At 34.0% G+C, this 52,066-nt stretch overlaps 6 protein-coding genes across 6 annotated transcripts; 2 read left to right on the forward strand and 4 right to left on the reverse strand.

The window, feature by feature from the left end:
• The first annotated feature begins 9,508 nt into the window (after positions 1-9,508).
• Positions 9,509-12,668, forward strand: LOC133688499 (BTB/POZ domain and ankyrin repeat-containing protein COCH-like). Its single transcript, XM_062107996.1, has 2 exons — positions 9,509-10,314; positions 11,228-12,668. The coding sequence occupies exons 1-2, from the start codon at positions 9,850-9,852 to the stop codon at positions 12,206-12,208; spliced, it is 1,446 nt and encodes a 481-aa protein (XP_061963980.1). The 5' UTR covers positions 9,509-9,849; the 3' UTR covers positions 12,209-12,668.
• Positions 12,669-24,436: 11,768 nt separating this feature from the next.
• On the reverse strand, positions 24,437-26,468 carry LOC133689960 (L-galactono-1,4-lactone dehydrogenase 2, mitochondrial-like). Its single transcript, XM_062110079.1, has 4 exons — positions 26,046-26,468; positions 25,411-25,824; positions 25,039-25,179; positions 24,437-24,905 (listed from the first exon to the last, which is right to left on the reverse strand). Exons 2-4 carry the CDS (start codon positions 25,561-25,563, stop codon positions 24,891-24,893), a joined length of 309 nt encoding a protein of 102 aa, XP_061966063.1. The 5' UTR covers positions 25,564-25,824; positions 26,046-26,468; the 3' UTR covers positions 24,437-24,890.
• Positions 26,469-26,610: 142 nt separating this feature from the next.
• On the reverse strand, positions 26,611-29,100 carry LOC133689959 (uncharacterized). Its single transcript, XM_062110078.1, has 3 exons — positions 28,707-29,100; positions 27,742-28,006; positions 26,611-27,100 (listed from the first exon to the last, which is right to left on the reverse strand). Exons 1-3 carry the CDS (start codon positions 28,963-28,965, stop codon positions 26,866-26,868), a joined length of 759 nt encoding a protein of 252 aa, XP_061966062.1. The 5' UTR covers positions 28,966-29,100; the 3' UTR covers positions 26,611-26,865.
• Positions 29,101-30,277: 1,177 nt separating this feature from the next.
• Positions 30,278-32,433, forward strand: LOC133690041 (lycopene beta cyclase, chloroplastic/chromoplastic). The gene is made up of 2 exons (XM_062110186.1): positions 30,278-30,492; positions 30,689-32,433. Exon 2 carries the CDS (start codon positions 30,807-30,809, stop codon positions 32,319-32,321), a length of 1,515 nt encoding a protein of 504 aa, XP_061966170.1. The 5' UTR covers positions 30,278-30,492; positions 30,689-30,806; the 3' UTR covers positions 32,322-32,433.
• Positions 32,434-35,657: 3,224 nt separating this feature from the next.
• LOC133689472 (UPF0481 protein At3g47200-like) lies at positions 35,658-37,010 on the reverse strand. The gene has a single exon (XM_062109330.1). The coding sequence runs from the start codon at positions 37,008-37,010 to the stop codon at positions 35,658-35,660; it is 1,353 nt and encodes a 450-aa protein (XP_061965314.1).
• A 7,428-nt stretch (positions 37,011-44,438) lies between these two features.
• On the reverse strand, positions 44,439-45,911 carry LOC133689473 (UPF0481 protein At3g47200-like). The gene is made up of 2 exons (XM_062109331.1): positions 45,293-45,911; positions 44,439-45,101 (listed from the first exon to the last, which is right to left on the reverse strand). Exons 1-2 carry the CDS (start codon positions 45,866-45,868, stop codon positions 44,439-44,441), a joined length of 1,239 nt encoding a protein of 412 aa, XP_061965315.1. The 5' UTR covers positions 45,869-45,911.
• Between the last annotated feature and the right edge of the window lie 6,155 nt (positions 45,912-52,066).

Genomic DNA, 52,066 nt, shown 5'->3' on the forward strand with positions numbered 1-52,066 from the left:
CATGACATTCTAAAATACATCGCAGAAACTCCATTGACTACAGGGCAAATTAAGATAACTTTGGGATATTCGTTGTGGCCTGGCCTCCTCTGCAATTTTTTCTTGCACAAAGGAAACTGAACAGATGGATTGAATGATCTTCTTCAGCTAGCATGCAGGACACCAACAGAGATTTTAATTGGCCTTCCCGTTAGATCAACATAAAAAAATATGGTTGTTTTCTTCTTCATGGATTTTTATTTTCGAAGCCATATGAACGTTTTAAATCATTGATAAATGTCTCCAATATATTGCCGACGATTCTTGTCCCTTTTTCCCCTCTAGATCATCGAATGCGAATGATGAATGCATTATGTAATTGCTAAATCATTGAATGAAGTTATTCTTTTCACAAAATGGAGGGGTATGCACACTTCTCATACATGATATTTTTATAATAAAAAACTAAATCTTCTGTCACTTCCCTTTTAAAAAAAAACAGGTAGCTAGGTTTGTGGCATGCAAGAATATTTCAACACGCTAAGTTGCTAACATGATTGCTTACTCAGGATTTTCACACGGTAGATCTTTTCATGGCTTCAGCAGTGGTCAGACGGCTTAATCATAGGTGTCAAAGCCTAATGATTTACGCCAAGACCATGTGGACATATGGAAAATCTTTTGGAATAGTACATGTGGCAAACCAAATATAGTCAAATTCTTTACCTAGTTAGATTAACAAGTGTTTGTCACCTTTAGAGTCTGTCATTTCACCAAGTCAAAACTGGCCGACCTTCCATAGATAAAAATATGACGTTGTCTTCATCTCAAACCCTAAATTAAAAAGATTGATGGACATGCAAGGAAGAGAGGGTTAATTTCTGATCAAGTCTTTGAGAGAACATAGCCTGAGAGCCTTAATTGGTGGAAGGTGCACGATATTAAAGGATTCCCTTAATGGATGGGAGAATTGGGTTGCTTTTGTTTTGAGCTGACTCCAAATATTCCACCACTATAAATGGCAAGATCAATCGTGGAATTTTGACCCTACGTCCTCCACAAAACACCTTATATGCAATCCCCAACCACTTCCCTTACATGGAAAATTGTCCATGTTACTACCAACTTACTAGACATCAAGATTTTATAAGATAGGACAACCTTACTAAATTCAAATGGGTTCCACCTAAGAGTCCCCAAGTCCAAAGTCAAAGCGGATCCTATCATTGTAGCCATTCAATATTAGACATAACTTAGTTGGACAACTTACCAAATCTATCTCCCATATGGAGAGCGTATTGTCACAATAATTCGTGCAATTTTTCCTCCTTCTTCAGTCCTTGGAGTGATCAGATAAAACTTTGAAATTCTGTCCACCCTGGGTTCTGTAACTCTCGAGATCGAAAGACCCTGAGATTAGACATGATTGAAATGGACATGGAACTGTTTCTATTTGAAAAAGCCTTCAAGGAAATGACTGGTCAACTCTTGTTTGCTGAATGCTCGATAAATGATTGATGATATCACCGAGTTCAGCTCAGCAAACTTGGTGCTTTTCAAAACTTCTTCAAGACTTCGTTTGGAGTAGGAAATACCACTGTTTCTAGTAACTAATAATTTAGCTCAATTGTCCTCTTCTCTGGGACTCTATACGAAGGGGGACTTTGAAAGCGATGAAACAAAGCCATTGTATTGCATCCCAGGTGTAGTTAGTGAGATACCACATGCGGAAGAACTATATGAGCCCAATTTGAAAACGAAGGTTAAATGTATTGAGACAATAACAGCGACTTCAATTGAGGAGACTGGAGAGGGGGGTGCCTAGATTCTGTTAGAGTTTAGTGATCTTGAGAAACTAAATGCATTGAAAGGTCCTATCCCTGTATGCGTGCAGTGTCTGGTAAACAATATTCCCTGTGAAAAACATAAGTGCAAGCTTTGAGGTTTGAGTATCTTCTTTGCTGTCTATGGAAATCCTCAAGAGACATCTTTCAGCGTTGAAGTAGGTGTTTGAACCATCGGATTCAGTAATCTGAAGCTGATTAAGTGTTTGAACCATCCGATATTGAATCAGAATCATGATTAATGATTTTTTTGGCAATATTCATTTCCCGTGAACTTACAGAAATTTCATGGCAAGGCCAGATCAAATATTGTTACGTCCTTTATACAAAGACCGGCTTCTATTGTTGGCTACAAATCCCAGTACTCCTAGTAAAACGTTAGGAATTTCTCTGCTGATATAAAATATCGAAGTCCTCTTGTCTATCAGATGCTTAAGAGGTTTGCATCAATTAACAGCCAAAACAAAAAACAAAATCAACGAAGCTTACATCAATCCCATTTGTTACAAGGTACCATCAACCTGCAAATTTGACTTTTCACTTGTACAGTGCACTCCTGTTGCAGACATTTTCTTAGTTTTGTTTTCTTCCAAAAAGGATACTAAAGTAGTTACTGATTTCATTTTTAATATAAATGCAAATGGTCATTATGGAGTTCAGAAGATCATAAACAGTACTCACTCAGGCCTTAAAGGATGTCTAGCCATTGAGGAATTCAATCTCTCTAAAATCAAAGCTTGGTTTCATTACTCTCTCCTTTCAATATTTCTTCCTCTTGAACTAAAGCTAAAACTTACTCTTTTTTTACCTTTTGTTTTTAAGCTACGTAATAAGAAACAGTCCTTCAACTACATTCTTATATCGCCATTCCATCACTTATATAAAATTTAAACCTCAAGTGTATATATAAATGAAAATCCAAGTTTAAGTTGATAGGATATTGTTCGCTTGGAAACAAAACTAACAGTGTCATTAGCCATACCCCTATTTAAATTCGGGTATGATTTTTTGTCAATTGTTGATGTTACATCCACCAAGTTATAAAATTCAGCTCACCCTGTAGCCCAGTTCAAGATTCCGGTAAGGATCAATCCGGTTTGACTAGAATAAATTTAAAATTATATTATTTTAAAATTTTTTATAAGAGTTAAAATTAACTACGTTATTTTAAAATAAAAAAGGTATTTGGAAGTGTAATGACTATTACTTTTCAAAGTGTTTTTCACTTTAAAATATATCAAAATAATTTTTTTAATTATTTTTGTTATCAGCACACGAAAACAATTCAAAAATATAAAAAAAATAATTTTAAATAATTTTTTTTTGAACAGTTCAAATCGCAATCCCAAACAAGACAAGATTTGAAAAGTCAAATAGGTTTTACGATTTATTGTATTAATTAAGTCTAACTAGGTAAATTTCTATCTATTTCAACATAAAATCCGGCCCGAACGAGGAATAACACACACACACAAAAGGACATGAATTTCAAATGAAGATCGAAGGAACTAGACTTTGGCTTTAACTTGCTAATTTATCAAACGCTAGGCGTACGTATGAATAAAGCAAGAAAAATCTTCTCTCTTGTCTTTTGTTTTTGTTTTTTTTCCCCTTCAATCAACGGGGAGAGTAAGAAAAATAAAGATGAAAGGGTAAAACAAGGGTTGAAAGGACAACTCAACAAACAAAAAGGACCGAAATGATACCTCCTTTATGAACGGCCATGGACAGTTTTTACAGCAACATGAAGGTGCCTGTAGAAAACGTGAATCAATGCACCCAATATAAAAACCAATGCTAGGTAGGTCCGTCCATCCAATTGTGGGTCAGTACTCAAAAAAAGTTTGAAAATGATGAACAATTAAATTAATTAATTTTCAATCGATGATCTAGCCAACACGGTAACACCCTTTTACATAGAAAAATAAATTTACAAAGCCAAAAGCAGAAGGGGACCCTGCTATAGATAGGAAAATCACAAGATATGGTACCAACTTGGCTATTAAAATATTAGTGCAACCGTTGTTCTGCACCATGGAGATAAGAACGAAAGCATTTCATCTTTTATATTCTTTCCTAATGTGGAATCTTGCATTATCATATGTTCTTTTACCAGAGAATGCCGCTATCCCTTTATAGCAATATCTTGATGGAATTTTCACGATTATTGCTTCTATTATTTTAATGAAAGAGGAACCAATGCTTTGTAATTCGGTCCGACCACAGATTTTGTTAAGCCATGCAAGCTGCTATTAATATTGGCCAGCTAGCTATACAATTCATCCAATCTTTTTTTAATTTATTAAAAAATACTATATTACAGCAACAATAATAATAATAAATAAAAAGCAAACACAAGACAGGATACGGTAACGTGTGTTGTCCTCATAATCACCACTTTAGCAATTAAGTTCGGGGATTGGATCAAAAGTTTGCTTCCTTTATGTTTCAGGTTCGAGTCTTGTGGTTGCTAGTAACTGGAGGCTTACATAATCTTTAACTTCAAGGCTTGTAAGATTAGTCAGAATACACATAAACTGGTTTAAACACCCACATTAAAAAAAAAAAAGGTTCAAGGATTTCGATGTTTTGTCCTATAAAAGCTGAGAAATTAACTATAAATGTCCAAAACCGAGTTGGAGGTGGGCTTAGCCTCACTGTACCTAGCCTAGTTCAGCTGTTCAAGTCAGGACCGATTAATCCTTCCTTGAATGAAACTAGATGTAAAAAAATTAACTTGAAAATATTATCCATATATATATCATATTGCAAACTGATCAAAATTCAACTGTTTTATCTTTTTAATTCTTTCCTTCAAATAACATTAATATTTTTTGAAAAAACTATTAACCTGTAATAACTTATTCGATCCATGACTTATACCTTGCACAAAATGAATAAATTTAATAATTATGTAAAAACCTCATTGAATAAAAAAATATATATTGAATTATTGGATTAAAACAAATGGGTCAAGGGGTTTTGTTGCAAATTTTTTCTTCTTTCATAGAGATTGACAAATTCAGATGAAACCGGTGGGTGTATTGGCTTTCATGCAGTGAATACAACTCACGTATAGTTATGGCAAATCACCATCGTTGTTAGTGTGTCACAGCAATGTCATATTGCTGGATTAATGTTTGCAATTAATGCAACTTGCGTAAAAAAGTGCACTTAATTACAATATTAAGCTTATCTAAATTTTATGATGCCAATAAGGGCTTCAACTAAGAGACAAGAAATAACATCACCAAAGTTAATTTTACTCTTTTGCCATGAAGAAAATAATAATTAAAAAAAAAAGTGGGGAAAGGAAAGGAAAAGGGCACATCCATCCGGCCTTGGGCTAGAGAAAGAAGGTCGGATTCATAAAATTAGATAACAATTAGAGAGTATTTATTTTTTTATTTTAAAAATATTTTTGAAAATAATTAATTTTTTTTTCAAATCTTGTGTTCTTAAATTATTTTAATGTGCTGATATTAAAAATAATTTTTAAAAAATTAACAAATTCAAAATAGTAACATGTATTTTATAAAAAGACAAAAACTCCTTTGAATATGTATTTTTGAAGAATTTAAATTCAAAATAGTAACATGAAAACAATCTACTTACCATTGTACACCGAGCAAAAAAGATTCTTCCCTTCACTCTATCTAATTCATTTTTTTTTATTAATGCCTCGTTCATTCACTTTTTTTCTATATATATAAAAAAAGAAATTATTGCCTCATATATTAATGTAGCAAGTTAATTAGGGCATGGTGGGCACCTAATGGATACCTAACTCTCAGGACGTCCTACCTCTAGAAAGTGTGGAGATGGTATTGTACAGCGTAGAAATTGTGTATTGTAAATCAAATCTTGACATGGAAGACAGAGAGGGAGAGAGAGAGAGAGAGAGAGAGAGAGAGAGAGAGAGAGAGAGGAAACAAAAGGCAAAGGTGAGGGAGTGAAGAGTGAAAAGACAAGTCAAACGTCAAATCGAGGGTCTTGAAATCATAAGACAGTCAGTGGATGTGTTGTCAATCAATATGATTTCGTTGCTTAATAATTATAATTATAATTATAATTCTTCTTCTTTTTATTATTATTATTTGAATTTTGGAACAGGTATTCATCAAAACAAAGCAACTGGGGCAAACAATACTCTCAGATATTGCCGGGGTTACTTAAAAAAAAGAAAAAAGAATGATTAGATCACTGAATTAATTTATAGATCAATTTGAAATATTTTTTTTGAAACAATTCTTTTTTTATAATTTATTAGTTTTACTTGATAAGGTTTACGTCTTCTTGTAATGTCTTTCAAGTATTAATTTAAATTAAATTTCACTTTAAATAATGTTAGGAGATATGAATTCATGGAGACAACATGTGAGCATGCATAGTATAAATGATGTATTAATTAATTTTTAAAGTGTTTTTTTACTTGAAAATATATTAAAATAATAAATTTTAATATTGGCACATCAAAACAATCCAAAAATATTAAAAAATTAATTTTAAAAAAATATTTAAATTTTTATAAAATACCGTTTACTCCAAAAACCATTTTTTATATTTTATACCAGGAAAAAACATAATTTTAATGAAGAAAATACTTGCACAAAGCGTTACCAAGCACGTATTCTTCTTCCCTTGGCCTACTTTTGTCTACTGGACAACACCAAGCCATGAAGCAACAAATGGTATAGAAAACAAACAATCTTTTTGGTTAGTGCACGTGCCAAGGTCTTGTCTCACGTGCAGTAGGTCTGACCCCTCCTAAAATATTAATTGAACATGATGTTGTTGGGCACTAGTCCCGATATATGAACATGAACCCTCAAGACCCGGCCGACACGGTTCCCAATGACCCCAATTTCCAGCCCCCTCCCTTTAATTCCCCATTTTTATTTATTTTTGAAGTCCACATTTACAGCTAGTACTGGTAGACATGGCTACATGCCATGGCCGCTTCTTCTTCTTCTTCTTCTTCTTCTTCTTCAATTATTTTCTATCCTTTTCATTTCTTAGCCATCCCTTTCTTATGGAGTCTTTGTCACTGATACATTTTTGTGTTGATTTTTGTTACAGATTCCCTCGCCCATTACGTAGTAGCTAGTAGAAGTGTTAGTGGTGACAGTGTAATCATGCTGTTTATAGCAGCATTTGGTTGGTAAATAAAAAACTTGAAGGCAAAACTTTTTCCTACTAACTTTGAGGCTACCTTTCTTTGAGGATTGTTTCGTCCAACCGTGATTTTAAAGATTATTTTTTTTAGTTTTAAATTAATAATTTTTAGTGTTTTTATATTATTTTGATATTCTGATATTAAAAATAAAAAATATTTTTAAAAAAACTTTTATCCCATTTCCAGACAAAACTATAATTAATATGCATTCATCATGTCCATGTCTTTTGAAATATAAATCTTCAAAGTATCTTGTAGCCGATGCTCCTGCACTTGCAGGGCTTCTGTAAATTAATTTGTAGTCATTTATGCATGAATGAAGTTTCCAATAATAATAATAATAATTGGAGCATATATATATATATATATATATATATATATATATATATATATGGTTTGTGAAATATATATTAATTGGATGTGTTTGATAATGTAATGTACCATCACTCATGACTTTGAGGTCAAATATAAAAGTATGAATGGATTAAATTATAATTTCATAAACAATATCAATTTGCTAATGTACTATTGATTTATATTATACTAATTAATGTTGTATTAATTAGTCTTCTGGCTAGCTTAATTATATATATATATATATATATATATATATATATATATATATATATATATATATATATGTCCTCTGGCATGGGATAAGAATATGCGTAAACTAGAGTCAATAGATTCGAGGGAGTGAATTTTGCCAATAGGGCGAGCCAAAAACCTCCATGTCTTCATACTTTAAAGGCAGATTGACAATGATTAATTGACATACTTTCTTAAGTACCACCATGCATCATGACTTGCTAGAACTATAACCAATTGTATATTGATCTAGACAAAGAGGGAGGGAGCGTTTTGATTGATTGATTGATTAATTAATTAATTAATTAATTATTATAATCTAATTGGGATTGATTTTAATTAGAGAATTTTACAATGTGGATAATAGTCGTGTCCCTGCTAACATCAACGGACTGCGGGGATCAGTGGTATCACAGGAGTTTTGACTGGAAGTCTTGAGGGTTAGTTGGCCAATTAGGAAGACATAGGAACAGATTCTTTTTGAAGTTATAACCTTTGTCTTTTGTAGCTTTCTTATTGACTAAGTATGTAATCTGAAAATATTTAGAAAAGATTTAGAAAATTATAATCCCTGAGGTGTGATTGGCTGAAGTAAAGCCTAAGGCCTCGTATATATAGAAGATAGCACTCGTTTTCTTGAGGACCTACTCTTTTTTTTCTTTTTCCTTTTCCTTTTCCTTTTTGTTTTTTCCTCTTAATCTTAGATCGTACGTATGAATTAACTAAATATTGTTATTTTACACCATGAATTAATTAATTATATTACCTAGAGATTGGCCACAAAGGGCCAAAAACATTCAGTCATGTACTTCTTTTCCTTGTATTTATTTTATTCTAAATGAGGTACAATTCAGGAGACTATATATTGATTTTTAATTTCTTGCTTTTCAGCAATTTATTTTTTATTTATTTTTAGAAGAGTAGGAGGAACTAAAGCAAGAGCTAAACACGTACGTTCGTAAAATTCCTAATATATATGTCACTACATGATAAATAAGGAAAATTTAAAAAAAAAAAAGAAAAAAAGAAAAAACCTTCAAATATTCCAATCAAGATAAAGGGAAAAACAGAATCGCTGCATGTTGACCACAAATCAGGAATTTAATTTTTCACTTGATACTTTTTTACCACGCATATATATTTATTATATTTAATTAAGATTAAGGGAAAGTTAAGCCTTGTTATGTGATTTAATTAAGATTCTTAAATGAAAAGATTAAACAAATGGGATATATATATATATATATATATATATATATATATATATATATATATATATATATATAGCTCAATATCATCGATCGACTCTTATCTTTCTTTTGATTTAAGCACAAAAACTTATAAGAAATTTAAAGTTTTTAATTAATTAGTTGTAATTAAACTAATTATAAACAGCACACAATTAATTCCTTCATCAACCATATACAAACAAAGTGGTTAAAAATTAATGAATGAACATGAACATGGCCCATTATCCTAGTGGTCAACCCTTAATAAGTCACCAACAATAATATCATTTTGCCTCTCTTTTTTTTTTCAATCAAAACTTCATCTACTACTCCAAGTTGTAAAACCGAGGTCATGGTTCAGGGTCTACACAGATTAACTTTTTTTTTTAAAAAAAAAATTAAAATAATATTACCTCAATAAAAAACATTTCTTCAAAAAAATTAAACTAATTGAAAATTAAATTTTAACCATTTAGTTAATCAAACTGGATTTTAACAAATTAAGTCAGCCAAGTTTTTTCTTTGTTTTTAAACTCAAATTGGTTTAAGTCAAGTAATAAATATCTCATAAATTATTAACAATTCTATTACAATCCCATTATTTATTTATTTATCCATAATTAATTTCTCACCCCTTTTTTTTAAATACCTCTGCCGCCCAGAATAGCCATCCATATTGATTCCCCCCCCCCTCTCCCCCTCTCTCTCTAAATATCTAACACCACCTCTCTCTCTCTCTCTCTCAAACTCGAGAGAAAAGAATCTCTCTTTCTTTCTCTTTCTAAAACATACAGTAACACAACACACTAACCCACCATCATCACCATCATCCATAGCAAGAACACACAAAAAAAAAAAACCCTCTTCTTATCTTCTCTTCCTCTTGCTAACTGCCCTTTAGCCTCCACTCTTTTTTGTATCTTTTCTTTGTTTCTTGCTCTTTATTGTATTATATATATATATATAGCAAGCAAGAAGCAACCCTAGCTAATAAACAAAACCATATAAATAAATATACATATTTTTTGGAGTCATGACTCTTGAAGACTCTCTAAGATCTCTATCTTTAGACTATCTTAACCTTCTTATCAATGGCCAAGCTTTCTCTGATGTAACTTTCAGTGTAGAGGGTCGTTTAGTTCATGCTCACAGGTGTATTTTAGCAGCAAGAAGTTTGTATTTCAGGAAGCTTTTTTGTGGACCTGATCCACCATCTGGGCTAGACCCATCCGGGTCCAGGATAAACACGGTTGGATCACCAGGTTCGAGGTCTAATGTGATACAAGTTAACTCAGTGGGGTATGAGGTGTTCTTGTTGCTGTTACAGTTCTTGTATAGTGGACAAGTCTCTATTGTGCCACAAAAACATGAGCCAAGGCCTAATTGTGGTGAGAGAGGGTGTTGGCATACACATTGCACCTCAGCCGTTGATCTTGCTCTTGACACACTTGCTGCCGCTAGATGCTTTGGTGTTGAACAGCTTGCAATGCTCACTCAGGTCTTTCTTCCTTGTAGTCAGTCATATATAGCAACTAGTTATGATCATTTCAAGATTTCTTTTCCTTTCTTTTGTGCTCCTCTCTTTGTCTCTCTCTCTCTTTTCTCTCAAAATCTTGATGAGTGTGTAGAGTATAGTACTCGTATGTTTTTTGGTTGTGGTTTTTGGGAAGTGGGAAGGTATTTTTGTGGTGGGTTTTTAGATTTTTTTCATTTCCTTCTTTCTTTTTTTGTTACATGGGAAATTTTATTATCCCATGATGAAGTGGATGAGAGGTTGTTTCATGTTTCATAATCTATGTATCTTTATGTTCAATTGGCCTGTACCTGGCTTCCTAGCTCATTTCAAGCTGTTGAGTTTGATCCCACACTCATTTATAGTACTTTCTTTTCTTGTACTAGGTCACTCAACACTTTCTTTTGTAGATGGTGATTCAATTATTGTTTCAATTTTCTCATAACAGTGTTTGTGAGCTTTTCTTCTTCTTTTCCTCTTACTAGCTTCTGTTCTTTCTGCTTTTGATAGTTATCAAGCACTGTAGCACTAGTCTTGTACAAGTCAAATATAATGTTGATAGCGTCCATGTAAGATAAGAGGTTTTTTTCTTGATTTCATGTATCATTTTTGGTTTCTTGAGTTGGGATCTTCCATCTTTATGCTGTACATATTAACCAAGACTTTCTAAATTTAGCTCTTCATCTGCAGTCTTTTCTTCCACAGTGTGCTAATTGAATTTATGTGAAACAAGCACTTTCCTCATTTGGGTAAAAGATTGTGAAAAGAGATGGACAAGATGAACAATTTTTTTGCATAAAACATCCCATCATACACTAATGCAATAAAAGGGAATTCTATTTGCAACTAATTCCATTTACCAATGCTAATATATATTCCCTTGTTTTCTGTTCCTCAGAAGCAATTGGCTAACATGGTAGAGAAGGCCTCAATTGAAGATGTGATGAAGGTGCTGATAGCTTCAAGAAAGCAAGATATGCACCAACTTTGGACCACTTGCTCACATCTTGTGGCCAAATCAGGCCTACCACCAGAAGTCCTAGCTAAACACCTTCCAATTGATGTTGTGGCCAAAATTGAAGAACTACGCCTCAAATCATCTATTGCTCGAAGATCACTAATGCCCCACCATCACCACCATCTCCACGATCTTACCACAGCTGCTGATCTCGAGGACCAAAAAATTCGAAGAATGAAAAGGGCGTTAGATTCATCTGATGTTGAACTAGTCAAGCTTATGGTAATGGGAGAAGGCCTCAATCTTGATGAAGCACTGGCTTTACATTATGCTGTGGAGAATTGTAGCCGGGAAGTGGTCAAAGCCTTGCTTGAGCTTGGTGCAGCTAATGTTAATTATCAGGCAGGGCCGGCAGGGAAAACTCCTCTTCACATTGCAGCAGAAATGGTGTCACCAGATATGGTTGCAGTACTTCTTGACCATCATGCTGACCCTAATGTTAGAACCGTTGATGGAGTCACCCCTCTTGACATTCTTAGAACCCTAACCTCAGATTTCTTGTTCAAGGGGGCAGTCCCGGGTCTAGCCCACATGGAGCCCAACAAGCTTAGGCTGTGTCTTGAGCTCGTTCAATCCGCGGCTATGGTTCTTTCACGCGAAGAAGGGAATGTGAATGCTACTTCAACCCTTATTTATCCATCAATGAGTGATGAACATAATACAAGCAGCAGTGGTAGTAATCTTGCTAACTTGAATCTTGATTCAAGGTTGGTTTATTTGAATCTTGGAGCTGCTGGTTCAGGTCAAATGGGATCAAGGATGGATGAAGAGGACGATAGTAACCACAACAACCAGAGAGATCATCATGCAATGAGTCGACATGATCCAACAATGTACCACCATCACTCTCATGACTTCTAGCTAGTTCCAAGCCTACCTAAGTTCTCTTTTTAAATTATATAGCCATGACGGAGGATCGGGAGAGATGGGCTTCATGAAAGTTCATAAAGATTATTATTGGATTATATTTATATATATCCTCTCTCTGTCTCTCTCTCTCTCTCTCTCGTCATCAATCTTCAATCAGTTCTTTCACTTATTGCCTTTTTTTTGTTCTCCTTTCTCTCTGTTCTGTTTGGGTTGTTTCTTTTGGTTTCTGTAGGGCTTTCAATGACTCATCATATGAGAAGTGCAGTTTCATTGGAGATGGGATAAATCTCTTCTGATCTCTCATGGGATGAGACAAGGAGAGTCTGAGTTTTTGCTCTCTTGAGATGAGAGAGAGACGCAGGTCAATCTTTTCAAACCTGGCCTGTCAACTCCTTTGTATTTATTGATAGTATCTAATTTCATGGCCTCTCCATTATGCCCTTTTATTTTCTTTTCTGTCTCCTCCACCCACCTTCCCATCATCTGAACATCAACATAATGCACATAATTAGGTAAATTAAGAAGAAAATACACATATTAACTGACCTTAATGCTAAAATTTAATTAAACAATAATAATCATTTTAAGATATAGCTAGGAAACGTAAATTAGAAGGAAGATTTTGGTGTCTAATGATGGTGGGGTTTCTTTACTTCATTATAGTCTTTGTTTGGACATGGATGATGTAGGGAAATGAGCTGTCTCTTTTCTCTTTCACATTTCTTTTCTAAGCGTTCATGGGCTTTTGAGAAGACTTTGATTGGATGCAGTTTTGTCTTAATTATATTAGAAGAAAATCATGTGGTCATGGGCAATTTGATTGTTTGTCTTGCATGAATGCAAAATACCTCCTTGTTTGGTCTCTTGCAGTAACTCATAGAAACTTAACAGTTAAAACCCTAGATGGTCAAAATACTACTTTCTATACCAATGGGTATCTTGGTTCCTTCCTGATCATCATCCTTTATGTATATACTCTATTTCCTTGCAGACATGGAATTCTCTCCTTTCTAAGCCAGTCTCCATGCTATACACCTTGTGCTTACTGCGGTTTGGCGTACTTCATTGGCAGACCCTCTTTTGAGTACTGTCCACTACTTATTTCAATGTTATTCCTCATACTCCAATGTACTTTGTGTGGTAGATTACCATAAAAGTTAAATCAGCACTAGTTAGCTACACATTTTTTAGTTAGAACAGTCAAAAAATCAAAATGCATGTGTCCCAACCATTCAAGATCCATGCTTGTTCTATTCTAATTGGAGTTTTACCCTCCAATTAGAATCTTAGTACATTAATTATGTATCTGTAGGCGCATAATCGACCATGTGAAGCAACCTGATAGAAAAGGAAAATGTTCAGCATTCTTCTTTCAACTACTTCAAATTGGATTTCATAATGTTTTAGCAATATGTGCATGGTGCACCTTAGCATTTCACTGGTCTCAAAGGCCAGCTATTAATTAATTACCAGTAGATTTTTGATATCCTGAGGCAGCCTCATGAACATTAATCTATTTTCAATTTGCTGATGATGACAAGCTTCTGAGTGCTCCCTCTTTAGTTGGTAATTGAAGGATCTGGTAACTTTCTTTTCTTAGTTTAATTTTTGATGACCTAGTAGGTGATTTATCAGCATTGACGTTTGTTGTTTAGATAGATAGCCCTAATGAAATTATTTAGAACTTTGAAGGATATGTTTGAGCATGAGGACTGGTCACTTGGTCAAAACATTTAATGTGAATTTATTCATTCAGGAAAATAGGCAAAACAGCCACCTGCCAAACTTCGTATGCTTTGCGTGTCTGCTGAAAGAGTCGTGTAATTTATTGACCATATAAATGCCAGTCCCCAGTCCATACTAGTCTAATGTCTATTGCATTTGGCAGCAGAAATTTTGGATTCAAAAGGGATTAGAAGGTGATAATTTTCATGGATATAATATTCCTATGCTGTTTGGTTTGCAAGGGATTGTCAGATTTTCTTTGAAATATGTCAGAGTCCTAATAAAAGAAATCTTGGGTCAAATGTGAACTGTTGTCCTTTTCAACTGTGGAATTTGGTATATGAACTCTCAGGCATCACTTTTCAGCAGTCTCGGAAATCTCACATTCACCTAATTAAAGACTTGGTCTGTTATCTTTGCCTTCTTGCCTCTCACAGCATAGAGATCAGCAAGTTTAGTCTGTTATCTTTGCCTTCTTGCCTCTTAAAATTCTCACAGCATAGAGATTATCAAGAATTGTGAATTTCGTTGTATCCAAAACAACATATAATTTATTGCCCAAAATTCGAATGTTAATTTAGCCGCTAACCAATCTTTCCTAAGATACATTAACCAATTGCCTCATCTGTTTGTACGGAGCTTTAATGCTGTTGTTTTCTTTGTAAGCATGCCATTTGATTTACTATGAGTATCTGGACATGATTAATTAATAGCCTGCTTGGAATCTCTGGAATTAAATTCAATTCCGAAGTTAAATCAAAGTCTCGTGTTTAAAATTATTTTAAGGATACTGAATCATGAAAATAAATAAAAATAAATTAGAAGGGAGACCCTTCATTTGCTACAAAATTCCAAATAAAAAATACTATATATTTTAAAAATATTCCTACTTCTTTTCTCTCGCAAAAACCTTTCTCTTCATGGTCTCCTTTTCTTCTTCAACAAAAGCTTTGGAAAAAGAAACAAACATTGGTGAAACAAGAAACGATCAGTACTGATGAAAATTTTGTCTAGGCACACAATCTTTCAATAGGTCTTCTATGATAGCTTTTGGTGTAGCAGGTGTATAATTATACATTTTTCGCTTCATTTCTCATCCTTCTCAGACCAGAAAAAACCACCATATCGCAATCTGCAATTTGATACGAAGAGGCACAAAGGCAAGGGTCATTATTGAGACAAACATTTTGGTTTGATGAAAGAGCTTAGGATCGAGAGGGAATTGATGGATGCTGCAAGCATTTTGTTGAGCTAAATGCTAGTTACTAAGAATTATGAACACTTGATAGTTGAAATACCAAGCCTGTGGTGTGCATCATCAACATTTGAAATTGTTTGCAATGCTGTGTTGGAATATTTCTAGCTGCATCTAATAGTTTAAATCCCAAAAGATTTATTCACATACCATATAAAAGTGATACTGCAAAGCATGGAGGCGGACACTTCAGGACTGCAATGATCAATATGAGCTGCACCAAAAACAAATATAATTTCAGCATCCAAACAGATTCAAATCCAGTCGAAGGGAAATCCAACTCACAACAAATAAAATTGTATCCCAACCCAACTTGCAAATGCATTATGATTTGTTATAAAATAATAATGGATTCTATTTTCACATAACAAAAAAAATGTTTTTTAACAAAAAAAAATGATTTCTAAATCAAGGGAAAATACTCAAGATTTTTAATTCAATTTAATTCTACAAGTATTCTAAATAATATATATAATTAAATTTAATTATGTGGTTTATTATTTTATTCCAAACATAAAAATTATAATAAGTTATCACCCTTGATTAATCTATTTTTTTTTGGTGTTGGATATAATTTTTTTTCCCTTTTCCTAAAAAAAATAAAATAAAATACATCCCCCTTTAATTAAATGTCAACATGTTATCTACATGGTTTTGATTGAGATCATCATTATCATTTGTTATTAGGTCGAGTCTATACTTCGTTTCTTGTCTAATTTTGTGCACTATATATTAAGAACAATACTATCATACCAAATAGTGTTAGCAAATTTTCAGATCTGGTCGAATTAATGATGGCTCACAAACAACATTGTTGATATTGTGTCGAGTTCAGGCAATCCGGTTGTAAGGATTGTCATATATATGAAATGATTGAGTGGATTCATGATGATCGATGCTTATCATACACTATTGATAATAAAAAATACAAATAGAATCAAAGGGGTGTGCTCCCTCCTTGGCTACTAGGAATTTAGCCGGAGTTGAGAAGACAATAAAATTTTCATGGCATCACCTTGATATATCGATGTGGATGATTTGTCTTTGATTGAAACTGAAAGGATTAATTATTGTAGCCTTTGATTGGTTCAAAATACTATTTATTATGTATTTATTTTTAAAATTAATTCTTGTAATCAAAATGGGATGACGAAACATGACACAACATATAACATGAATAAGTTTTAATGGTTGCAATTTTAAACTATAAGGAAATAAACAAAAAAAACCTCTAATTAATAAAATAATACATCAACTATTTAGATAGAGATTAAAATCAACATAATTAAAAGAATCCAAAACTAATTAGAAAAATAATTAAAATAACAAAAACATATTCTAAATCTACTTTAAGGATCTTTCAAACCTCGGTTGGTTACACCAAGCTAACCCCTTATAAAATAAACATATAAAATTATTTGATAAAATTTAAATTCGATTAAATAAATGAATTTGAATTCTATATAGTTATTTTTAGTCAAATTATATGTTTGACGTATTTGAATTTCTTCACAAGTTTTACCTTGTTTTTCTCGTGTATGTATTTATATATAAATGTATTTATAGTACATTCTACATCGTATTAATTTTTACATAACTAAATTAATAAGGAATGGAGAGAGATGAGTTTCTAATTTTCTACAAGTTTTATCTTGTTTTTCTCATGTATGTACTTATTTATAAATGTATTTATAATACATTTCTACATCGTATTAATTTCTACATAACCAAATTAATAAGGAATGGAGAGAGATGAGTTTCTAATTTTCTAGTTAGTACAGATGATAGCGATCATAGCATTCAATTTACTAGAAGAGCACTATAATTCTTTATGTTACCTAGTAGTTTAATTACTTTTGGCATTATATTAAAAGAATTACTCGTTGATTATTTATGATGCAAATGCTATTTATAATCTTAAGATAAAGAACTCGTATGCGATGGCATGTATTGTTCGAATAATTGCTAGCTAGAAGTGGGAGGTAAAATAAAAACCAGCACAAATCCAACTATTTATCCACTTTCAACACAGTTGTAGTGATGCAGGATTTGAGCACATACATATCACATCTTTCTTTCAATCAATCTGAGTTTACTTTTTAATTGGTTGTTACTCTGTATTAATTAACCATTGTCAGCTAGTTAAATAATTAATTTATATATTATTCTTATATATAAGTCGTATTGTTCCTTTACACTCTTTATCCCAAGTAAAGTAAAAATAATTTTTTGTACGAAAATAATCTATAAACAAACTTTCCACGTTGTATTTTCATATAAAAAGACATGTCAAGATCGATATAAATCATAAAATTAATATGAATCTATAAATTATAAACTGATTTATTTGTGTGAAAACATTTATCTGTATAATCTTACACCCACCCACCCACCCACACACACATGTTTGATCATCATACATGTTGAGTAGCATATCTGGAGACATATATAGTAATGAAAACACCTTTTATAACGTCAAATCTCTAGCTAGCCAGCGTCTTCCTGAATTGTTTTCGATTTGATAGAAAATAAAAATAATTTTAGATACATAGTTATCGGGTCTGAGAAGCAAATATAGTGATCAACTGAAGTCTAGTTTTAAACCATTTTTTTATCATTATTTAAAGTGATATTATTTTAAAATAAATCTAAGTTAGAGTACTCTCAAATTAATCCAAATTAACAACTTATGACACGAGTTTTAGAAACCAGCTTTATTGTTTTTTGTAATTAAAATTAGATGAATCCAAAGAAAACAATAGGATGCATGATAGACATGACCTGATTTCATCTTAATTATTTGAAACACCATCTTAACGAGGGTTCATGAAGGGAAAACAGTAGGATCATAAGCAAGTTTGGAGGACACCATGGGTCCAGGTTTATGTGCTCGAAGGAAGCAATAATAATGCATAAAAGTTGAAGAATAAAAAGAAAAGAAACAGTAATCAGTCCGTGTATTGAGTTTTCTAAGGTCCCATTTGTTAGCTCAAGAATCATGGCAAATAATATTCGGATTCATGTTGTATGTATGGCAATTTTTGGAGTTCTTTTTAAGAGAAAACCTTGCCAGATCATGTCTTCTTCCATGTTGAATTAAGGAAAAGGGTTTAATTAATTGAAAGCTAGCTAATGCTGGAGGACTAATGACGACTTAATGAAAAATTGACAGAAAGTATATTGCAGAAAGATACATTCTTCTATTTCAAGAAAGTAAATAAACACTATTTTAATAATATTTTTACGCACATCAAGATTTATTTTTTTTTTCCTCATCAAATCTTAAACAACTCATTGAATTCATATTCATATCCATATATAACAAAAGTATGATCTTGATTATTTTTTTATGGTAATATTTTTGAATTCAAAAGCAAATTAATAACGCAGGGAACAAAACTTATTTACCATCGAAACCAAGATTTTAAGGATGGTTAATTAAATAAAACATTACCCTAATTTGATTCTCAAGGCAGAATTTTGGAAGCCTTAATGATAGCAGATATGATGCTACTTTCCAGAGATTTAGTCCCTGATGGAACATCAGACAAGGAATATAAAGATAACTGAAAGGCATAGTATCTAGTGAAAGGAAGCCAAAATGAGGGGACAATATTTGAGCAAGTACTCCATTGATGTTGAAAGAGCATAGATTATTTCCAAAACCCATACAAATATTGATCGGGACACATGAACAAACGTCTTCTGAGGGATATGCAAGTGCAAGCCTTCAATGCTAGCATACTCACCATGCAATAACTCACTAATTCAAATCTGGATAGATTAATTAGTTGGATTTTAAATTTGTTTTATAGAGGTTATTAGTTTGATTACTAGTTTAGATGTTATAAATTTTAGGATTACTGGAGAGTTACCTGATTGTTAATTTTAAAAACTCGAAGGATTAATCAAGATGCATGTAAATTAATCCAAACATCCATAGTTATATATATATATATATATATATATATATATATATATATTCAACCCTATTTTGTTTTAGGGCAACAAGGAAACAAAATTACCAAGCTAATCTGCTGAAAAACAGTAGCTAGATTTTTTTCATTAGCATGGGTATAGCGACCTGGCTCGAGAAATTCATGCTCGATGCTTAAACTGACTGGATTTTAATTTGATTAGGACCGATCAATCTAATTGATTAACTAGTAATTTAATTTATTGTATTTACTAAATAGTTCAAGGTACATGTTGAAAAATAAAATAAAATAAAAAATAAAACCCATTACATGCAATGTTTAACAGACCAATAAAATTTGGATTAATCCATGAATTCCAAGCCCATTTAAGGGGTAAGTCAAGGTAAACCCAACATTCAAATGATAAAGCTAAGTTGCTTGGCCCAACTATGAACTAAATATAAAAAGAGATAATTTATAGCAAGTCATAAAATTCAAGGTTGTGAATTTCATTTAAGTAGATATTTTATTTTTTTAATTGAAATGAAATATTTTAATTTCAAAGCATTTGAGCTTACTATTTCGAGATTGTATTATATATATAATTTAATAAACATAATTCAAATTCAAAATAAATTAATTATAAATTATACAATATAAACAGAAAGTCAAATAAATATAATTTTAAAATTTTAAATATTCCTAAATAGTTAAGAGTAAATAGAATTTTAACTTAAAGTAATGCAACTTAAACAAAATACCAATTTGATTTAATGACTTTCAAGCCTGGAATAGAACATGTGAAATGAAATCAGAACATTTCAGTTGAAATTTATCCGAAAAATCCAGAACGGATCAAGATTTGAAATGAGATGAAAATTGTTCCATTTGTTCTGTTTTTTGAATTGATATGAAATGTTTCGGCTATTCCGGATGAAATGGAACAAAATTAACAACCTTGATAAAATTAGAGCACATGAACATACATAGAATTGGTATTTAATTCAGTAGGCATCCTGCGCTTGTGTTGGGGTGGGTTAATTTTTTTATAATATAAAAGAGAGATGTTTAGGTAATAATAGCTTAAGTCAATACGGGTTAACTCGAATAACATGTGATTCGAAATATGAGATCAATGATAAAATTAAAAAAAAATTCTAATATCAAATGATGAAATTAAAAAAAAAATGCTAGGAAAAAAAAAACATTTGATTCAACCCGGGTCAACTTGGTCAACTTGCCACTTGTAACATAAGATCAGGATGAGAAAATCAGATTAAAAAAAAGACTTAGCAAAAAAGACCAAAGCTAAATAAAAAAATGCTAAAAAAGCACAAGTTAACCCGGGTTAACTTGACTAATTCGAACTCAGGATGACCCTATAGAAAAAAAAATGAAAAAAAATCACAATGCTCAAGAGTCAAATGATTTCATAAAAAACAGAAAAAAAAACCAAGTCAACTTTAGTTAACTAGACTAACTCGCTACCAGGGATATAAGATCTAGATAAACTCACAAAAGAAAAGTGGAACAAACGAAGCTTAAGGCCTGATAATTTAATGTCAAAAGATAAAATTAAAAAAAAATAGCAATCAAAATAATGATGACCAAATCTTGTATAAAAACCAAATGAAAAAAAATAATTAGGGGTTATCTTGAAAAATAAAATAAATTAAGAAAATAATAATCAAAAGAATGAAGACCAAAATTGGATAAAAAAAACTAAAAGAAATAAAATGAAAAGGGGGAAAACCCTAATTATAAAACCTGGCCCGACCCGGGACCAGTCGACTCGGTGGTTGTACCGGTCTGGGTTTAATAAAAGACCGGCCGAGGTAACAACCCGGCAAAACCCTGTTGACCTAGTGGATCAACCCATGACCTAGGCCAATCCAGGCGAGACTCGATTTTTTTCTCAAATGTGGGACTTGAAACCTAATAATATATATAATCTATGGTCCCAAGAAAAAAAATATGTTTTTTTAATGTGGAATAAAAAACTTTTTAGTTTAAATACTTCAACTTAAAGGGATAACATGGTATCTTTTCAATGTGAGATTTGAAATCCTTTCGTATATATACTCTATGTTCTCATGAAAAAAGTCATGTTTTTTCAACGTGGGATTTGAAATCCATTAGTATATATATTCTATATTCTAAAAAAAAGTTATGTTTTTTCAATATAGGACAAAAAACTTTTTGATTTAAATACTTCAACTTAAAAAAACAAGATAATATCTTTTTAATGTAGATTTGAAACCCTTTCGTATATATACTTAATGTTCTCATGAAAAAAGTTATGCTTGTTTCAATGTGGGATAAAAAACTTTTGGATTTAGATACTTAAATTTAAAGAGATAACATAATATCTTTTCAATGTGAGATTTGAAACCCTTTTGTATATATACTCTATGTTCCTAAGAAAAAAATTATGTTTTTTCAATGTGGGATTTGAAACCTATTAGTATATATACTCTATGTTTTCAAGAAAAAAATTATTTCTTCGATGTGGAATAAAATTTTTTTTAGTTTTAATACTTCAACTTAAAAGTTTAACATAATATCTTTTCAATGTGGGATAAAAAACTTTTTAAAATATTATTTCAAACTTCATTGTTTACAATATGTGTAGCTTATATTTATATGAATTTTTTGATATGAAATATTAAAGTTTTAAATATATATTTCTAATTTTTTCGAGATGATCCAGGTTGACTCATAAAACTCGGGACCCGATCCCTTGACTAGGTCAACCTCCAGACCGGGTTTAATAACTATAGAGAAAACTGAAAAGGGTAAAACATATATATAAAAAAAAAATCAAAAAATACAAATCAAATTGGATTAAACACTAAATGAAGTAAAATGCATTGGAATGAAATTGAAAACCATTTAAACTTCAAAAAGCATTGAAAAAAAATAATAATAAAAAAATATGAATTAAAATTGATAGAAATAAAAACTGAAGAACACAAATAATTTTTGAAAGAGCTTACATTAATTTCTAGGCTAAGGAAAAGAAAAGTGAGAGGAAAAGAAAAAAATGATCCCCATCTCCGTTATGAACATGCGATCCACCATGATGAAGACGACAAAGCGCCGCTTCAAGTATCATCATGGATGATTGATTTTGATAATCACCCCACAGGAGCCGCCAAAATGATACCGAGCTATCATGCGTGAGCAACTTTATTTTTTTATTTAATAATATAAAATTTTTGACAATTATGAGATAGCCTTTGCAACACTGTCAACACCGTGTTCTATCGGTGTTTTGAATATGAAATAATAGAGAGGAAGAACATATTCTTTGAAGAAAGAATTAGAAGGCTAGTGTAACTGATCCTCATATTCTCTTATTAAACAAGTAAATAATCCATGGCTTTTTGGTGGAATTGTAATCTCATGAGCTGGAAAAACTTTGTTCCCCATCAATTTAGATGCTTCATCTTTTCATTCAAGCATCCTTTTCTATAGAGTAAACCTGTAGAGAGTGTAAACATGATAGGAAAAAGGGGGCAATAGTTATCTACTTATCAGGCTCTAAGACAATCCATCTCACAATATGAGGTTCTCCAATATATTCCTAGGCATCAAGGCCTTACTTTATCCACAAAGAAAAGATTTGGGTGGCGTTGAATTTAATGGATTTGGAATCTCTGATTACTGCCCAAAGAAAAAGCAACATCAGGAATCAATCGTGCCAGCCAAAGTAAGCTTACTCATCTACCCTATTTTACTGCATATGCTGGGCAATGCATGGGTCTATATATACAACCAACTGTCAAATCTCCATCAAGTATATTTGCATACTCGATACATCAGGTGCTCAAAGAGACAGAACAAGTTCCCTTTGTTATTGTGTCAAAATGCCTGGCTCAGAGACTCAAGAGAACAAGCCTCCAGAAGGTTTGCCAGCTTTCTTTCTAGATTTCTTTAGACTTGAAATTCTTCAAAACTAACTTCTCGTTCTCATGTTCAAAGGATACCCAATTGACACTCCCACCACTGGGAAGAAATGCTTCCCTCGCACAAAAAAGAAGGGAGAAAGAGGCTTTATCGAGGGATGGTAAGTCATGCAAGCTGATTATGGAAGTGTTCATAAACTTCTCTGTATAAGCAATCTTGCAAACAATTAGATAACTAATGGTTTATAACCATCCCTTAAACAAGAGTAAATTGCTGTTTAGTTCCTAGGTTTTCAACGAGATTATCGCCCGTCATGTTTGAAAACCAATAACATAGTCCCTTGACTTTCCTTGACTATTGTCTTGTTAAAGATCTTTTGGTTTGTTCTTAATCTCAGATGTACCATTTAAAGATATTCCTAGACAAAAATCTAAACAGTGAGAGTTTAGAGAAAAACCAACCTGACTTTTCAAAAAGGTGAGTGGATGAAAGTCAAGGAACTAGGTTATAGGTTTTCAAATATAAAGGACTAAGAACTGTGTTCAAAACTCAGGAACTAAGAATCAGTTGCTCACTGAAGAAAGCACTAACAACTCAGTCAGTCCTCCTAACTTTAAGTCCATCACTAACAACTTCTACTATTTCTAATCCTATTGCTAATCCATTTTTTTGGGGGGTTCTTATTTGTGCAGCCTCTTCGCTCTATGTTGCTGTTGGATCTGTGAAATGTGCTGCTAGATTGTGATCCAAATAGCGAAACTTCTGTACTGGATATGTTGTCTTTGATTTTCCTGCTTTTCTGTGTGATCATATATTGTAAAAAAGTGAAAGATTTTATTAAAACGTCTTCAAACAGCCTGTAAGGTATTTCATTATTTGTCTCCTCATACAGTCATATACTCTGCCTTTTTTTCGACTTTTCTACCGATTTTCATTTCGTTCCGTGTTTTTCATCATTTCCACCTACCCTATGTCTCTAAGACTGGGTTCTGTAGTCTGGATCAATTCCTAAGAGTGAGAATAGAACCCAAGCAAAGAAGAGAGAACACATAGAACTCATGAAGACCAAACCCTCCAAAAGCCATTATTATTATTATTATTATTATTTTTGCCTAGGGATCAGTAACCTTCCATGGCACCAAGCTCGGAAATGCACTAGTGAAATCTGTCTCAGAAAATAATTGGAGACAAGCAAAAACTACGAGATTAATACTTAAAACTGATTTCTGAGAAGCAGTCCTTATTTGTCTTCCAATTTACCTTTTATGATTTCGGAAAAACATGGTTTTAAGGTAGCAAGAGACCATGCAAATAGCCACCAGGGACTGAAATAAACCTATATGGTGATTTTGATTTAAATCATCTGAGGTTCGAAAACAGTCAACAGCTATTGCTAAGATTAGGAGGCTGTAATAAAAAAAAAAAATACAACATGTAATCTTTATTCCTAAACTTCATTTTCCCATTCGTGAAAGAAAATTCATCATCGATCAGAGGCCAGAAGGCTTTCTTGTAGGGTGAGCTTCATAAATATAACATGTTATTCTATATTGCCAGTTCTCTCAAGTTGGTGTGCAGTCAGGTATTTATGCTGAAGCTCCAAGCAGATTGACTAAAAGACAATACATATGATGTATCCAAAAATAAAAAGGATACGAAAGAATAAAATGACTAACCAACCACCGAAGGATGCTTTTCCATTTGTTTCCGAAGATGGGATCCAGCATGTTGTTAGAAAGGATCCTGTTGGGGTCCAATTCTTTCCTTGCCTTGTTATATGCATCCACAGGAAAGCGCTTTCTTAACCATGCTTGAAGAGCTGCAAGCTCATCCTTGTCCTTAGGAACCCGCAAATATTTTGTGAGGTTTAACTAAGGATGCACTGAATTTCAATGAGAATGAATCAGTGAAGAAAATTTTCCATTTGATGCCACCACTCAGAATAAAGCACGAGTACTGTACTGGATAAGTTAAAAAATTGAACATAAGATGAGATGCAAGATATTTATCAGTACCTCAATTTTAGCGCAAAGTTTATAAGCGGAATACTTATCCCACAACTCTGCCTGAGTCAGATGCCTGTAGTGGAAGAACTCATCTGTGATTTCCTTTCTTTGCCGGGCAACCGTTGTAGGAAGGTGCATGATTATACCAACCTGAGAGATAAGCAAAAAGTGTTTGAGCATGCTTACAGTGGTGAACCGCCAATCAAAGCTGCATACTGAGCAACCATAAAAAACACAACATGGAAACTAAGAACAGATTGATGCATCCGGCCTATGTTTGAAACACAAGTTGACGATTCTTTAGAAGCAGATAAAAATTGAACAAAATTTTAAGTACCGAATCCAAGGAATTCAATAAAGTGAAAGGTGCACTGAAATTACCCACGAGAATATATCATACTCTGCTGAGCTTGAAGCTGGGCTCATGGAGCTCTGGCTGCAAGCTGTCCATCGCTGCTCCATGGGAGCAGGTGCAGGCACCTCTTCTTTCTCTATGAGCTGCTTCAGCTCCTCTATGAATTCAAGGTCTTTCATGCTTGGCTTGGCAAGGTTACCAACAGGAAAACAAGTTTCTGAGAACCACTGTTGGTCCCCGCAATCAAAGCCCAAAATTTCTTCACTCCATCACACCCTGTATCCTTCTGACTTCCTTCAGGACTCGGCCTCAGCACGATTGACCCTTACAACATGGTCTTTGTTGAGAGGATCAACAGCAAGCAGTTTATCTCTTAAGTCTGTGAATGAAAGCTCATTTATGCTGGTTCGTTATCATCAGATGATTTAGAAGCAGCAATCCTGCAAGTGACAACGTATAATTAACTGACATATCTATCAACAACGTAACAGAAATTGTTAATGAGTGGATAGATTGCAAAAAAGATGACAGAAAATAGCATCAATTCCAAAGCTTAAATATACTACACCATAAAAATACCAAAGTAAATTAGAGATTTATAAGCAAGCTAGGAAAATATGACTGCAACATAATGGTTACATCAGTTCAAGAAGGCATTTACCTGTACTTTTCAAGTGAGTCCTTGTAGAGGCACGAGCATGCTGTAGTGCTTCATAGACAGTATATTTGGGTATGGGTGGACCTTTCCATTTCAAGACAGGGTTGCATGTCACAGCCACAACGGTGTCTGTATATGGAATATGTATTTTTTTTTTTTTTTTAAAAAAAAACGAAGTTAAGTTAACCCAAGGCATCCCACCCAATCCAGTCAGTCGGGTTTTATTACTATATGACTAAGGTTTCCTCAACATTCAAAGTTGGCCGTTAAATTCTGGCATTATCATCCCAGCAAAGTAATTTTCGGATCATTATTATATTAGCTTTTCCCTGGACCTGGATGGTCTTTCTTATGGACCATTTTGAACCAAGTGCCCCAGTTGATTCTTATCATAGATTTTTTTTCCCTGGAGTGTGCCAGAAAGCTTGATAATTCATGCCATTTCTGTCACTAGGCAACCATTTGAATTTGCCTATCCTTTCTTTGATGGGGTTAAATCTGTTATCATGCTTCAATGAATCGATGTGAATGTTGCAACCTGATCTACTAGATGGGTACACAAGAAAGATAATCATATCAACTTAGCAATAGACGAGGAAAACTGACTTGCATACCTAGGGTAGAGCTACAAATAGTATACAGTCCTTCCCTGCTAAGACATCGCTTAATTTTCCTGTTCAAGCATCTAGTCCAGCTGAACAACAGGAAGCTAGACATAACACAACATTAGATTGTTCTGTACAGTTCTTTCTTTCATATGACAAGTCACCACCAAACAACCTTGAACTTAATTAAAAAGGATCGGGGTAATCTCAAGGTGAAACTAAGATGCAAATTCCCTTGATGACCATCTCTCTTCATACCTCCCAAATGAGTAGGCTGTCATAGGCATCTCACTTAAGTGAAAAGGGTCTGGTTCAATGCCATAATCTGTCAGGGGTCTGTTCTCAAGAATATTGTCATGATTTTGCACGAATTCAGGGATCTCGATCTCTCCTTTCTTAATGTCTTCCCAAAGGTACTGAAGGCGGCTCACATACTTGATCTTCCAATATAATCTACAATTAGTGCCAAAAAAAAAGAGAAGAAGCACGTGAATAAATCAGAAGAACAAATCCAGAATTTCATTGCAATTCATACGCTTAAAACCAAACATAAGCCATGGCCAAGAATGGTTGTTGGATAAGAAGTTGCAATATCTTGTCCAAATCCTATAGTGACTTTTCATTAACTTTTACCTATAGGAATGCTTGCATTACAAAGGAAAGGCATGTGAACTGCAGTTCGTGCAATTGAAAACAACTGCAATGAGGATCTATCAGCTGATGCCCCATTCCATGATTCCAACATTGAATTATGTAATCAAATGAATATATTTTGTCTAACAAGAGATCTTCAACTTAGCAACTTATAAAACCACAGCAACTTATGGTATGATTACAAAAGCAACTCTTCAACAACTAATGAACTTGAATTATCCAATATCACTTGAGTACATTGCATATTTAACTCTAAATGCTGCTAGAAGCCACTCTTCCCACTTCTATATATCCTGGTATACTCTTAGACTTTAAAGACATCTTCAACAAGGTAGATGAGTTATCTGATTGTTTATGTTTTACTAAAAGTTATATACCATAGTTGGCCCAAGTATTTCAGTTTATTGCTGCATAGATCTTAATATCAAGAAAGCACTCACCCTCCACTCAAGAAGAATCGACCAAGGGTTGCAAAGACAAGCCTTGAACGTAGCCCTGGGTGAATGAAGTACACAGTTTGAAGCCTATCCTTGATGTCAGCAGGAAGCTCTTCATAAATCCACCTCAAGATAGTTACACCTGGTGAATTGTCCTCCTTTTGCACCGTACTGTGCATGTAAACAATGCAGAGAGGTCCCTCAGGTAACTCACTACATATTTTATGGAAAATATACTTCTTCAGTCGCTCCCCACTCACAACTTGAGCTGCATACCACAAAAAAGAAGCACACGAAACAGAATAAAAATGACAATCAAATCAAAATAAAATTTTGCGAGAGAGTAAATTTCTCCAGTATAACCCTTATAGAAAAAAATCTGACTTCCACTAGATATTTAATGTCAATCGTGTGAGCCAATATCTCTCAATTCTCTTCTTAAAAACTGAAAGACACTAACTTGGAGCATATTTGAACTTAGCTAACTAAAAAAACCAGTCATTATTGGAGTTACTGACACATTCTGTCCAAAAAACATAACTTTGATGACGAGACTCAAGTAGAGACACACGGTATAATCAAACAAAACCACATAATTCTAGGATAGGCAGAATTAAGGCAAAAAAGAAACAGTGACGTAGCTGATTCCCAGATACCTAGAAGTGAAACTTCCACTACTAATAAGTTGAAACAATACCAGTGAAAACAATCATCTTGCACTTTTACAGTTAGAATAAAAGACATAACCCTCTACATAAAGTTGCAAAATTTTCTCATAATAACACAAACAGTAAAAGGGAAACAAAGCCATCAATCAATCTTATAACAACCTCAAACAAAACAAGACAGAACCCATTAACAAAAGACATTAAAAATCACCAAACACTCACAAACAAGCACTCAAAACCAAGAAAATAAACAAACTTTTCAGAAGGGTAAGACAAAGACTGCGTCTTTGTTATCATTACCAGGAAAGTACTTGCCAACAATACGAAAGACACGGTTTCCAGACTTATCAGAACCTTGAAGGGTAAAGAACTGCAAGAGATCAAGATCAGAGAAATCTTCATCTGAAATAAAATCCTGAGAGCAATCGTGCCAGTTTTCAGGTTCTGGGTTTTCTTGATTTTGTTCCCTTTCTTTGTTTGTGAGAAAGGGTCTAGCATCTATGCCTAAATCTGATGCTAACACAAATACTGAGAAATCGTCGCTTGATGAGGTTGCCATGCCTAAACTGATGACCTACTTGGGTCTTGGAGTGGCTCTGGTTTTGTTGTCTTGGGGTTTGACCCGTTTGGTACTGGGAGAGTGAAAGGATAAGCTACAAAGCCTCTTACTTTAGCATTTTATTTTTAATTATTATTATTAAAAGTTAAACTAAATTATTTAGCTAAATGATAATATATATAGTACTGAGGGATTTGTTGAGTGCTGAAGGGATTTTGTGAATTAGTTATCTTAGATTTTTGTTTCATATATGAAAATAGTTTGCTGTATAGTTAGGAGACCAAATCCTAAACTCAAAATTCAAGAAAAAAATCCATTCGTTGATAGATATTTGTCAAAATATCTCTTCAAGTCTCTTTTTTCTGGTGCCATTTATCATTTGTTTATATAGTAATATGAAGTTTCAAACAGCGGTTTAACTTGAAAAAACATTAAAAAATTATATTTTTTCAAGCTAAATATAATTTAAAATGCATAGACAAACATAACCTAAGAGTTAAAAAAACAAGACAACCCATACAAAAGAGTAGAAAAGACTCATTCTTTGAATATATATCTTAAATAGATAAACACAAAGAAATCAAAGTATTATTGAGAACAAAACAAAGTTATTGAAGCTAGAAGGTAGAAGCTGCAATTTGTTGCAGGTATAAGCAGCCAACAGCAGCCCTAAATCTATTTTTTTTTTATAGGACTACTATCTATCACATTCATCAATTGTGTAAATGAATTGGTTTAATTGAACCCTTTTCAGATGGAAGACCTAATTCAAAACTTATCAATAGTTGAATGGCCATAATGTAGTTTTTCCATCCGAAAATGAAAAAACAAAAAAAAACTTCCAAAGCCGCACGACGGGTCTTTAAGAATATCCTTCGATTTATGAGTTACGTCTAGACACCTATATTAATAAAAATATATATATTCTTGGATTGCATAAGTAGTGGTGTCGGAGTGATTATTTTCGATTCGATTCAGTTTTTATTAAAAAAATAATTAAATTAAATATTTTTTAAAAAGACTAGAAACCGGTTTAAACCGACTAGTTTGGTTCAGTTTTTTTAAATAAAAACCGGTTCAAGCCGGTTTGACTCTGTTTTTTTTTGTTTTTTTAGTCTAAGTTTGGTTTGGTTTGATTTTTTTAATTTCAAGCTTATAAAATTAAAATCAAATCAAATTGATTGATTTTTTCTAATAATTTAATTGATTATGTTTTACAGTTCAATCTTTTTAATTATTTTTTTTTAATTTTATCAATTTAATTAGCTTTTCAGATTTTTTACTCTCCATACCATACTAGGCGTCTCATGTTCACACACGTTGTCTGGTCATTGTCTGAATGGCAATTGGGGAACCCTTTAGATAAGCCATAGCATCATCCACTGTATATTTCTTCTATTTTCTCCGGATTTTGTCACTCAATAAAAGAAAAAAGGAAAGAAGAAAAAGAGAGAGATTGAAAAAGTATAAAAAGTTTTAATAACACTCTTTTGAGCTCCAAGAAACGATGTTTTCCCCCTTTTTCTGGTAAGTCATTAACTCTGAACCTTATGTTCTTGTTACTAATATTCTTGATTATCCCAGATACTTGAAGAATCTTTGATTTGTTGTTCTTTATATATTGCTGTAGTTTTTGTTACTAGTTGGTGTTAATTTGAGTCCATGTAAGAACCCAGTTGCTGGTTTTTGTTTAATTTTGATAATAGTGTATTGGTTTTGCCAGGGATTGGCATCTCAGTTTAGAACTGAGAGATTCTTGAAGGCAGCCTTGTGTTTTTAGAAACTTGTAGGGACCCAGTTGGGATTTTGGAGGGATATTTGATAGGTATAGTGGAAGAACTATGGATACTTTGTTGAAAACACATAACAAGATTGAATTTTTGCCTCAATTTCATGGGTTTTCGGAGAAAGTGAGTAATTCAAGCTCCGTAAAGATTCAAATCCAGGAACTTAGGTATGGTCCCAAAAAGTTTTTTTCAAAAGGGGGGAGGAATGGTTGTGTTGAGGCTAGTAGTAGTGCACTTTTGGAGCTTGTACCAGAAACCAAGAAGGAAAATCTTGAGTTTGATCTTCCGATGTATGACCCATCGAAAGGCCTTGTAGTTGACCTTGCAGTTGTGGGGGGAGGTCCTGCAGGGCTTGCTGTTGCGCAGCAAGTTTCGGAGGCAGGGCTCTCGGTTTGTTCGATTGATCCATCTCCTCAGTTGATTTGGCCTAATAATTATGGTGTTTGGGTTGATGAATTTGATGCCATGGATTTGCTTGACTGCCTTGATACCACTTGGTCTGGTGCTGTTGTCTATGTTAATGACAAGACAAAAAAAGATCTTGATAGGCCTTATGGGAGGGTTAATAGGAAGCAGCTCAAGTCCAAAATGTTACAGAAATGCATATCCAATGGTGTTAAGTTTCACCAAGCTAAAGTTATCAAGGTTATTCATGAGGAGTCCAAGTCTCTATTGATTTGCAATGATGGTGTCACAATCCAAGCTGTCGTGGTTCTTGATGCAACTGGTTTTTCTAGATGCCTTGTTCAATATGACAAGCCATATAATCCAGGTTACCAAGTGGCGTATGGAATTTTGGCAGAGGTAGAAGAGCACCCGTTTGATGTTGATAAGATGGTTTTTATGGATTGGAGAGATTCACATCTGAACAACAATCTGGAACTAAAAGAGAGAAACAGCAAGACCCCTACTTTCCTCTACGCAATGCCCTTTTCATCGGACAGGATATTTCTGGAAGAAACTTCCCTCGTAGCTAGGCCTGGAGTACCCATGAAAGATATACAGGAAAGGATGGTGGCCAGATTAAGGCACTTAGGTATAAAAGTTAAAAGCATAGAGGAAGATGAGCGTTGTGTCATTCCAATGGGTGGACCCCTTCCTGTGCTCCCTCAAAGAGTAGTTGGAATTGGTGGTACAGCCGGTATGGTGCACCCTTCAACTGGGTATATGGTAGCAAGAACTCTAGCAGCTGCTCCGATTGTTGCTAATTCTATCGTGCAGTATCTTGGTTCTGATAGAAGCTTTTCAGGAAGTGAGTTATCAACTAAAGTTTGGAAAGATTTATGGCCCATTGAGAGGAGGAGACAAAGAGAGTTCTTCTGTTTTGGTATGGATATTTTGCTTAAGCTTGATTTACCTGCCACAAGAAGATTTTTTGATGCATTTTTTGATCTGGAACCTCACTATTGGCATGGATTCCTGTCATCTCGACTGTTTCTACCTGAGCTTGTACTTTTTGGGCTTTCACTGTTCTCCCATGCTTCTAATACTTCTAGGTTAGAGATTATGGCAAAGGGAACTCTTCCTTTGGTTAATATGGCCAACAATTTAATACAGGACAGAGAATAGATGACTTGGAGTCAGTTGTCTTCTAAATCTGTTGCATCTACATACTGAAATTTCTGTGCTATTCCCTATAATTGTGAATAGAGCACTATGAACCACCTGTTATTTTCTTGTATGTTAATTGCGTATCCAATCCATAGCTCACACACACTCGTTTCTTGTGGGTGCAAAGTGCAGTAGATTCATTGGTGTGCTCTTGTTTGTCCAAAAGTACATTTCTAAATCATTTTGTTGATTGATGCCCTGCGCTGTATAGAATAAATTCAGTTCTTTACTTGATTACACCATTCATTCACTTAGAACTCCTGTTGGATGCTTCTTGAGATTCAGTTAATAATGCCTGAAAAACGAGTTATATCTGCAAGACAATTCTATGAAAACCAGGGATGATATGTTAATGAGCGGATTGAAGTGTTTATTACTACTATATTCTGCAAGACAATTCACTATGGTCTTGTTAGGCTGTTTTTGGATGTAAAATAAATTTAGTTGACGTGATGGAGATGATGAATTAAAGAATAGGGAAGTTTCATGGATTGAAATTATAAAGCAGGTTGCATATACTGGCATTCATTTGTTATAGGTGAAGGACATGTATGAATTATGAACGCCACCACTTTGAGAAATCGATAGATCTTCAGTTAGATACACATGTTGTTTCACAGAGTCAGACAAGTACCATGAATGAAACATCCTGTGACTACAAACATTTGGTAATACAATGATGAAAATGGAATCAAATGGGTGATGGATTCCAGAAAGGGCCTATGCCAAAAGTATGGATTTTCTGTTGGGTTGTAAGACTTTACAGCGTACGAAGCCTGATTGAAACTCAAAACAAAGTCCCAGAGTTGCACCAACTATAGCAAGGAAAGTCCATGGGTAACTGTAACAGTTCTCAATGCCCTGATTCGCCTAGGACTTAATTTTCACTGTTAACAGACTCTCGAATTGCCTATATCAATCATAGTTTCATGATTACGCCCTTTTGAATTCCTCTATCTCGTTTTTAATCTTGATGAACATGTATTCTTCGTCTAAGCTATTTTCTTTAATGAAGAGACCTGCGAGTCTAAGCTTCAGCTTCTCGGCATCGTTTTGAGTTAGAATTACCATGGTGGATAGGATCAATTTTGATAAGCATAGGTTCATAGTACTTCTTGAAGTTCTTCTCGTGTGGCATCAATTAATGGAACCTTTTGTATCTTTGGTTTGGTTTCTTGTATATGCATCCCCTCGAAAGTGGCATCCTCCAAGGTCTTCAACTTATCCTGCAAACTGCTGTTCACAAGAGATCTCTCTTTTTCGTGGTTTGTGATGTTCACCTGTCAGGTTGCCCCCTCAACATGTATATTGGCCCATCGGCAGATTCTCTACTTGCAACCTTCCCAGCACCAGGGGTGACCATTGGTTCAAACGATTTCAAGTATAGCAGTATATACTAGGATGTGGTGATAAAATCAAGTGTATTGCGCACTTGCGACTACAATCTTGGCTTTCTACTTCCAGAATCTGTGGCACATGGCACTGCACATAGAAAGTTGAGCTTGATTATCTCGCTTTGATTTAACTTCATTAAGGCGTCATGTTTCGCATCCTATCTGCATATGCTTTACGTAAGACAATTTCCTTCTCTCTCTGTTTGTGTATTCCAAAATTGTTTAGTATCCTTTTCTATCCTAAATCATTGTTGATTAAACTGGTTCCTGGTGTTTAGGATGATGAAAATTTGTATGCATGCACTTTCAAACCTTCAGCTTGATTGATGGTTTGATCAACGAACCGCATGTTTGGTGCCCGCAAAGGGTTGGCGACGCAGTTCATACTTGCATTTACACGTTAGTGGTAGGAGGATGGCAATCTCTGTGGACCTTAGAATGGCGCGCAACTGATATTAAAGGTGAGCAAAATAACCAGATTATTTAGAATATCGGTAAAAACTGATTTGCTTGAAATTAACCGAATCAAACGGTTTTCTGAATTTGTTAGATAAGGTGGTTAGGAGATTTTAACAAAAATTCTGTTCAATCTAGGTTTTAAATTTTAGAAACCGAAAAAACCAACAAAACCAACCCGATAAATCTAACTCAAATACCAAGACTACATATTGTTTTAGAATAATATAAAATTATTCTTGAAGTTTTATTTAACAGTTTAAGTTAATAGGTTGAGAAGATTTTTTAATAAGATATTACAACTTTATTGACAAGTGATCATATTTAAGTTTATATTATTCATCATCTTTATTCCTTACAATAAAAATTAAGTATAATATAGTATAATATATCTATACAAATAAGATAAAAAAGCTTTTACTTGGCTATTTTTTGTTTAACAAAATCAATTGGTCATTTTTTGTCTGAACAAAATTAAAGACGGGAAAAATAGCCCAACTTTTTTACTTTTAACCTATTTAAACTTATTTGGTTTTAATAAAAGCAAAGCCAAACTTACCTATTTAAACTTATTCGGTTTTAATAAAAGCAAAGCCAAACTTACCTATTTAAACTTATTCGGTTTTAATAAAAGCAAAGTCAAACTAAATCAAACCAAATTGATTGAATTTTATTTTTATTCAATTTAATTTAGTTTAAAATGTTAAAAGAAACTCAATTTGGTTGGGTTTTTTTTATTTATAAACCAAATTAGTTTGAATTAATGCTCACCCCTAGCCTTGATAAGATGGAAAACAATGATATTACTAAATTAGATAATTGAGATTGAGTTTCATTTGATAGTCTTGTGATGGATGACACATTTTGTGAGATGTAATTAATCTAACAAGTAATGAACCAATGATTAAATCTAATTAGTAATTAGATTTTGAAGCACTTTAAGTAAATTAATTTAGTGATTAAATAGCAAAAAGATTAACAAGATTAAAAAAGAAAAAAATATTATCAAATAATCTACATTGCTAAACTTATTTATTTGGGAATTTCATTCCTAATCATAATATCTTTTTCCTCAAAGTTTATTATTATTATTATTATTATTTTTTAAGAATTACACTATTTAACACCGGTTTATAAATTTTAAATCAAGGATATATATACGGACTAATTTGATAAAAATTAAATAGGATGCATGAGCGAAACTATAACAATTATTTTTTAATAACATAAACAGGTTTTTATTTGACAAATATAGGGAAATCAAATAAGAGGTACAGAATGAATACATGACAGATACACTCTAGTTAACTTAAAGAAAATCACACACAAGCACACACGTAGTATCATACTGAGGGACGTCTCAGGTACCATTAAAAAACCTACATGGAATTTAGGATTTGAACATTGGAAGCTGTCGCATGCATCATCGCCTCCGAAGGGAATCTTACTGGTTACCTGGGTATAGTGTTTCATAGGTCTGGATGAAGGTAAGTACGAGGGCAACGATTGCACCGACAAATGCCAAAAAGGTCCAAGGGCTGCTAAAATGATCATGCAACCACTCTGCTAACCATTTCTTGATGACATTCTTGCAATGCTCCTCAATACTGGATTTAACATTACCGTAAGTATTAGGGTCGCACACCATGAAACTGGAAATTTCATTGAAGAGATCTGCAACCTCTTGGTCGCTTCCAAGAACATTGGATAATATGCCCTTTTTCCGCAGTTCTTTCACATCTTCAGAGTGATCAATCAATGAGTCCAAGAAGCATACGTAAGAAGTGACCCAAAACCCCTCAGCTGATCCAGGGCATGCTTCATGGGCCATCAGGTTTAAAAGCAAGGACTTAGTACCGTCGTCTATGACTATTCGAGGAAGTGTGACTGTTCCGCCACGCATTGTTGATTTGTATCGGAGATCTGTGTACATATCAGTCTTGCTTGGCATGAAGTGGATTCCCACCGACTTCAGCTCCATGACAGAACGATACGAGGGCCATTGACCATCACCCCTTAGAGAGGGATTTCCTTGGCCTCTTTCCCCCATGAATCGTTTGTGAAAAAAGTCAAGAAGATGGACTGGTTGAGGTATTTCACCTGGTTGAGGTATTTCACCTGTTTGAGGTATTTGACGTGGTTGATTGTTCATCTTTGGTGCTGGTCGCCGTGACCAAAATCTGCAATCCAAGCCCTTTCCATTCTCCTTGTCTCTACTTTTATCTCTGGGAAGTCCACGAACTTCGTCCATGAAATCTTTCATCAGCTTCTTTCCTTCGGCATTACCAAACCCTAAGCTCATCAACGACGTAAGAACTTCGTAAGGGAGTTGGTTCTCTAGTAAGAACAAGTCACGTTTAACAAAATAAGCAAGAACTCGGTTACTTAGCTTCAGATTCTGAGGATCGCGCAAGAAGCAGAAGATAAATTGGAGAATGAAGCAACCATCAAGGAGCATCATCTCCGTGAATGCGTTGTCGTCCAAGTCTTTTGTTGAATCTTCATCATAGCATTTCCTTGCAGAGTTGGCCAATTCTGCCACGTTTCTGTACAAGAATTCCCTGGTTTTCCTACTCTTGTTGGCAAACTGTTCCACCATTTCATTCTTGAGGCTCTGCATCTCAGCAAGCTCATGATTAGGATCATCGTTGTGGTGGTAAGGACCAATAGATACCACAAGGGGATTGTAGCAATCCTCGTTGCTGGATGGATTCCTACGAAATATCCTCGGAACCCTGTGACACATCTTAGAACTTTCCTCTTGTCCAACTTGAATATTATGTTGTTCTGGAGTCATTTGTTATTTCAGAATACTCCTACAAAACAAAGCCTTCTATCTGCTTTGATACACAAATAATATATATGACTCTATAAAATAGAACACACAAGGGCTAGTCTCAAATGTATAGATGATGACCCTCTAGTCAGATTCTAAGGATTTTAGCTTTCTTGGAAGCAAGTTTAATTTTATGCCGCTAAATATATGCCTTTTGTCACTGTATTAGATTATCTAAAAATCACTTTACCCACGAATATTAAAACAGTACACATTATCGTGCTTCACAACCTTGATAAAGTATTGAGTTTGAGTGTGGGGTTAATTTAATCACTTTTATATCTTAAAACTTTATTTAACATTTTTAGATTAAATTGTTTTTTTAACAATTTAAAGTATGACCGTATAAACCAGCTAGATGTGTAGTGATAAAATCAAGAATATTGCGCACTAGTTGCGACGACAATCTTGGCTTTCTACTTCCAGAATTTTGTGGCTCGGCACTGCACATAGAAAGTTGAGCTTGATTATCTCGCTTTCATTTAACTTCATTAAGGCGTCATGTTTCAATTGTAATTGTAGGAGCAATTTATTCGAGGCTTTATGCCTTCTGATAAGAATTAATTCTTCTTTGTTTAGTACTTTTTCGCTTTTGCTCTTTTTTCTCTACGAAGTTTAACTCCTTTTCCCTGTCCAAATGTGTACTAGGAAAGGCTGCCTTGTACAGCACAAGGAAACTGGCGACAACCTTCTTTTCAGCTTCTCTAAACAATTGGCAAGAAGTTCTTTTGGCAAGGAATTAAGTTGGAACAATTAGGTTCACTCTTGCATTATCTCTTTGGCGTGTACCACGTTGTTAGTACAGTTCCAATCATTATGCACTGGAATGTTCTCTTTTACGTTGTTGCTTCAATGGAACTATATTCTCTATCAAATTTAGTGTCAAAATTTCAATATATCGACTTCTTCCAAAAACAAAATTTAGTGTCAAAATCTTTCAAACAATTGGGTAGCGGTGCTTTTCTTTGGCATGGAAGTTGGAATCAATCTCACTTTGCATCATCTGTTTGGCATGCTTGTAGTAATTATGGATTGGAACATTGTCTGTACTTGGTTGCTTCAGTTAAAACATTATTTCATCAAATTTCGCTGTTAAAAAAAAGCAAAAAGAATTAAATGGACTTCTGTTAAAGATTCCTGCGTTGCCCAGGACTACGCTGTTCTTCTCTGTTTGTGTATTCCAAAATTGTTTGGTATCTTTTACTTTTCCAAAACATTGTTGATTAAATTGGTTCGTGCTCAGGGTGATCAATATATTATGTATGTATGCCCTTCAATTGTAATCTCAAACCTTCAGCTCGATCAATCGTTGGATCAAAGAACCGCATGTTTGGTGACAGCCGAGGGTTGGCGACATGCATGGTTCATGCTAGCATTCACACGTTGTTAGTGGTAGGAGGATGATGTCAAAGCCTAGCCACGCATAACAATGCGGAGGCTGTATATGTCTCCAAGATTTCAACCCAATTTAAATTTGAAACACTAGATTTTAATTCAAGAAAAAAACAATCATCATTTGGAAATTAGAAGCTGAAAATCGCATATTAATGAAGTAACAGAGAACAATTTGTGAAGCCAGCTAAACATTGTTGGCAAAGGCAACAATGTTGGGCACCAATTTAGTGCCACTTGCAGCACCAATTTGTGCCTCTTGTCCTTTGCTTGGATGCTTGCCTATAAATAGACAATGCATTCAAGCTTATTTTGCACATCACAAGAGAGGAAGAGAAGAGTGAGAGAGGGAAAGTAATCCCATAAAATTGTGAGGTATTTGTGAGAGAGTAAGTGAGGTGTTTTCTCCTAGAAAGAGATTTCAGTTGTTCTTCTATTAGTAGAGAGAGGTTGTAATTCCCACATTACTTAGTAAAATCCTTCTATACTTGTTTGTGGACGTAGCCTAAATTGGATGAACCACGTAAATTCTTGTGTGTCATTTCTCATTTTATCTTGTCCCCTACCTTTTGTCTTATCGGGTTTGCATGCTAATATCCTAACATAATTTTCATAAAAAAAAATATAAAAATAAAAGCAAGTATTGAAAGAATAACATGCTACCAGCAAATAATTTAATAAGCATTAATCTATTGCAATTTGGAGACTAAATTTTTAATACACCCACACATACATTTTTCTATATCAAACAATAAAGCAAAGCAAGCAAAGAAAAATTCAATCCCAAGAAGATGATCCGGGAAATATATATATATATATATATATATATATATTGGAAGAAAAAATAAGTGTGGTAGGAGCTTATGGATGGACAATAATGCGAAGATACAAAACTAAAGAATAAAAATAATGTTTGAGAGGAAGGAATGTTTTATTAAATGTTTTATCCTTTATGCATATTTTTTCTCTATGGTTCTAATTACACGTCTATTTATAGGTCTAAAATCCTAGAAAATTAAGAAATTAAACTAATTAAAGAAAAACTTATTTTGAACAGGAAAAGTAATTCTGTCGGCTTATCCGGTCGACTGGTTCCTTTATTTTTCAGAAAAACAAGAAATTTAATTTATTTTCAACACCCTTCTTAAACTTGATTTCTTATAACTCTCAGTATATATCTCATCTTAACAAAAATATCATGTTTGAGTGGCCGAGTGAAAATGTCCGCAACTTGGTCTTGGGTCTTCACATAATGCAATCTTGTATTATGCAATCTTGTGTCAATGTGCTTACTTCTATCATAAAACACATGATTCTTTGCTAAGACAATGACCAAAATGAAAAAAAAAAAACAATCAACTTAGGGGCTAATAATTGAGTTTGACAATGGTGAAATTGCATGAAATTATGAGTTTGAAGGCAATTATAAATGCAATTAAAAGAAATTAGAAGAACATGGACTCAATTAAAATTTTTCAATCTCAAATTAAAAACCCTAAACATTGCATCATTCAGTTTTAATAAAGAGAATGTGAGTGACACATTATTCGTTAGACTGACCTCTGTTTTGATAGTTTTGGTTGATTGAGTTAACAACTTCAAACGAATTAATATGAAGCTACAAACCTTCAAATTACACAAGGTTGGATCCAAATGAAAGGTATGAATTCCCTCTACCAACTTCAGGTGGTTTCAAGTAATGATGACGTCAAAATTGCTTTGACGATGTCTCGAAAGTGGGCAACTTAATCAACCATGACTGAAACACACTTGTGCAAGAACCGACCTTTTTTTCATGTGTTCATACAAAAAAGGCTCTTAAAAAAATTATTATCAAGAGTTTACAACATTTACCTCAAGATTAAGAGGTTAAAAATGAATTCAATAACTTCTAAAACCCTAGCAGAACCTTATAAATACACCTTTAAGAAAAGAGCTATAAAGGAGGGGGGAAAAAAGGAAGAAGGGGAGAAAAAATAAGAAAATATTAATAAAAACCTAAGTGTAAAGGTTCAAGAGCTTAACATAAATATTTCCTAAGTTTTGAAAGGGTAGTAAGATGATTAGAGGAAAAACTTTCAAAAAATAGAACAAAAGAGAGAGTAGTTGTTCTAAGTATATTTTTTGATACGAAAGTAGGCCTTTTAGCCTTCTTGAAGTTTTTTTTTATTTGTCTTTTGTTTTATATTTATGTTTAAAAGCATAGAAAATAGGTTTAAAATGCTTAATAAATATTGTTATATTCACCTCTTTGTTGTTGTGATCTTTATTTACTGCGTTATTTTTAAAGTTTTTTTTATGTTTTTGATATTATAATGTTATTGTTTAAGTTGTTTATATATATAGTGTTGTTTTAGTTTTTATTTAATTTAAGCAATGCATGTTTACACAATGGATGTTCTTTGTAATTGTTCTAGGTCTGTTTATGACCAAAATAAGTTTAGAAAAATCAATTTTGAATCCATATTACATGAACATGTAGTCTGTTTTAAATTGATAGTTTTTTAAATTTATTATCTCATGTATGATTTTGATGTTTTGATTTTATTTGTTAGTTTTTTTAGATTCATACATGTTTGTGTATAGTAGTGTGAGATGTTGGGTTAAAGAAAACATGCTTTAGAAGCCAAAAACACTATTTTCTAGCTTGATAATTGTTGCTTTTTGCAAAGTTCATGGCTAGGTTTCTGGGTAATGTTCTTCGTGTTTTTGGAAAGAACATTGCCTTAACTCCATGATTAGGAGTAATTTTTATCTATTTCTTTGCACTAAACCCTTTGGGCAACTTGATTAATCGATAATTTAGGATTTATTTGCATCAATAGCAAGTTTTTGATGAAATTTACTCCTAGGGTTTCAGTTTTGAATCGAAACCTATTTTTACAAAATCATATTTATTCTTTGATAATTTAAGTAAATGGATGTTAGATTATTGATCCTTACATGATTTCCAACATGTAGGTGCTTTTTGTTTGACTATATATGGTCTTATTTGGACTTCAAGTTACTGGGCTAGGTCTGGGCATGTTCTTCTTGTTCTTGGGAAGAACATTGCCTCAGACCCTTTATTCAAACCAGTTTTGGTCCATTTCTTTGCACATAACATTTATTTATGGTTGATCAATAAATAATCTATGGCTTATTAGCATCAATAACAAGTTTTAATGAATTTTAATCCTAGAGTTTTGGTTTTGAACCGAAACTCATTTTGATAAAATCGTGATGTTTAAATGATAATCGAAGTGAATGAATACTAGATTATTAATCATTGTATGATTTCCAACATGTATATGCCTTTGTTTTGACCTCATTTGGTCTAATTATATAATTTATGTTTCACATTGCTAGGTTTGGGTTTTGGTGTTCTTTATTTTTATGGCGTTTGATCCGTTTTGTTTAACTTTTTTTTAGTTTTTGTGTTTTTTGTTTAATCTATTTTTTTTTACTTTGGTTTTGTTTTTGGATTATTTTCAGGTCAAATCAAGACTTTTTGTTCAGTTTATGATCAAACATAAAACTTTTTATCAACCTAATTAAATCAAAATTAAGTCAAGGGTTTAAGACCCTATTTGGTTTTCCATGTTTTTGATAAAGTTTTTTTTTAAGGGTTTGTTTGGCAAACACCCCTTACACCTATTTTGGTAGTTTTATTACAAGGAAAAATAAGTTCTTTTGCTAAATAAAGCCTAAAAAAATAATAAAATTCTTTTTATTTTGCATATGGCCAAATTCTAAAATTTTCATGCATATTTTATTTTTTATAAAAAATGTATTTTTATCATATTTTGAAAAAAATACAAGAATCAGTTAAACTTGTTTATGATTATACGTTAGAACTTATACGTAAGATGTATTTTTAATATTTTAAAAAATTCATTTTAGTTTTTTTATATTTTTGCATTAGAATGGTTAGGTTTTAATCTAATAAAATAAAGACCTCCTTATTAAGAAAAACTTTTTTAAAATTATATATAAACCAAAAGTTAAAAAATATAACATTATTTTAGTTTACATCAGACAAATAAATAATACAATTTACCTTAAATAAGGTGTATTAAGAGCGTTAATACCTTTTTTTTACCCAATCAATCCCCATACCTAGACTCTGAGACTAGTTATGATTTTTAGTGACCAAAATACTAGGTGACAATTTTCATTCTCCCTCTTTTACTAATAAAGGAAAATAATTCATTGTCCTTTCCACTCATATTATTCCTGAAAATTCCAATCTGGAAGGATGATCGTTGCGACGTCATACACATTTGACAAGTATTAAATAATGTCAAAGTAAGATCTTTCATCTTAATCTCATAACTCTTCTCCAACAATTGTCTCAAACTCAATATATTGCTTTTTACAATTGAAATATAATAGACATTACTAATAAATTGATGACTACCATTTTTCAATCTAATGAGAATCGTATATTTTCCTTTGATGGAAATCCTTGAATGATCTACAAAGGTTACATTACCTTTAATTGATTCATTAAGCTTTATAAACTTGTGTTTATCTCCACACATGTGGTTGCTGACACAATTATCTAGATACCATGTTTTTTTTTTTTGCTTGCATTTGATCATTGTGGACTAGTAATAAAGTGGCTTTTTTCTCCCCTTCTACTACAAGATTGACATTCCGTTCAACCCTTCTGGTTAGATTCCAATAATCCTTGGCATAATGATCTATCTTCTCATAATTATGACATTTAAGTTTTATTTTGTCAAACCTAGGTAAGATTGTCATTGTTAGTTAAACTGGTCGACTAATTTGCTTCATTCAATCAATTGATTAATCTATTGAGATTGTTTCGGCCTCCTCTTCTAAATTTTTCTCTTCCTCCACTTCGTCTACCTCCTTGGATATATCTAGAACCATCTTGCTTCTCTTTTAAGTAGTTTTTTTTTTTAACAAAAGAGTGATTATGCACCCATGTCTTTTTTAATGTCATTGACTCATTCTTCATGGACTTGTAGTTTTCCCATGAGTCCTCGAATAGTCAAAAAGTCTATATTTTACGATTCTTCTATTGCGACCACCATATAATGGAACTTATTTTGTAGCGAGCATAGAATCTTTTATACCATATGTGTTTTCTCTATCTTCTCTTCATATCTCTTCATTTGATTGTATATGGCCAATACTCTAGCAAAGTAATTTGAAATACTCTCTGATTCGACTATATGTAGTTTTTCAAAGTTACCTCATAAATTTTCCTCCAACTTCTCATGCTTGCTTGGAGATGGTTGAATTAGCCACTATTTCAAAAGTGACATCATCCAAACATTGATGGATGATTGTGAGTGCTTGTTGATCCTTTATTCATGTCTTTTGCATGACTTTCTTTTGGGTTAAAGTCAATGTTACTCCTTCTATAAGTTCTTTAAAGCCTTTTCAACCGTTTCCCACACATCTTGGGAACCTTGATAAACTCTTACATGAATACACCAAGTTTCATAATTATCCTTTATCAAACGAGGATATTGAAGTGAGAAGTTTGTATTGACCATGTCAAACAATAAAAACAAGCTCTAATACCACTTGTTGGAAGAAAAAATAAGTGTGGCAGGAGTTTATTGACAATAATGTAAAGATATAAAACTAAAGAACAAGAAGAATGTTTGAGAGGAATGAATGTTTCATTAAGTGTTTTCTCTTTAATACACATTTTCTCTCTATTACACTTATTCTTTATGATCCTAATTACAAGCTTATTTATAGGTCTAAAATCTTAAACAATCAAATAATTAAACTAATCAATGGAAAACCTATTCTAAACAGGAAAAGTAATTTTGTCAATTTAATTAGTCGACCGATTCATTTAATTCAACTAGTTGACCAGTTCCTTTATTTTTCAGAAAAACTAGAAACCTAGTTTATTTTTAACACAAACATCCAAATAATCCATATTATTAAGGATAAGAAAACACACACGAGAAATTCTATGATGCTCAAGCCGTAACAACCATCCATCATAGAATTTTTCTCATATAGTATTTAAGGGTAATGAGTAACATTTGTATCTGGGATTCTGCAGATACCAAATGTTTTCGGGGGAGTTGCTGATACATAGGCCTTTAAGGCAGTGACTATAATGCCATACAGAAAAGAATACTTAATAATGATACCATAAATAGGACCCTTATAATGGAGGATCCATCTTTTAAAGGTGTTTTTGTAATGCGACTCGATGGCGCTTTTAACCTTTATAAAAGCGTAGGGGTTAGGCACTATATTGTTTGCTATCTCATTAAAGAGTTCTGCTACTTGTTTGTCGCTTCCAAGAGTAGTGAGGAGTATGCCCTGGGATCGCAGTTCCTTCACATCTTCAGGATGATCAATCAATGAATCCATGAAGCATACATAAGATGTGATCCAATCTTTGGATGTGTCAAGGGTTGCTTCATAGGCTACCAAGTTTAAAAGTAAGGACTTAGTTGAGTCATCTATGCTTAATGGAGGAATATATAGTCTTCCTGCAAGCCATGTTGGCTTGAATTGAACATCAGTGAAATGACTGGTCTTACTTGGCTTGAAGTGGATTCCAATATCCCTAAGCTCCTCAGCAGGATAATACCTGTACCAGATCGTTCGAGTATCATCCTCTTGCCAACTTGTCTGAGAAGTATGATCACTGAGATTTATTTGGCGCCCCACGAACTGCATATGGAAAAACTCGAGAAGATGGGCTGGCTCATGTTGATCTCCGCTGAGGCCACTTGGACTTGATAGTGATTTTGGAACTAATTTGCAAAAAAAATTTGATATTTTATCCCTGCACGACTCTCTTCTAGGAGGTATTGCACGAATGTGTTGGAAGAAATCTGCGAACAATTTCATCCCTTCTCCACCTCCCTGATCAATGATTTGAGAACAGAAAAAGGGAGTTGGTTCTCTAGTAAAAACAAGTCCTTTGTAACCAAAACTGCATCATGACTGCTTATCTTCAGATTTTCGGGCTTCTGCATGAAGCAGATGAGGAATTGGAGAATGAAGCAACCGTCAAGAAACATCATCTGGTTGAATTGGTCGTCCTTGTTGAACTTTGCTATTATGTCCTCCACGTAGCATTTACTTGCACCTATCTTTAATTCTTTCACCTTGCTCCACATTGCTTCAAAGGGCATTTCGCAATCTTTTACAAACTGGCGTGCCATCGGAAACTTGAGCTCCTCCATTTCCTTGAGTTCTTGCTTCCCATGGTGATAGGGTCCAAGGGAAACCATCGACGGATCGTAGCATTTCTTGTTCTGTTCAATTTTACGAAACGTCGATGGAACCCTCGGAACCTTTAGCCCTTTCTGTTGGTTGCCACCAGTTTCTTCTGTCATTTCAGTTGTCATCTTTCTCATCCACTCATCACAGCTAGTGAAAGAATGTGAGACCGAACCTGAAGAGATCACAATTTCTAGTTTTTTATCCTCCATTCTAAGTAAATATTGGTAAATGTGGGGTCTTCTACTTAGTTAATGCACATATTCAGAAGAATACAGTTCTATCTTATAGGATTTCTAAACGATCTGCAAGCTTGAAGTTGAAGTGGCGTTTAGTTTGGAACAAGTATTTTAGCTTACTTGGAAGGGGAGCTCACTTTGTTTTCTAAAGCAAGCGGTCAGATATTGGCAGAACAGTGAAATCAAAAGTTATTCTCTAATACAAAATGTGTATGATAAGAATTCAGCAAATAGTTTAGCTGCAGATAAAGTGAACTAATGTTTATGGAAAAATTGATGCAGGCGGAATCCAATAAGACAACAAAAAGAAACACAATAATTTAATGACCAAAAAAGGTTGCAAGTATGAACCCAAATTAAATACAATGTTTTGTAGATTTTATTGTAGGAATGACTAATGCAGCGTTTTGTAGATGGGATTCTCTTCCTTTCAGGTACCTAGGCTTACCTTTAGGTGCTAACCCGAGAAGAATTTCAACGTGGAAGCCAATAATGTGGAAAGGCAGGATGGTAAACATGATCATGTAGAACTTGCCTTCTAAAATCTGTCCTGACTGCTTTACCTATTTACTATATATATATATATATATATATATATATATATATATATATATATATATATATATGACCATTTTTCTTATGCCAAAGGGAGTGATAAAAATGGTGACGAAACTACAAAGAAGGTTTCTGTAGGCTGGTACATTAGATAAGAGGAAGTTATGTAAGGTGTATTGGTCTCCAGTAGTAAAGAAAAACAAAAAGGAGGCCTGGGGGGCGGTCTTTGGATGGCAAGAATAAAACACGGATTTTTAAATGGCTAAGGAGGATAGGGGATCAGACTAATGAAGATTGTTACAAAGATACATTAGATTACTTTTGAAAATTATCTTCCGAATTATTTCAGAATTACCTCATCAGTGTGGCATGGAATCAGTACAATAATAACCAGTACAAATGGTGTTCAAAAGGCCTTGAAGGAAGGAATCAAGTTCAGATTGAGTAATGAGAGAACAGTTAGTTTTTGGATAGACAAGCTATAAAATGATTATGGAATTATGAAGAGAACGTTTCCATGCTTCTATGCTATAGCTTCAAAACCAGCAACAATAATTTATGATGTTTTTGGCCCAAGATTGAACTTATAGTGGCAAAGAGAGCTCAGAGATATAGAATTACAATCTCTACATCTTTTGTCATCTGTATGCGCATGAATTGTCTTATTATATGATCAAACAAAGATTGCACAGTTAAATCTAAATATATCACCATCGACAAGATAATATTTCTATTTCTAGGTGTGTTTTTGAACACTTCATTACTATGGAAAAATCTAAGATTGAAGTTTTTTTTTTTTGTTTTTGACAATTGATGCATAACAACTTATGTACCAGGGAGTTCTTAGCCTCCAAACATGTCATATCCCATCAACAAGAGAATTGTCCATTTTGTGACTATGAAACATAATCCTCTAGTCATTTGTTCCTACATTGTTTCGAGCATGAAAACTACGAAGTAGATTTATGAATTGACTTGGGATATAGTGATGTATGCCAAATTCAATTGGTCATATCTTGCTGCAGCAGTGGGATCATTTGGTTAAGGTCTACAAATGAGAATTTTTTTTATATAGGCCTGGATCTATATAGGACCCCAAAGCCAACTTACAATGAACATACTAGATTTTTAAATGTCTCACTATTTCAATTTTTCATCTTGGTACAGAGTTCTCCTTTCTTTCTTTCTTTCTTTTTTTTTTTTTCTATCTTCCTATGCACACAAACATAACTTCTTCTTTTTTTAGTTAGTCAAGTCTTTTTAGCATTAGTTTTTATATAAAATCTTGATTATTATATAAAAAAAATATGAACCCTAAATTCATAATTTTTTATTTTTAAAAAATAAAATATATGATGACTGCTTTCTCAATGGGTTTACAAAATCTTCAAATAAACTAGAAAACCATACTCTACTATAAAATAACTAAAAATCCGAAAGCACAAGAAAATAAAAAATAAATTTGAATTAGACATAAAATTTTAAAAAATAATAACAAAATTAGCCCAAACAATAACCTCTAGATCTAATAAATTAATGTTGTTTTCTTAAAATTTATATATATTGTTTGCAAGAAAAAAAAATAGGGCCAAAAATAATAAGACAGGTGTAGTATTATTTAGGATTACTTCGTTTCCTTTGTATGTCCTTCTCGTTGCGCACGTGGTCTCCTGTGCCAGTTCAAGACGCACAGCAATGTGCCTGATAAAAGACTCAAAATTCTTCCCTCTCATGGAAAAGAAAAGAGGGTTTGGGCTTGCAAACTATTGTTGTTCTATTTGGGTCTACAAAAGGCACAGTTGCCATATTAATTCACAGGATAAACTTTGTGACAAGTGGATTCGAGTTTGGCTCAGGTTGAATTTTATATTGAATCGGATTGAATTGACTTAACAGATTGACTCATAATCTCATCAAAATCTTGGTGAGACATGGTTTATTATTTTTTTTATATTATCAACTAAAAAAAATCACTTCCATATCTTACATGGCAGTGCCGGAATCAAGGATTTAGCTAATTACTGAGAAGGAGCTCGCTTAGTCGTGGAGAAACGATATGTATGTCAACAACTAGTTATTGCTTTATGTGGGGGTATCAATACATATGCAGAGTCATTTTTAGCACAAAGAAGTGAATAAATTTCAACACTATTAAACTATTTCCAAATTGATTGTAGTTAGGACACAAGAATATCTGCATAGGTTTGGATGGTAGAGATTATCTGCTCGAAATACAGGAGATAGACCCTTTGCATTACCCAGATTTTGAGAACATTGAATACGATATGAGTAACTTCTGTTCTTATATTGGAAATGAGCTAGAGGCGGCTGAATCCGAGCCAGTTCTGATTGTCAAGCACAGTATGGCAATGTGGACATTACCAGTGATGATCCCGGGACTGCCAAGAATCAAGACAACTTTGTGGTGATGTGTAACGACCACCAGACCCCTATTCTTCATTTATTTGATCTACAAGTAGAGTTTTTGTTCCCAGAAATCAAAGATGACCTCTTCATGGTTCCAGACAGCTCCTTAAGTGGAAACGTTAGTTCAGCATGTAATGTATGGGATAAAACCTGCGCCGAATTTTTTTTTGATGACCAGCAGAACCCCATATTCCATTTACTAGATCTACCGGTGGAGTTTCTGCTTCCAGAAATCAAAGATACCGTTTTCATGCTATCAGACAGTCCCTCCATTAGCAACAATATCAGTCTAGCTTGTAATATATGGGAAAATTAAAATTGTGCAGCACAGGACTTCGACACAACAGAGGCACTAATGGACCATACAATCCGTAGTCACCACATTGTACTTAGGAGTCGAAGAAAAGTGAAATTCCAATCTCAAACTAGCAGCATTCAAGAAACAGTGGAAAATCAAGAGGATATCTCTTCGGAATCAATGGACTCGGGTATTAAGCATGGAAACTCCAAATTTTCTCAACAGAATCAGCCGCAACATACACATGGTGTTGAGAGTAATGAAGAACAAAATATGTTGAATGACGGTACAGGAACTGAATGTTTTTGCTGAAAGCACATTCGGGATGCTGTGAACAGGGAAATTGAAAATTGGACTGCGGTCCTGAAAATCTATCTTGGGTAAGGTTTTCTGATCTTATTTTAAATGAAAATTTACTTTTGGAACTGTTGTGGTTTGGGGATGCTGGCTAAACGCCAAGCTATTAAAAGGATGCTTCTTCATCATGAGATAGATGTTAATTTATTTTCTATTGAAGACCAAGTAGGCAGCTTGCATTGATAAATTTGTCAGTTATCTTTAAAATGAACAGAATATTAGATGGATGTTGGGAAATCTGACAATAACTTCAAAGTTGATTCCATAGAATATGGGGGACAGTGGATTGCTATTTCTGGTGTGAATGCCTCTACCAAGTTTTCTTGTGTTATTGTGGGAGTCTATGCATCCACTTCAGTTTCTAAACATATCGAACCTTATGGAATGAACTCACTCTCTTATTTTGAAGAGCTTGCTCGTCGGGCTATTTCAGAGGTATATCCTTTGGTATTTACTCTAAATGATTATAATTATTTGCATCATATTAAGAGGATCTTTAGATGGTTTGAGCTAGTTTCAGGTTTGGGGTGAATTTCCATAAAAGTTCTTTAATTGGAATTAATTTGGATGATGACTTTACTACTGGTATGGCTAACTCCATCTACTGCAAATGGGATACTCTTCCTACAAGGTACCTAGGCCTCCCCCTTGGTGTAAATCCAAAACGGTATATAGAAACCAGTAATCTCTCGGACCAGATCAAGATTTGGAAGTTGGAAAGGAAAGTTTTAAAGCATGGTAGGTCGTATATGTCCGTTGAAAAGTGTGTTGAATTCCCTCACCCTTCACTATATGTCACTAATTCTAATGCCTAAAGGGGTGAATCGAGCCAATACCTCAATTCAAAGGAGATTTTTATGGTCGAGATTGTTGGGGATTCCGGCTCCCCATGCGCGGACCGGTGGTGTTCTGATAGTTGCTCAGATAGGTTAAGCACACTGACAATATTTTACGTGGTTCGGCAAATCCACCTACATCCACGGGAGAGGTTCATTTTATTAGATATAGAGATACATGGAGGAGGAGGATTACATCCACTCTAACTCAACTCTCAGCTCACTTTGGTGCTCTTGCAGCTGCTGCAATGGCAGCAAGGCTGCTGCCATTGCAGCTCACTCTTCCTCTCTATTCTCACGTTCACTTCACTCTCTCAACCCTCTCAATTTGCTCTCAACAAGACATGCCTCTTTATAGGCAAATATGGTCAACATGGAGGGGCCAATAATGCCTTAGAGTGTGCCACCAATTGTGGCATGAATGGAGCTACCACTAAGCATAGTGGTGGGTGGGGCATTTGCCACAATAATGGCAATTTCCTAACAATCACCCCCTTTGCCATTTATGTGGGCAATTGTCCTCTTGCTTCTTCAGCACAAGCTTGCATTCTGCAGGTCTTCCAAGCTTACCATTCTGAGAGCGTCTTCAACACAACATTCCCCTTCAAGCGTATCAACCATGCTCGGTCCGGAATGATTTTTCAAGCCTTACACCAAGGCTTACAACACCCCCTCAAACGGATATTCCAAGTGCAACAATCATTATCTGAGTATCTCAATATGATCACAAGCTCACCACTCTTCCAAGAGTCTACTCATCCAGGAGTTGCGCCTGCCCTCTGTTCCACCCTAGGAACCACGCCTTACTTCTCCGTGAGTCTCTCGCTCTTAGTCGTAAGAGTCCAGGTAGCTCTCCACCTTTAACCATGGGGGCAGCCCATTAAAGGTTGATCCATATCTATCTTCATACTCTGAGTATTACAATGCCATTACCGAGCTCACCACCTTAACAAGAGTCAACTCGTTCTCGGAACCTGCGCATGTCCTTCTGCTTCTTCATAGCAGCCGCGTCTTAATGCTCCACAAGTCACACACTTATTGTCCAAGGCAAATGTCTTCTAGCTCATTGATCTTTAGCATGGGGGCAATATCCATGAAAGTCAATCCTGCATTTGTCTCCATACTCATCATAGCCACTTCATTGGCTATACACATATCCACTCATATCTAGCCATCACATCGGTTTTGGGGTTGTTCTGAACTGGGCTCATATCGTGGCCCACACACCTTCTCCTTAGGTGTCTCCGCTCGTCGTCATACAGCGGTATGAAATGGGGCTCCTATCATGGCCCTCACACCTTCTCTAAGGCGTCTTCACCCGTTGTCATGGGGCGGTCTAATCCGGGGCTCCTAGCACGACCCACACACACACCTTCCATCTAAGGTGTCTTCACCTTTCATAGGTGGTCGCATCCTCATTCAGTTGAGATGCTTCAAAGTGGCTCCAAAATTCTCTACCACCATATGCACTATGGGAGAGATTACTGCCACTGACTACATAGAAAGTGAAAGTTGCGGTATACTCCTCGCAATCCTCCACCTCGATTTCTATGTTTGGAGCTTCTGTGCCTTTCTGCTTGACAGCTCCACCTACACCAACTCTCTTTGGTGTCTTCGCCTTTCATCATAGGCGGTCGCCTTTTATCACAGGCGTTTGCACCCCCTCAATTAGGTGCCTCTACAACAACTCTCTTTCCA

This window comes from Populus nigra, chromosome 3 (assembly GCF_951802175.1).
Source record: "Populus nigra chromosome 3, ddPopNigr1.1, whole genome shotgun sequence".
Taxonomy (NCBI): domain Eukaryota; kingdom Viridiplantae; phylum Streptophyta; class Magnoliopsida; order Malpighiales; family Salicaceae; genus Populus; species Populus nigra.

Coding starts and splice junctions, on each gene's coding strand:
- LOC133688499 (XM_062107996.1), top strand. CDS start 9,850: ATGACTCTTGAAGACTCTCTAAGATCTCTATCTTTAGACTATCTTAAC. Junction 10,315..11,227: donor AGCTTGCAATGCTCACTCAG/GTCTTTCTTCCT, acceptor TCTGTTCCTCAG/AAGCAATTGGCTAACATGGT.
- LOC133689960 (XM_062110079.1), bottom strand. CDS start 25,563: ATGAAAGACCTTGAATTCATAGAGGAGCTGAAGCAGCTCATAGAGAAA. Junction 25,180..25,410: donor AGTATGATATATTCTCGTGG/GTAATTTCAGTG, acceptor CTTATCTCTCAG/GTTGGTATAATCATGCACCT.
- LOC133689959 (XM_062110078.1), bottom strand. CDS start 28,965: ATGGCAACCTCATCAAGCGACGATTTCTCAGTATTTGTGTTAGCATCA. Junction 28,007..28,706: donor TGTTGGCAAGTACTTTCCTG/GTAATGATAACA, acceptor TGTGGTATGCAG/CTCAAGTTGTGAGTGGGGAG. Junction 27,101..27,741: donor CGATTCTTCTTGAGTGGAGG/GTGAGTGCTTTC, acceptor CACTAATTGTAG/ATTATATTGGAAGATCAAGT.
- LOC133690041 (XM_062110186.1), top strand. CDS start 30,807: ATGGATACTTTGTTGAAAACACATAACAAGATTGAATTTTTGCCTCAA.
- LOC133689472 (XM_062109330.1), bottom strand. CDS start 37,010: ATGACTCCAGAACAACATAATATTCAAGTTGGACAAGAGGAAAGTTCT.
- LOC133689473 (XM_062109331.1), bottom strand. CDS start 45,868: ATGGAGGATAAAAAACTAGAAATTGTGATCTCTTCAGGTTCGGTCTCA. Junction 45,102..45,292: donor TCAAATCATTGATCAGGGAG/GTGGAGAAGGGA, acceptor TTCCATATGCAG/TTCGTGGGGCGCCAAATAAA.